The following is a 72089-nucleotide window of genomic DNA, read 5'->3' as shown; positions in this document are numbered from 1 at the left end:
AAGACTGGAAGAACGCCATAGTAAGTCCAGTCTTCAAAACAGGTACAAAACATAAGCCTGAGAATTACCGACCAATTAGCCTAACTAGTGTGGTTGTTAAAATCTTAGAAAAGATTATTCGGAAGGAGCTGTTAAAGTATCTCGATGAAAACCGGCTCCTCTCCGAAAAGCAGCATGGTTTTAGAACAGGTTACTCTCGTCTCACAAACTTATTAGTCGCTCGTGAAAGCTGGTGCGCTCTTAAGGACCAAAAATTACCTATAGACGTAGCCTACATCGATTTCAGCAAAGCTTTCGACAAAGTTCCGCATAACCGGCTATTATATAAGCTAAGGAATGTCGGGATTGGAGGCAATCTATTGATGTGGATAAAAGACTTCCTGGTTGGGCGTCAACAAAGAGTAAGGGTGAACTCCAAGTTATCTAGCTGGGAAACTGTGCTTAGTGGAGTCCCCCAGGGTACAGTTTTGGGGCCAGTGTTATTCCTCCTGTACGTAAATGATCTCCCTCGTCTACTATCGTCATCGGTCTTACTCTATGCTGATGATGTCAAGATATGGAGAGCGATACAAAGCAAGGGCGATAGCTTAGAACTTCAAAATGACCTGGAGAGATTATCTGAATGGTCTCAAACCTGGCAATTGCCGATAAACACTTCCAAGTGTATTGTGATGCATATTGGCCACCAGGGTACAGATACATACACGATGAATAACACTGAGTTACCTATTGTTCAGGCACACAATGACTTAGGCGTCATCGTTAGTCAAGACTTAAAGACTACTGCACACTGCCGTGCAATAGCCGCCAAAGGTTTTAGGACTTTATGGTCCATACGCAGGGCTTTTAGGCATCTCGACGCTAAAACGTTTCTGACTTTGTATACAGTGCTCGTACGCCCTAAACTTGAGTACTGCGTACAAGCAGCTAGCCCCTGTCTAAAAAAAGACAGTGAACTCTTGGAACGGGTTCAGAGAACAGCAACTAAGCTGATTCCCGGGATAGCGAAGCTCCCGTATGGTACTAGACTGACCAAGCTAAACCTATTCCCGCTGTCATATAGAAGAATCAGAGGCGACTTGATTACAGTTTTCAAATTGCTTAATGACAAATTTGCACCTGATATGCCCTTATTTTTCTTGTCTTCCAAAACAGAAAATCTACGAGGACACTCCAAAAAAGTTCACAAGCCCAGAACGAATTACTTGTCAGCTGACTACCGACTTTCCCATCGAATAATCAACGAGTGGAATTCATTACCTCAGCACGTGGTTAAGGCTCCATCGGTCGACTCCTTCAAAAGAAAGTTGGATCAGCTGAGAGACCATCATCGCCAGGACTAACACAGGCCATCAAGCCTCCTGTCCTTTCCAAACTGAAACTGAACTGATGGTCGAGAATAGATACATGCGAAGTTGGGGGCTTTTAGAAGTTTCGAACTTATATCCCTCCAAAATATCGGAAGCTTTAATAACGGTGTAGGACGAAGTCACGCGTGCCATTTCTGTTTTCGGTGGAGTATCTGCAGGAGGCTGAAAAAGGTGTAAGAAAAAGGAAGGACGAAAAGCAGAGCACACAATATTCATGGAGGAATAGTTAAGGTATAACCATTTAGTCTATTTGTCTGTTACTGAATTACTTATTAGCAAGAGCATACTAATGTGTAAAAGAAAAATAAGTGTGAACAAGGTATGAGTGGATAAGGAACTGTATAAATGAAGGTAGTTCAGAAAGAAGCATGGAATTATGTGTAATTATAAAATAAAGTGCTGAAAACAGTATTCCAATACAAATGGCTGTCTCCCTTTACTTTAGAAGCTGTTTGAACTCTCTTTTTTTGTTTTTAGATTTTATAGGGTATAGAGTGGGCTTCGTTTTTAGCCAATTGTCTAGTTTGCTTGTATTAGGATTACTCAGTAGGAGGTGGAACCAATTCGGCTTTTTTTAACATGATTCAAAGTGGTATGCATGAATAATTTCGCATCAATACCGTTGGTTCGTGACATCCCACTAGACATAAGGAGCCGTAATTAATATGTTCTGCCCCACAGACACGGGTGGATTGAAGTTATCTCCCCACCATCATGTTTGCTGGTCAGTAACGCCACGCTCCCTCCTTTTATGGTGTTAGGCTCTCTTACGTTTGTGGTCGGTATGAATATTGCTTTAACCAAGGACCATATTTGGAATACACTGTCTCTACAAGTTCCATGTTACAATCAAATCAGATAGTAATAGGATTTGTATTATGGGTTAGATATCCATTTAATATATCGTACTACTATGAAGATAACTAATGGTAAAGGTTAGAAGAGACAAGTCAGATTATATGTGGTTAAGAGATGGTAAGGGCTAATAGCAAACCAGAGGATATGAAAGAGAATATTGTAAAATTTTCAGAGTAAGAAAAATAAAACATTGAACAACTTACAAGAATTTAGGACATATGAGCTTCTTTTGATCGGCCTTAGTCGGTCAGCATTCATAAGATTAGTGAGTTATCTGACTACTTGTAATAAAAAAATAAAAGGACATGACACTTAGGAAGAATAATTTGGTTTTAACCATTAGAGAGATTTGGAAACTGAAAATGAGGGTTAGGAGCGGAAGGCCATGGTTAATAATCAATAAATAGTGGGGAAGGATAAAGCATGTTTTCTTTAGTTTTGCTATATTCATACCAACGACAATGGGGTTCGTTATATTCTTGTTCCGTCCAGATATTGGGCGGTCCATAATAAAGTGCCTCATTGGTAGGCGGGAGTTCAAGGAATAGTTGGCGAAGTTCTTTAGAGTTTAGTAACAGGGTTATTAGCCTTTTAAATTTGGTAAAGGTGTCACAGTTACGGATAGGTATTGGCAACCTGTTCCACAATAAACTATATCGAACTGTAAAAAACCTACAACGCATTTGTTTTTGGTGTTTTTCGGTAAATAGTGTATATGCACTGTTTCTTAGTCTATAGGCTGGGTCATTGATCATAGTTGGGCAGGAGGTTAGGAATGATAGTCCATTTATTGCTTTGTAGAGAAATATCAGATTGTTCCTTGACCTACGGTGCCATAAAGGTTCTAAAGAGAGGTGCTTGCATCTACTCGTGTAATCAAGAGTGGTGTCACTTCCTAGCAGTTGGCGTGTAAAGCGTCTTTGAACATCTTCTACTCTTATTTTGTCAGTGGTATTCATATTAGAGAAGATAAAAGAGCAGTATTCTAGGGAAGGTCGTACACATATTTTGTAAAGGGTAAGCTTAGCATCTGTCGTGAAGAAATTTTTCGTTATGAAGCCAATTAGACGTCTGGCTTTAGAAATAATAGAGGAGGCGTGTGCTTTAAAGTTTAGGCTTCCTGTGTAATTTATTCCTAGATCGTGTACTGAATTAAGTGTCTGGACTTTACTTTTATTTAAGTAAAGTTGGGGTTCATAGGGGTGCTGTCGAAAGTGCATGATCCCGCATTTGTGGAGGTTAAATGGTAATTGCCAGTTTTCGCTCCAGATAGTTAGGTTATTGAGATCATCTTGAATCAGGGGTACACTTTCACTTAGAACCTCAGGCTTATAGCTGTATACTATTTTGAGATCATCAGCATATAAGTATGGTTTCCCAGATTTTATGATGTTACATATATCGTTTATATATATGAGAAACAAAAGTGGGCCTAATACACTTCCCTGAATGACGCCACTAGTTATTGGTCTAGGTAATGAGAGACAGTCGTTGTACTTTACCATTTGTTTACGTCCCTTTAAGAATGAAACAAACCATGAATAGAGTGGGTCGTTGATTCCGAAGTACCGTAGTTTGGCTAGTAGCCGTTTGTGTGGAACCTTATCAAAAGCTTTCTTAAAGTCTAAAAATATGACTGATACAAGGAGTCTATTGTCTCGTTTCAGAGTTATATCATTCATGTAGTCCACTAGGCATGTATCACATGATCTGGACCTGAGAAATCCATGTTGGGAGACCGAGATGAGATTATTAGTAATTAGATGTTGGACTAACGCCGCCTTAACTACTTTCTCCATCACTCTAGACACCACTGAAGTTATGTTTATGGGTCGGTAATTTTCAACATTTGCTTCAGGTCCTGTTTTAATTTTGGGAATGATGTGTGTAGTTTTCCAGGCAGTAGGGTAATGCGCTGTAGAGAGTGATATCGCAAATAGTTTGAGTAATAAAACACATATCATCGCCTCCATGTTTTAGCATGCTAGCCGGAATACCATCTGGTCCATCAGTGTAGGAGTGTTTCAATGTACTAATTGCCTTAGAGATATTCTGTACATTGAAGTCTACGTTAGTAATCTCACAGGCAGATGCTGTGATAAGTTTTGAATCATTAAGTGGTTTTTCATCAGTTAATGAGGAACAAAAGTGTTCATTAAATAGTCCCGTAACAAGTTTAGGATCTTCGTATACTTGTTTGTCTTTAATAAATGTTTCCTCTCGACTTAGAACGTTTAAGTTTATTTTGAAAGAGTGTGGTGAGTGCTGAGGAGTTATTACTAAGTTCGACAGCACGTCTTTCCTGTTCGATTGCTTTTTGTGTACTTATTGCGTCTGTCTGGACAAGTATTTCTGTCATCGTTACTAAAGAGGAGAAGTCATTAGAGTTGTGGAAGCGAGTACAATATCTCTGCAGACGTCTTCGTGTACCGACCGGTATATACAAATCTTTAGAAAACTTAGGTCTCCAGTACTCTAAAGGTGCGATTTTGTTCATGATACTTTCGATGTTGTGATAAAATATATTGGTTAATGTGTCGGTATTGTTTGCAGTAAAAAATGTTCCCCAGTCAGTGCTTCTTAGGTAATTGTAAAAATTATTCCAATCTACCTTGCGATAGTTTCTACGAAGGGTTACATTTTTACGTCTACCGTTTGTGTTTTTTATATTAAGGCTACATACGACAGTGTTATGATCACTACCTGGAAACTTTTTTCCAATATACACAGTATTGGGGGTGAGGCCACTGGTAAAGACTAAGCCCAAGATATTTTGATGTCTGGTAGGGCTACTAACATATTGAGTCTATTGTCCTATTTCTAGACATTCAATAAATGATTCATAACGTTTCGGAGCTTTGACTGGAAACCAAGAAATTTCAGGCATGTTGAAGTCACCACAAATGAGCTTGCCTGTGAATGGAAGGGATGATGCTAGTGTGAATACCTCTGATAATACTTCTATTTCACCTATTGCCAAGTTAGGTTGCTGGTAGATACAGCCGAACAGTAAGGTAATGGAATTTGATGGCTTTAAAACAATCCACACAGAGTCCTTAAGTTTGTTTAGTTCAGGCATATCGCATAGTAGTGAGTTTAAGCTAGAGTGAGCATAAATAAGGCATCCTCCGCCTCGTCCTTTCAATCTGTCGCTTCTATATAGGATATAGTTATCAAGAGATATACTTAGATCGGAAATATTACTGTTAGTCCATGCTTCAGATATCATTATAAGTGATGGTTGATATATGGAAGCAAACAGAGCTAAATCAGTCTTTTTATTGCAGATCGACCTAGCGTTGATAAGACACATATTAAACAAGTGGCCTACTAAGTTAAAGTGAGTGAGAGTATCTCGATTAAAGATGTCATGACCCTCGCGTGAGTGATGTATGTTTGAAGTAATGGATTGAGTGTTTTTCAATAACTCTGTATTTTGATAGCTAGAGTTACTGGGGCATGTATCAAATGAGCTAGTGAAGTTGCTTGGGGAGTTTATCCAGGAGGAAAGGATAGGAGTATTTTCTGATGCGAACTGTACGGGGGAAGCGAGTTTATGTTCCGCACTTGGTTTGAAATGACAAGGGCTATATGTTTCAACAGGGGTGCAACTAGGGGCCTTATTCCAAAAAAATCTGGTACATGTTGACTGTAAAGTGTACTGTTAGTTGCAAGACAGTTTTGATGGTTAAGCTCGTAGCCTCTGTTGTAACTATTTGCGCTAGTGCGAGCATGAGGGGGGTTTGATGCTTGTAACTGGAAGCGGTTACGACTGTTGTTACATATGGAGGCCGTCTTCATGTGGTGGGTTGATACTGGAAAGTTCTCATTCTGAGAGTAATTACAATTGTGATCCTGGGAAATGTACATAGGGTGTGGGGCGAGGAACCTGTAATTACCATGCTTATTAACGGTTTTAGGCTTAAGAGGGTGAGTGGAGTGATCAGTATTCTGATAGTTTTTGTGAGTGTGCGTGTAAAAAGGTTTGTTGCGCTCAAGCGTACTACCCATTGTGCGAGGTGTTGATGGCAAGTTACATGATATCAGCGGGTAGAACCTATTCACTGTTGTTGGGATACCCACAGAACAGTTGGCCTCAATCTTACGTGTCCCCCTATTTTGTATTTTGGATTTTATCTCCCCAGTCTTTTTCGTCAGAGATGAAGGGTTTTTTGGCCTCTGTGAGATGAACTTAGGTTCATTCGAATCCTCTTGGGGGACCAATTTTTACATGAATATGTTTAGTTGGGTGTGTTTCGTTACACGGCCCACATTTTGGTATTATACTGAGCGAACACCCGGGATCAGAGATGCCGTCACGCTTTTTAGTGACAGATGGGGACCGTATCTTATCCAAAGATTTCTGATCTGCAGACTCATCTAGATCTACGGATGGACCAGACGTTTGTGGCATAACATCATGCTCGTTGTCCATGCGCTTTATATCATTCAATTTATTGCATACTGTCTTCAGCTAGTTTTTTACTATCACTCTATCATACGATTCTACTGCTTCACGTCTTCTTATACGACGTTGACACGGTGTTAGGTCAGGAGTGACTTTTATGCTTTTGTATGGAATTAATGTGCTGATATTTTTGCTCAAATCAATAAATTGCTTAGCATCGTTACAACAGTCAAACTTAAATAGTAAGGGGCAAGTCAATCTATCCGACTTTTTTCCAAGGCGGATGACTTGGCAGTTGACTTTCATCATATCGCATGCTTTAAGGCAGATGTCCCTCAACTTATTTGGGTGTACGCGGTCAGGAAATTGCAAACTACTGCATTGTGGGAAGACATCATTAATATATCATTCTTTTCGTCACTTCTTCAGCCACAAACTCTAAAACACACTCAGCTTTAGTGAGTTGTTCGAGATTTTTATCGGTATTAATACCCCATATGTGTGTGAGGGGTGCTAGTTGGTTAAGTCTGCTGTAAATTTCGGCTAGGGAGTTTTGTAACTGACGAATGTCAGTACTATATCGATCAGCATTCTCGTATACGTGAGATACACTGTTAGACTCCTTGGTTTTTGGTATTTTGGACCTAGGCCTAAGTAAAGCATGCGGTCTGGTGGACTGTGTTGACTTTTTGATGCACGCGGGCATTTCGCTTTTTATGTCAACTAGTCTTACCGTTGGCATACTGCATGAAGAGATAGAGGGGTTGTTACATGGAAAATCAGGTAGTGTTAGTGATATTTGTGGGTAGGTAGCATGGGGTTCAAAGGATAAATGCTTATCATTTTCAGGTACTGAGTCATCAGTCTTAGGAGTTACGGACTTTGAACTTTTAGTAGGCTTGAAAGCTGGTGAAATCTCTCTTTTACCCGAGTTACTTGACATATTTTGAAGCTGTATGAGTTAAAAACCTGTCTAACAGATATATGAGTGTATAAATATTTCTACGTATTAACCGGGTTAATACTAGGATCGGAGACTATTAGTATATAACGTATTACAGATAAAAAGTGCCCAGTTATAATGTAAGGAAGTACCGATCAGTGAAATCTCTATTAACTGGGCAAGTGTCGGTTAAAATTTATTAACCTAGAGTAAAGTGTGAGCGATAAACGCGATAGGATGATAATCTAAGGACAATACAGCCTACAAAAGAACAAGTCTAAACCACGTGAAAAAATGTTACCACTTTCACGTTTTGCGCCTGTTGTTGTAGTTCTCCAAGTTCCAGTTCCGTACAGTAGAATTGTCTTGATGTTCGTACTGAAGATTTTGACTTTGATGTTAAGTGACAGTAGTTTTGAGTTCCATATTTTCTTCAACTGCTTTGTGATGTAACTTGTGCCCTATTAATATATAAAGCAGTGACACCACCAATCAGAGCACAGTGACTTGTCGGCCGGACTGTAGGGTCGGTGAAATGTCACTGAATATCGAACAGATCATCGATCCCTGTCAAGGTCAAGGATAGTCAACAGGCATCAATCAATTACACGCCATGGACTGGCCCACGCGGCAGTGGTTGTTCTTTCACTTCTGTAATTTTGTGGTTGTACCTTAACTAATATATTCTTCTAATAACGTCTTTTGTGTTGTACAGTCTCCATAGCGTCCATGATCCTTTGATGCGTCGATGGTTCAATCCACGTAAGGGCTGGTCGCGAGGTTGACTTCAGCGTTAGTTGGTTCGTCACCATTCTCGTCTAACTCTAGTAGGCCCCCAATCATTTCGACATAGAACATCAACGTTGATGTTCTACACTGGTGAGCAAGACTTCGAATAACGCAACCTATCACTACGATTTTTTCTATTGTACTCTATACTTATTATTTTTCCTTTTTTACGTCTCCTATGTTAATCAGTTGCTCCGAACATTCGTTGCTTCATATCCTTGTTGATTAGTATTTCAACTGAAATAATTGGTTCAATCGATAGAACTAACCAATCAACTACGGCTATAATCGACTATCATGGTTCTTTAACAAGCATTAGCAGCATGTAAATGCTCCTGTGTAATATGTCTGTTAAAATATCAACCACTCGTAAGTATAGCCTTAAGGCAACACGAACGCATATCTGTTTGCAACTTATCCACTCGTATAACCAATACAGGATAAACTGTCGATTATAAATTCATCTTTCTGTTTAATCACTATCAACTAACTACTATCAGAAACTATCTACTAGAATATTTTACTTTCTTGACCACTGCCTGCCTAATTTCCAATTGCTGAGTTCCATGGCGAATCAGAGGATACAAATGCTAGAAATTTACGGTGAGTTTGAACTATAAATTTCCTGCAATGTTAGATCTTGTTTAGACTGTTTCGCCAGGCAATGCTACGTGTTTGGCTCAAATTAAATTTGGACGTATATCAATTCAGTCTACAACGCTTCGTTAATCTACGAATTCGATCAACAAATTTCAATTACTTGGGAGCAAGAGTAACCCAGGCGAGTTTCATAATTGGGTTAGATAGTTACGTATAATGTTTATGATGACTAATAACATTTCGCGACTATTTTCACGTAAAGTAGTCATATGTTCTGTCACTGCCGTCAAGTTTTGGTCGAAACCATGTACATTTATGACTCGTAAGTCAACATACTCCGAAAAAACGTATTTCATGTACACGAGCAATCTTAGTCCATGTCCTCACCAGACATTCATCGTATTTAATGTCACTTAACACGAGATAATAAGCTCATTTTACGAAATGATCACGTTATTTAAACCTAAACTTTAGTTACATTGGTGATTACCATTTAAATTAATGTTTACTATGCGCTTTGTATTTGCTGTTATCTCACACAGTAAATCATGGCTCGATTTCCTTATTGCACGAAAGTCACTTTAATTCTGTCTTCAGCTCATTCACATGCAATACGGGTTTAGGAAATATCTAAATGACCTCTGAAATTCTCCACGAACCCCACGATAGTCTTCGTATATGTTTGCTAATACACATCCAATTGCTATATTAACGATGCCCAAACGAACGTTCAGTACAATTGTCAGTATACGAAAGGATGTTACTTCGATGTGACATTACAACACATCCGAACTATTGTAGTTATTCAAATTCGACGTCGTATTTTTTTCATCTTATGAAGTTTTGTTTCCGCGTGGCTGTTACCTAATAGATGATTTCGGTACATCAATCGGCTGTTCAACTACTCGACGATCTAAAGCCTGTCCAGTTCAATTGGTGGTTTGACGACACTCATTCACGCGAATCATCGGTTTACGCAGTCGAGCGCATCTCCTGCAAACTGACAACGATATTGTCGTCTCGACCCCAACACTGACAGCATTTTTCACCGATATCATTGACATGAGTCCAGAGTGACACTCTTGGTTTCTTATGTTCTTTTCGACATTTTTCGGTTCAGTCGTCAAACACATGTGCAGCACTCACCGTTTATCATCTTTTAGAGATTTCATCGTGCCACCTTTTCGCTCTCGCTCTGTATTCTTCGACCCATATTGATTTTCACAGCAGTTATCAGTTTTTCCAAACTGACTGCAAGTTGATCAGAAGCTTCGCACAAGGAAACCACGACTTATCTTCACGGTTATACTTCTGTACTTACAGTTAGTCTGTTAAATATAGATATAACTAGAAATCGACGCTTACGAAAAGTTTTCAACGACACTTACTGACTTTCTACTCTGAACCGATAGCAGTACAAGCATTGGCATCGATTGATAATACACTTATCGTACTATCACTGTGACGTCACTACTCTTGCGGCAAACTTAACGTTTCTCGTCTGAGGAACTCAACCACTTGTCATAGTTATATTTTTCAACGCGACTTGACAAAACTCTAAAATGTCATGTTTCTTTTTCTATTATTTCTATGGTTGATCGCTTAACATTCAACCAACGTCCTTGTTACGTGTTATTACTCGTAGTTTCCCGATCAGTTTCTGCAGCCTCCTTTCCATTTCTCTTACAGCTCGGCAATACCCGAAGGATTCATATTAATCGTCTGGCAACCTCCGGCGCGCGACTACTCCCAACATGTTTGGTATCGATTCAAACGGCCGTTGAATCTGGTGGGGGAGTATTGTAGGGTCGGTGAAATGTCACTGAATATCGAACAGATCATCGATCCCTGTCAAGGTCAAGGATAGTCAACAGGCATCAATCAATTACACGCCATGGACTGGCCCACGCGGCAGTGGTTGTTCTTTCACTTCTGTAATTTTGTGGTTGTACCTTAACTAATATATTCTTCTAATAACGTCTTTTGTGTTGTACAGTCTCCATAGCGTCCATGATCCTTTGATGCGTCGATGGTTCAATCCACGTAAGGGCTGGTCGCGAGGTTGACTTCAGCGTTAGTTGGTTCGTCACCATTCTCGTCTAACTCTAGTAGGCCCCCAATCATTTCGACATAGAACATCAACGTTGATGTTCTACAGGACCAATAACGCATAAACCCGTACGAGCAGTTTAGAGTTCTTATCAGTCCTTCTTCCTGCCTAGCCCTGTCTGTTGAGTCCAGAACACCAATCTCAACTTCCGTAATATGAATCATGTATTTCAAACATACTGGGTTTATATACAGACCCAACGGACCATATCACACCATAAAATAGAAAATAACATTTGAACAAGGTCTAGCCAAAACTATCTGTGATTGTGGGAGACTGCAATTAATAAACTGAGCGTAGCTTACGAATAGTGAATCGTATAGTAATAGTCTGCAGGTCAAAACAAAGCTTATGATAAGAGAAATGTAAATATATGTAGTTTGGTTATTTAACAAATACACAATAAAGAAATATGTATAGTATTAGTTCATAAATAGATCCCAACAATTACCATCCACCATTCTCGTCGGGATATAACACTTGGCCAATCCTTGTCTTTACGTTTGCATCAGATCCTCGTTCGTTGATGCTATGCAGGTACGTGAAGGTTTCCACCTACTCCACAGCTTCTCCAAGTATGATTGGGTTGGTGCTCTTTATGTTGTACTTCAGGATCTTGCATTTTCCCTTGTGTTTGTTGAGGCCTACTGATGCAGAGGCTGCTGCTACACTGACTGTCTTCACCTTCATTTGTTGGTGTGTATGGGATAGAAGGGCTACGTCATTTGCCAAGTACAAGTTGTCTAGTTGCATGCAAGTTGTCCATTGTATTCCGTGATTCTTCTCAGGTGTCCAGATCTTCATAATCCAGTCAATCACCAGAAGAAAGAGAAAGTGGGAGAGTAGACAGCCTTGTCTGACTCAGGTCCTCACTTGGAATGCATCTGTCAGCTGTCCTCCATGCACCACTTTGCACTGTATTCCGTCGTGTGAATTCCGGATGATGATACTGACGACCTTCTCAAGTACACCATAGTGTCGAAGAAGGTTGCATAAGATTCCTTTATCCACGCTGTCAAACGCTTTCTCATAGTCAAGGGAGTTGATGTATAGTGACGAGTTCCAGTCAATTGATTGTTCAACGATGAGTCGTAGTGTCGCGATTTGGTCTGTGCATGATCGATCCTCACGGAATCAGACCTGTTGATCTTGAAGCTCGACGTCTATTGAATCTTTGCTGTATGTAGCTAATGGTTTATTTGTACACTCTCAGTCTCCTCTAATTTTTCTCTGTTGACGATGTATGCATACTGAATTAATGATTTCCAATTAGCTGCATTTACATGATCGTTAAATTATATGGTACTTTAACTTGACAGGCATACCACACTTAAAGGTTGGTTACGTTCCCGGGACCATATTTGTACATATTCGAAGCTGCCAAATACCCAACATGGTAATATGTTTGTTCACCACTGAATAGTAAATAATTTCTAACCACGTAATATTATGCCTACTCGAAATACGGCTGGTCAATATATAAACTTTGACACGACATTCAAAAAGAATATTAAGAAAAAAATTCCCTTGACATTAGTACTCAAGAATCATAGGAATAAATAAAAAGTAAAATTTTGCCACAGAACATTTGGTTTTTCAGTTTTGATAGTTTTATAAGCTGAAAAGATAATAAAACTGGGCGGTTGCTTTGTTGTCTTTTCTGTAATATTGCAAATTCTCCATTGTTGTCAAGAGGTAAGAAGTTTCCATCAAGTGTGTTACAATCGAAACACTGAATGATAATTCCGAGATTGGGATTTTCCAGTTTTATTAATTTAGTCATACACTACAATTGCTTTCCGGTACCATCAGCAAGCTGTCAATTGAGTTCTGACTCCACCTAATTTCCCAAACCAGTAACTTCTACACTTTGGAGCAGTGGATTGGCATTTGACGATATGATCTTAGAGAATTATAGTCAACTTATATATAATTTACATTACCAACTGAGGAAAAATGTAGAAGCTGTTAAAAACCTTACATTGTTGAATGTATATATCGAGGAATTTCCAAGTTGTGGTTAAACAACAGTACGATGTTCAATTATTCAATGATTTTTCTCACTGGCAATAACTAAAATTTAGAATGAAGTTATAATACAAAAATAAATGGAAATGGATACAATTTCCAATAGATCGAAGAAAACGTTTGATAAAATACAACACCGTCTTTGCAGTAAAGAACGATCGAATCGGGAATGTGATGAGCCAACGCAGGTGATCGGCGATGGGAACTAGTCATTTGGGTAATCATTTCCATCTGATTTCTAGGCATAAAGAGCAATAATGCTTTTGAGGATTACATGGAGAGGTTCGAAATCTGGGCTATGACCAAGGAAGATGATGAGGATTTTATTATTGTGGCCCATTTCTTTGCATTCATCGGAAAAGAAGCATACAGCCTAATAAAGACTTTGACACGTCCAGACAAACCGATTTCACTTCCTCATGCAACTCTCAAGCCACTACTGTTCGACCGTGTGAAGCATACAGATTTCGAATGCGGTAAGAGAGAAGAATAAGATCGAAAGACTCGCCAGTACATCAGGAATCCCACTACTTTACTACGTTGTCGCAGTTCAATACGTAATGAAAGTTATTCAGATGACAATTCATTGGCGAGTTGTGAAACAGCTCACGAAGATGAGCACAAATTTAGTAAATGCTTGTTCTGTTTCAAGTTCCACCCAACTCTGAATGCTTTAAATGTGGTAAAGCTGGACACATTCATTCAGTTTGTAACATCACGGTTCATTTCGCTAAAACTAATGCTAAAAATTGTGTTTGCGATCCTACTGAGTTGAATGTTTCTAGTGATCATTTATCTTTATCTAAGACTTCTAGAAGCGGTATAACGTCGTATAGCAGTTCAGAGTTGAGTAAAACCCAGAATCATTGCGAGACAAAAGTTTCTAATCAACCAACTTCTTATCAGATTTTTCACAGTATTGTACCAGATTTGGTTTGTCCTAGTGATTCACATATTTCTGATGAAATTTCTTACAATTCTGCGAATAATATGTTGAATGAGTCAGATCATGATCAAAAACCGGATTTAGTTTTGGTAGATGCTAATATTTCTAATGACCCATTATTCTCTAATGAAACTCTTAATAAATTTGAGGGAAATATTTCAGAGAAATCAGATTCTGATGTCATATCAAATGCTATTCGTCGTCATAATGGATTTATTTCTACAGATATCCCCAATGAATGTGACGAATATGTTCCGGATGAGTCGAATTCTAGTCACATCTCTGATGTTATTGTATCAGATGCTGGACATTCTCCAAACCAATGTGCATCGAGAAGAGTCCCTAGTCAGTTGTATGGTGAATAAAGGCAATAGCAAGTTTGACCGAATCAGTCAGAGAACCGATCCAAACCAAGTTCAAGATTATGCTAATGAGTGTGAGGCAGATGCATGTTTTCTATTCGATTGTTTCGCAGGTGAATCAAACCTAAATGAATCACATGTGTTGATTACATATATCAATGCATATATGTCTGTGTAATGTAATATGAATAACAAAAAGAATATGCATCATCATTTTTATGTAAGTCAAAGTCACATGATGGAATGTCTCAAATTATATATCAGTGCGTATCCCCAAATACTCACATATAATAATGGAAGTGTGTTATAATAAGATAATGCAAATTGGGAACATTATATTGGCTACAACATTGCGACGTAAAGACAAAACATTATTTCTTGGGGGAGGATAGTGTTGGAAACTCTATGAATCAAATTCTAGATATCAGCGGTTACACTACACAACCGACATGATGATTGTATGCAATTCCAGGAATCAGTGTGTCTGTTCCAATTTCGGTTGTTAATTCTAATACTAACGAGTACATTATAGAAAATACAGAGTCTATATCCAATACACTGTCGAACAGACGTACAATCGATTGCAGACACTCCAATTTAAGTTTTGAGGCATGTGGTGTTTATATGAACCAATAATTTCTTTGTATTGATGAGTATTTTGATTTTGAATTCCAAATAGAGAACATTCGTTCGTGCTAATCTAATACTTCTTGATTGAATTGCGTTGTTTTTGGGATTACTAGTTTATACTATAATTCAAACACTAATTATCACAGAAGGTCAAATTATATAACGTAAAGTTACCTCACTAAATTTCAACATATATACTTATGAATCACGGAAAAGATTATACTCTTGTAAAACTGTCTTGTATTTAAAATATTCGAAAAAGATCCAATAACTTCTGAATTTCGAAGTAACTCCCATGCATTTCAGCAGGACCTTGAAATGGTGCCTTATAGAAAATCCGCAATACTTTCTATGAAAACAAGGGATGGAAGGAAACATAATAAAATTACAACCATTAATTATTGATCTAATGGACATTTCTGGTCATCTTAACAGACCAGTCTCTTGAAAGTTTAGCATTCCAACTGGTATATCGCTATGATTAGGTGTATTTGAATCATAGTACGAACTAGTAATCCCAGCAATAACACGATTTAATCAAGAAGTATTAGATTAGCACGAAAGAATGCATTTTATTTGGAATTTGAAATCAGATATTCTTCTCGACACACATTGGTTTGGAGAATGTCCAGCATCTGATACAATAACATCAGAGATGTGACTAGAATTCGACTCATCCGGAACATATTCTGTATGCTTCACACGGTCGAACAGTAGTGGCTTGAGAGTTGCATGAGGAAGTGAAATCGGTTTGTCTGGACGTGTCAAAGTCTTTATTAGGCTGTATGCTTCTTTTCCGATGAATGCAAAGAAATGGGCCACAATAATAAAATCCTCATCATCTTCCTTGGTCATAGCCCAGATTTCGAACCTCTCCATGTAATCCTCACAAGCATTGAAATCCGAATTTGTATCCAACCGTTACATCACAGGCTTCATCACGACGCCAGTGTGAAGTTCAAGAGTATTTGAATTATAGTGTGAACTAGTTATCCCAGCAATAACACGATTTAATCAAGAAGTCTTAGATTAGCACGAACGAACGCATTGTATTTGGAATTTGAAATCAGGCAGTCATCAATAGAAAGAAGTCATTGATTCATATAAACACCACACTTTCTCCACTTTTTTCTTTTACCGAATAATCTTTATCAGATTTGTCGTCACTAGGGATCGACTCGTGCTTGAGCTTCGCTTACTTCAGGCTTTAGTGTTCGGTTATTCTTTATCTAGATATTCACTGGAGTTTGTAAATAGTTGTAGCTGTAAATAATTCCCCAAAATCAATAGCTCATTAAGTGTTCGACATTGGATGCTGACCACATTGTCTTAAAAGGACTTGTTCAACTGAAGGCTTTCGGTCATGCATCCGCACCAGATCACGTTTCGACCCAGCGTGGGACACTGCTCCTACGTTCACTAGCCAGCTTAGAGTAAACGCTTCTCGATATATTGATAACGCATCAAATATATCTCACCTACCTCTTCGCATCTGACTTCTGATTTCGATTGGTTGAGGAACGCTTCGTACATAGAAGGTGTTACCGGTAGCTAGTTGTAAAATTAGAATACTAGTCGTATCTTCAGTGGTGAGCCCGACGTGATCTGGTACACCAAGCGCATAAACTGTTAGTCTGTTCATTTTTTGGAATTCGATTATTGTTTTTCTTTGATTGACTTATATATTGTGATATACCTTTTTTTCGGATATATTTTATTTATATATTTTTCGTTCTAATAATACTGACGGAACAGTCACCTAAGGTTTTTGAGTTAAAATCTATTCCCCCACCTTCGATTCAGTTAACGCCTTCTTGTCCTGACAATATCGAGTCCTGGTTCTGCTACGCAGAAGCTGACATTTGCGGGCATGGGATCACTGACTCGCGCACGCAATTCCTCATGGTAGTTAAGGCGTTACCGCACGAATTTAACAGGTACGTAACACATAGTATGTTTACTAGTGATGTTCCGGAACCTTACGAAACTCTCAAACGGTCGATTCTAAAACGCGGAGATCTAACTGATCGATAACGGTTAGAACAACTACTTGACAATATCGACCTGCAACATGGTTCCGCGACGGACATGTTGTTAACGATGAGAGAGGTCATAGGTAAACGAACGTTCGACGACGGCCTATTCAAACAGCTTTCCTCATCTAATCTCCCGAAACAGGTACAGGCAGTGCTCGTCTCGTTTCAAAACAACGCCGTAGACGAATCAGATGCATCTGCCGATCGAACTCTAGAAATTACGAAGTTTACTAACGCCGTGGTCTTTTTAGTCAAAAGAAAGTCCTCAAACGACCCCGAATTATGTCATACTCTCACACGCTACCTTCAATTTCGCAATGATCGTAGTCGGTTAAGAACCGCGCGAAGAAGCGTATCATGTAGGCAATCTGTCTTTCTACCACGAGAGACAGAATACCGACTCGTGCTTGTATCATAACCAGTATGGCAACCCTTCTAGAAATTGCAGGAAGCCCTGCAATTACCCGATCTCTAAGGCGATCGACACAAATAAGATTTCGGAAAACTTCCAAGCCGGCACGCATTAACGGCAACCGTGGCCGGCGAACATAGCCGCCTCTTACACGTCACGGATGTGACTACGAAAGTTCGCTACCTCGTCGACACCGGCGCAGAAATTAGCGTTCTTCCATCGAATTCCAACGACAGACTTCACGAGTCTGTTTAAGTTTACAGGCGGCAAACGGAAAGCCAATCGCTATATACGACAAAAGGCACGTTTACCTTAACGTGGGTTTACGCAAACCCAAACAATGAAGCAAAAGCTGTCCATACAACTGCCTCCTCAATACAGAATTCTTAGTGGATACCGCCTGTCTACAGACCTGTTAATCAAAGCGGAGGTTGTGAAATGAATAGGCGAAAAGCAACACAAGTTTGAAAGCTGTTCTCGACGCTTTTAAGTGTTAACTGAGAAGTAGTAAACAACCTACTGATTACATTGTAGGTAAAAACAGTCTTTCCAGATGGATCACAACCACCAGCCTCCTTAGGTAAAACAGAAAAGCATAGTTATATCTGTGAAGTAAAAGGATTCACGTTTTCTGGTGTTCTTACATCAACTATGTGGTACACAGTTGGGGATCCATAAAGAGATCTATATGATTTTCATGTCTGCTGAACGTAAGCTAAGAGAGGAATTCAGCATTTTGACAGAATACATGTATGCATACAAGTCAGTAGTAAACTTCGGCAATAAGAAAAACGTGCATCACCTTAGTCATTCGAAGAGTGTATAAAAATAACATTTCATTTGCGATTGCCCTCCATTAAAACTCTTACACTTCAAGAAGGTATGAAGAGTTTATTAAACTTTAATGCCCATCAAGCATGTCCACTTTATATAAATCAACTGCATGTTCCGGGATCTTTTCGAGTAATATTTTTTAAGGTTGGTTTTTGCCCTAGAGAACCGTTTGACATTGCATCAGTAAAATCCAATCTACTAAACACACTCCATAGTTCATAACACATGGTCACTGGGTACTTCCTATCATTTAGCTGTTATGTGGGTCACGGTTTTCAGAAGCCTTCGGACTAAAATTCCTTCTATCATTAGATCGGGTGTCATAACGAAAAATTATTAGGATATTACTACAAAAATGAAACTCGACAACACTACTATAAGCATTGGTTTGACGACCAAACTTCACACTGTGAATGTTAAAACTAGTGGTTAAAGCAATATACAAAAACTATTCCGACACACCTAGATATGTTTAAAACCATGGAAATAATGAAAATAATCATAACGACGGAAAGAAGAGAGATATCTTGTCTCTAGACAAAATAAGAAACACGTGATTTTATGATCAGGACTTAGTGATTGGTAAATAGTGATTCATTCTAACAAAAAATAAGGCTGACAAGTTGTGTTTCATGTTTGGATGAAGTTAGCCAACTGAAGCATCAAAAATAGTCAACTAGTCTCGTGTCACATTACTCATCACATTGAGTGTGCCACAATATTTTACATGATTCAGTGGTCTCATGAATTAAAGCCCCGTATCAGTGGGTGTCTTTTTTGTACACCTTTAATTGCCGCCAACACTAATTACATATGTATTTGTATTCTAGAATTTGGAGCCTAACAATAAGCGGAAATCTTTCAGACCAATCTTTGATACAGATGAAGACTCATTTGGGATATCCGGGACTCATTAATTTCTATTGCTAATACAACATTCACAACCTAAGGACCATAGGATTTTAACGACTGAGTATATTGAAATCAGATTTCTGTACCCCATTACATATTTGAGAGCCGTGACTGACAGGATCATATCTAACTTTTCTATTAAATTACTTCAGCTAAGATTAAACATGGTTAACCAATGGTAGTGGAACATATGACGCAGATCATTAGACATCAATGTGCGTTGCAAACTAACCTATCAAGACAAATATGCATACACATTGTAGGAAAACTCGACTACACAGACGAATAATTCAAATTTAGATTCATAAATCCCAATAAAATAACTCAAGGTTAGGTAAATAGTTATGATAAGTGATGCTTTCGATTTTAAAAATTGGATTACGTTACTGTAACTCTGTAGGTGTACTTTAGTAACTTCAATACTAAGTATCTTAATCCGTGAAAAGCATTTCGCAGCTGCAAGTTATATTTAGCCACGATAAGGCCTTTACAGAGATTGAGCATGCAACTCCACCATCAAACACACGGAAAAACATAATTTTATGTTAAATCCTCCAATGTTTATGCATTAAAACAATTCAAAGCACAACAAACGAATGGCGCCTAGGGTCAGGTTCCTGTACAAAACAGTGAAATTAGAAGATTCGAAAAGGAAAAAGAAAACACTGTTTAAACATATATTCTGTCTTTGAAATTAATTCTGAAATCTTAACAAAATTAGAGCAATATAAGTTTACGATTAATTGAGAAATCCAACAGGTATTATTTATCACATGTGGTTTTTAACATAAAACATGAAGTCACATTTTTTCACAAAGATGTGAAAAGATGAATGCTAAGACGTTGACTACCTACTTAGGCCAAAAACTATACAAACATGAATAATTCCCTTTATCTTGTAGAGATATATACAGATTTCAAGAAATTACTTAATGTGGATTTATGAAGCATATTAGTTTTAAATGACTTCTAAATAATTAAGAAAAGGAATTGGAGATGATATTTAATTAATTAGTCACTGAAAAACAAAGATTATTTGTCATTCTTTAGGTGTATGTTGAATAAACTAACGGCTGATTAGCCGGGAATTTCAATGATTACGTATTGCGATAGAACCGGGCAAAAATACAGATTTCGAATGCGGTAAGAGAGAAGAATAAGATCGAAAGACTCGCCAGTACATCAGGAATCCCACTACTTTACTACGTTGTCGCAGTTCAATACGTAATGAAAGTTATTCAGATGACAATTCATTGGCGAGTTGTGAAACAGCTCACGAAGATGAGCACAAATTTAGTAAATGCTTGTTCTGTTTCAAGTTCCACCCAACTCTGAATGCCTTAAATGTGGTAAAGCTGGACACATTCATTCAGTTTGTAACATCACGGTTCATTTCGCTAAAACTAATGCTAAAAATTGTGTTTGCGATCCTACTGAGTTGAATGTTTCTAATGATCATTTATCTTTATCTAAGACTTCTAGAAGCGGTATAACGTCGTATAGCAGTTCAGAGTTGAGTAAAACCCAGAATCATTGCGAGACAAAAGTTTCTAATCAACCAACTTCTTATCAGATTTTTCACAGTATTGTACCAGATTTGGTTTGTCCTAGTGATTCACATATTTCTGATGAAATTTCTTACAATTCTGCGAATAATATGTTGAATGAGTCAGATCATGATCAAAAACCGGATTTAGTTTTGGTAGATGCTAATATTTCTAATGACCCATTATTCTCTAATGAAACTCTTAATAAATTTGAGGGAAATATTTCAGAGAAATCAGATTCTGATGTCATATCAAATGCTATTCGTCGTCATAATGGATTTATTTCTAGAGATATCCCTAATGAATGTGACGAATATGTTCCGGATGAGTCGAATTCTAGTCACATCTCTGATGTTATTGTATCAGATGCTGGACATTCTCCAAATCAATGTGTGTCGAGAAGAGTCTCTAGTCAGTTGTATGGTGAATAAAGGCAATAGCAAGTTTGACCGAATCAGTCAGAGAACCGATCCAAACCAAGTTCAAGATTATGCTAATGAGTGTGAGGCAGATGCATGTTTTCTATTCGATTGTTTCGCAGGTGAATCAAACCTAAATGAATCACATGTGTTTATTACACATGTCAATGTGAATGACGTCCTCATTTACACGTTTATGTTTTAACGGTGATAAGCAAGATATAAGAACTCAACCGATAGTCACTGACACATCAACTACCAGTACAGAATTGTGGGGTGTGATTCACTAGAAATCTTTTCCTTTTCATAGGTCATGATCAGTCCTCTTTGAATCTTCAGTACCTTTCCTATCGCTTATAGCAGCAACAAGTGGTTAAAATCGTTCACACGTTATCAAATCTCATAGGAATGAAAATCTTGTACCCCCTATCCTCGTACTTTGATCACTCTGGCAACATGAATGCTCTGTTGAATCCCAATCAAGCATTGGTCCATAATGTTACTAATTCACTCATCCTTCCAGATGACAAAGATTTACCAAGGCACAAAGCCCATGACATTACATCAACCGCTGAAGTTTGTGAATCATGTACTATTGATACTTCTGATGACGATGAAGAATCCGTGACTGATTTTAACTGTTCTGAAAACGTCCTTAAAACAAAAAATTTTTCACATAGTTGCCAAAAACAGTGAAAATGATACCTTACACCACGTAATAGGTCAAAGTTGACATGGACTGTCCCGTTGATAATAATTTCCATCTCATACTTGAATATAAACTGAACAAAACTAAACAATTTGAATCTAATATCTAGCACATAAATACCAAGATGTCCTGTCAGGTATATTCTGAAAATCATAAGGGGGATTTAAACAGCCTAGCACAAAGTATCTGTGACTTGATAATCTATAGGTTTTTTTCAACCCACTGAGTGCCCTGACTCTAATGTTGAACGAAATCCGGAAGATGATTGAACTCATTTCCCCAAAGACACACAATGGCTCTCACTGTGACTGAATGGCTATAGCCTTCAGAATACCTGATAAATCAAACCTAGTCTGTTAGAAACCCACAAACACGAAATGGTGGCCTATTAAACATCTGATGTAATTCGAAGAGGTTACACATTGTCATAAATAATGCATCCCCCCACCACAATTTTTAACCTTGGTGAAGCTAAAGAAATATTTGTTGCTAGTCACTAGATATTTGGAAAGAGTATGATATCACACCCATAACACAAGCAATACCTGGTAGCATAGCTGATGAATTGATCATGAGTGTAAAATCCAAACTAAGGTTTGGCTGAAAAATAACTGTCTCGGTAGTTAGGCACACGGTTTTCCCAATTGAAATCAAAACAAGGGGTTCGAAGAAATAAAGGTTCTAAATTTAATTATAAACACAAATGTCCATCATTACCTAAACAAATATTACCTCTCAGTTGTTCAACCAATAACTGTTCCTTCAATAATGGATCTAAATTACAATAAACAGACAAATTGATAGTGAATATAGGAAAATTACCGAACGCACCAAAAAATAAGTGTTATTCTATCTTTTCTGGATAGATCAAGTAAAAATCCGTCCAAAAGATAATAGTTTGTTGCTTTATAACACAAAGTGTTTCCGACTCGGGAAAAGTGCTTCAATTCACAATCAAAATGCACAATCCTGGTCAACCCAAGCAACAAAATCAACGAGGGAACAATCAATATGGCTGTCGCCAAGATTAAGTATAAACTAAAACAACATAAATACAGTTCGGGTAGAAACATAGAAACTCAGTGAAAGCGGAAGAAAAATGAGAAAAATATTTTAAAATGAAATATTACCAACATAAAGTGGAATCAAAAAGACTAACAAAATGTACAACCAAAGAAACCCATAAGAACAAGTTGCAAATGTATGCATGGAGGGATTCTCACATACAAAACCTTAGAAATGGGTGTTACAAAGAGCTCTATTACTGTCTCAGTACAGTCGACCCTATGAGATATCTGACTAGTCATTTGAACCTAGTGCCCTTCTCAATAAATCAGAAATATAACACGCCTTTCGGAGGCTGCACTAGCGGCCATACTCTTTAGATCCAGGAATTAGACAGCTCCACTGTGTCAGTTTCAATATTAAAATTTCAGCCACACTTTCACGAGTTCGACAGTGTAAAAGGTTTTAATAGCCAATAATCTAATAATGTCAAGAAAAACGTTCAAAATGATGCAAAAGGTACACAGGAACGGTACTGAGCGGTAATTTATCCGACTGGTACAGACACCTGATAAAACCCGTTTGTCACGATAGGAAAGAAATTCCTATCAGTCACGGGGCAATTTCCCTACCGGTGAAGAGGGGTTAGAGAATTTAGTTTGCCTCAGGTATGAGCAATCAACGGGAATAACAGCGATCAACCTGGAAATAATATAGGTAGCAGATTTCAAAATCAATCTTACGAAATACAGATCAGTTCTCCAGGCATTAAACAAGGTGTAGCTGACCAGTACGGAGAGCGGCACAAAATATTTCTGGGTAAAACAAAGATAAAATGGCTATCAAACGACTCGACAGCATCAAGGAAACGGTAAGGACTCACAATTTGTGGACTATATAATAATCACGATCAATCTCCAGAATATGATCAATTGACAAAATATTGACAAAATTAAAAGAAACAACACATAGTACAGAAATGTAAAACACTAGTCACAAGCAAACAACGGACGTGTAGGAATTTTCTCTATAGTTGCATGTGAGGTTACTCAAGAGAGAAGATGTAGTTGGTTAGCCTTCGTCAAACACACGAAATGGAAGATATTCAAAGGAACCTATCTTCATTGAATAGCGTAATCTTGAGGTTGGTGTATGACGATAGAATAGCTAAACCAGACACATCCCTTTCATCATATTTAAGGACTGTTGTGGGATCTAATAAGTTCAAAAAGTAATGTATATTTATTTCGGATTTAGTAAGTCACTCTTACTGTTATTCAGAAAAAAAGAACCTATGGTAATACTCCAGAAAACTCGTCAACCCAAAATGAGGTGCTTTCTCATTGACTACTAACATTTCCATCAAGTCATCAAACAGAAAAACTCAGAGTCGCTGATTTTCTTGAAATGTAGATAGGTCAATTTAGAGATCCTCATAACAAGGGTGAGCATTCGCCCTCTAAACTTCTGTTTTCTCTGAAAACAGAATTATATGCTTGAGCTCAAGTGCAGCATGGGAATAGAATAAAAAGCTTCTCAACCAGTTCATGTAGGTAAATTTCAAAATGTCATTTTTGATATTGACTAAACACATCTTAAACTATCTAAAGGTCTAAGTTATTTTATTGTTACTTCTTTTGTGGGTGAAGCACTTCCAATTCCCAGGTGAATATCGTGAAGGTGACACAGATATTCAAGGTTCGACAACCTTTGTCTGCAATACTCTGTGGGATCCCAGGATACCAAACAAGACAAATCATAAGTCAGGGACGAATGCATTCAAAGTTATATTCAGGAAACTGTCAACATGTCGAGAGGCGTTCTATCTAAGCTGACTAGTAGTTTCAAGTGATACACAGTGTGGCGTACCCACTAGTGATCTGCGGATGCGTGACTGAGCGTCTTCAACATTGGAGTGTACAGTAAAATTGATGACGTTGACATGAATGTCAAAGACATTTTATTTTTTAGATTTATTTACCGCTACAAACTTCTGAAATCTGTTTTGATCAAATGTCTTCTTATCTCGTGCAAATATTATGAAATGTCTTGGTGGTTCTGTTGATATCTATGTTTTGCAGATATCTCAACACAGCCAAAATGTTCAAACTGACATCATTAACATATATAGGTGTAGACGCTGAATTTCGTATTACAAACCGTACGTGAAGCCACCCTGATAAGACATTACCAAATGGCTCGTGTTCATCTTAGTAACAAAACCTAAAACAACTAGCTTGATTCACGAAACATCAAGTCGACGTGAAAGCATTAAATGAATAGCATGATTAAAACATACAGGGGCAACAGAAACCAAGTTGAAACGATGGAACAAACAGGAAACATACAGCGAACAAGACGCAGGATCCATTATGTTTTACGATGGTGGCGAAACCAAAAAGACAAGCAATCAGGATCTGTTGAAATTGGACACTCAATAACAATGAAACCACCTCATTGTGTTAATGAATACGTATTAAAACTTAAATATTTTTGAAGAGAGTCTGTCGTTCACATACATTGGTTTAGTTTTACTGCACCGTCACCAATGAAAACAGGTTTCACGTTGTGCCTATATTTCAAAGTGGTTTCCGTTTGCTGCCTATTGCCTCAGCTTGATAACTCTGATCAATAGATGGACAAAATAAAATGAATCGTTACACACTGATAAAACAATTAGGAGACGGGACTTACGGTTCAGTACTACTTGCTACTGTCCAGGAAACAAAAGAAAAAGTTGCTATTAAGAAGTAACCAAATCAACGTTAAATTGAAAATTGTTTAGGATGAAAAGAAAGTTCTACTCTTGGAACGAGTGTTTGAATTTACGTGAGGTCAAAGTAAGACTAATCTCGAATTCACACTCTGCAGTCGTTGAGTAAACTTTCTCACCCAAATATTGTGAAGCTTAGGGAAATAGTGCGGGAAAATAATTATCTCTATTTAATATTTGACGCGCTTGAGAATAATTTATATGAACTCATAAAAACGAGGTAAATGTTAGTGTCCAGGTTCCTATTTATACACCCCTTCTCATGTTCACGTAGATTTTGCTTTTGTCTCCATTATTATAGCTTTTGTTGCTTAACATAATTCTCATCTATTTTTTAAAATCTTTAAAGCATTTAAATCACTTATGTTGTGAAACTACATGGGATGATACGCGAAAATGATGAACTTTACTTGGTTTTCGAGTACATGAGGAAAAATATGAAATAATTAGGAGAAGGTTCTAATGTTGTTTCATTTTGAACTCACGTCGCTATTTCATCAGTTTTCCCATAATTCAATCTATATTGCTTTTTCAGGACTAGGCTTTTTCAAGAAGAAACTATTCGGAATATAATTTGGCAAGTTCTTGACGGCCTAAATTTCATGCATAAGCAGGGTAACTGAGTATTTTTTTCTTCCAGTGATTATTTCTGAAGTAATTTTTCATCGTAGTCATTTAGTTCAAGTCGTAAAACGAGAATTTAGGACACTTTTTTCCTCGGAGTCTTTCTTTATGTTCATATTAGGAAATCGGATCATCTGACTTCAATATAAAGCCTGACATAGGTTAGTAAATACAACGCTAGACGTGTGAATCGCTTAATTATCAGTTCTGATAAATCATTAGTCGTCATCAGGTTTAAGACAGCAGTAAAAAGTCTTTAGGACTACAAGTCTGTTTCGGCCCTCTGTTTCCTCAGATGTTTGGCGACCATTTTTTTTCTTTAAAAAGGTCAAATTGGTTATTTATAGCCTGAACAAAACAGAACTTCAGGCGATAGCTCTAGATATGCTTTTGGAAGCTAAGAACGGGGATGTTTATCATAAAGCTTCGTTACTTTTGTTTATTGTCAAATCTTAATTCTACTATTATTTGTTTGGTACTTAAGAAGTAATTAAGTACTAATATATTTTAAAAGTGATCAAAATACATTCGCCCGTAATTTTTAGTCCCTCATATCGCACATCTAAATAATATTGTATATCCTTGATTTCAGTGATATCGAAACTTAAGTCGGTATGACCACTACAATTAAAAAAAAAAGGTCAGATAAATTGTTCGTTGCATGAGTATATCATAAATGGAAACAAATAATGACACTTAAAATATACCGCAGCTCAAGTATTTAATCACAATTTGGTTGCTATATTTGCACTAGTTACATAAACATAAAATCAGGTTTGCAGTATAAGTGACCTTAATCTGTCACTGACTTCTTAGATGTTGGAGAATTTCAGTGAAAATAACTTATGCTCGTAACCAGGCGTATCTTAGTTAACAGAACAATAACAGCCTCACTCTGTCTTCTTATGTGGTTTCTGAGGTACTAAATGAGATCCGAAAAGTCAAAAGTTTTACTAGCGTGTCATTTTACTTAAAAACCAATCTTTGAAAGGTATGCTGTATAACGATTAGGTTCAAAAATATGGCAATCAATAGAATTTAAACTTAGGTCTTTGGAATTAATTTCTCACTTAAAGCTGATTCACATACTCGTTTAGTAACTAATCAGTATTTATATGGGTCTTAGTTGTATTTTCACATCAAAACTACAACGAGAAGTACGGAAGGCACCAATTAAAATTTATCCGACTTACGAAAATTTCCTAGTACCATGTACATTGTAATTTTGGCACATGTATAGAAACACATACTAGTTAATTGAATCCCGGGTTATATGTGATGTTTCTGTATAAACGCAAGTTTTGGTTTATTATTTTTAAAGCTGTTAAGTGATTTGCCTGCTGCTCTAAAGAATGTAACGGTTTTCAGGTAATATTATCCGTCAGTATGTTACTTCTTCATTGCTAGGGTTTTTCCACCGGGACATGAAACCTGAAAATTTGTTGTGCAATGGCCCAGAGACAGTGAAACTAGCAGATTTCGGACTTGCTCGTGAGATCCGTTCGCAACCTCCTTATACTGATTATGTGTCTACCAGGTGGTACGTTGTATATAAGTAATGTTCATACATTATCATTCATTCATCTGAATCAGATTTTAACTGGTCTATGCTATCAGAAGTTCGTCAAGATTTTATATATTTATCAATAAGTTTTTCAGATGGAGAAAAACTCATGTTATATATATATACGCCATTCAGAACCAGCAAACCAAAGTTTATTTTGTTTAAGTTTCATGGTAATCAATATTATTCCGTTCTAAGCTGGTGTTCTTTTTAGGTTACATCTAAGTAAAGCTTTAAGAACTTTTTTTTCAATAAATTCTATAACTACTTTGTTTTGTTGGGTAGAACATGACTCATTTGATAAACACCAAAAAGTAGGATAGCGTTCTAAAAATGTATGCTTTAAAGTATGCTACTTCAGCAGTTCATGATGTACATAAATCTGTGTGCTTAAATTAGGGCTCCTTAAATCAATGAGATATTGTGCTACCCATTAGTTAGTGCAATCAGCTGTTAGTGTCTTTTAATTTGTTCTGTGTGATTAGTTGTCTAAATTCGCAAAATGTCCAACATTGTCGTCTCATTGATAGCGCAAGAGCCATTTCTATACCATTGAACCATGCACATCAAATCCGATTATATTCCGAAGATGTTCATTACCAAGTGTAAAATAGTTGACTTATTTCCTATTTTTCAGTTGATATCAGTTCACGAAAAATACTCTTCTATAATTGACTTAACTATCATGTAAATGAACCTTCATCCTTATCTTGTAACTGCTTAGTTGACTAAGTTTCTAGTGTGACCATTCTCAATAGGTCGTGTTTCTCATTTTCAGGTATCGGGCCCCTGAAGTGCTCCTGAGATCAACTAGCTATAATTCGCCAGTCGATTTATTTGCTGTTGGTTGCATAATGGCGGAACTATACACGTTTCGTCCGTTGTTTCCTGGAAGCTCAGAAATTGACATGGTTTTCAAGATTTGTTCTGTTTTGGGTACACCTTCTAAGGTAAGCTTGTCGCTCATAAAGTTAAAGTTGATTGTTATCCGAAACTTCATTGTGCAACTACAATTTTCACATTTAATGATTTGCGTGGTTTTGAGACGTGCAATCAACAAGTAGTTATGATGTTTGTTTCTCTACTTTCACCCGATTTTCGCTAAAATCAGTTATTAAATTTTATCATTCCATGAATTGTCGTACAATTTTCAATTCATATTTTAGTATAGAGTTATATTGAAAGTAAGCACAGTACTTTGTGCTCAATTTCCGCCATGGTGAAATTGTTCTTTGCAAGGTTTCCTACTGCATATCGGAACATGATCCATGTTACAGCTGAAAATGATTTTGTCATAATTCTAAGCAAATTTTATCGTTCGTTCGTTACTCAAGTTTCTATTATTGTTAGGTGTTTAACAGCTAAAAGGTTCTATCTTACAGATGTGTTTTCCAAACTGGGTGGTTTAGTTATAACGCTTTTATTATCTTTTTGGACACTAATAACGAATACTTTGAAAAAGTTAGGAGAATCAATAATTTCAAGATCGAACACCAAGCAAAATGAACACCCGAATAACGGTAACACAATCATGGATAACGACTGATCGAATTCCGGGTCAATAGAACAAGCTGTTAGTTTTGGAGAACTTTTAATATATTATTTCTTTGCAACGTATATCATAATGTTGTCTAGACAGAAATTTCCACTACTAAACCATCCAAGTCAGAACACGTAGTATCACTAAGATCTTTTTCATGAGCTATAAATATTCTCCACCTCATTAAGATTGTCTGCAGAGATTTGTCTGAAAAGTGCTTTGCAGTGATTCAAATTGATTATTGTTGGTTCAATATTTTGCTGATTTAGATCACTGTGATGTTTACTGCCTTAATCAAACCGCTGAATAACCACTTATTAAGTTTACATAATGTGATCGATTTAGTAAACCATATTTGCGTTATTTTGGCCCTCTGTGCTAGTTGGATTATAATTGTTTCACATAATCTGGACCATTCATTTTATATGTTCCTTATTATTCAGTCGGTCATTTATTTATTATAGGAGTGGCTACATATCCTCAATTAAAAAAGGTTACCAACATCAGGGTTATGACATGATGTCCTGACATATTAATGTACTATGAAATTCTCCGAACAAAATAGGATAACATTAAAAGTAAATGAAAGAGATTATTTATTTTATACAAGCAAACATGAAAAGTGGTAAAAGCTATGGTTCAAACAGGAAAAAATAGGGATGGATCTCTTTTAGGGGTTTCTTACTGTTCGTAAACGACATAAAAAATACAGCTAAATTGCCACTGGCTACTATTGTGAAGTATGTCTGATATTATCTTAAACCACTTTTTTCATCTCATTTCAGCTTAAACAAATAGTGTTCATCATGGAGGCTACTCAGACAACATACTTAAAACCTATTCAAGCTACCCAAACCATTGCTTTAAGATGCCAACATTAAATCACTGATCATTATGATCGGACCGCGACTCTACTTACACTGTGTCCTCACTGAATTTAAGCGATCTCCCGAAGATAACAATCAAACGCAGGTTCATCAATCAGACATAGTGAGGTTATACAATCGGAAAAGCATAAGTAATATCAACAAAACACTATACACCTAACATTTCATAATCAGATTCTCATTGGGCTAAGTTGATGTGGTCGTCAATATACAAATAGTGATCTCATTGGCTATTTCACCAGTACTCACAAAGCTACCCAGGTACACGGACAATATCTACTCTCTTCGCCGACTTATAGCTCTCTCCTATTTTTATAGTATTATCCACGTCGATGACGCAAACTATATACCATACTTACAAACACTGCTCGTCATCCGCTTAAGTGTTCATTAGAAAACTTTTATGTTATAATATATAAGACCTAAATCATGAACACATTCAAAATAGTTAGTCTTCTTAATGTTTAGTTCACACCACTGTCGTGGATTTTCTTTTGGGCTGCTTTCAATTTTCACCAATAGTAAGCTCAAAAGATTCGAGATATCTTGCCATCGCGTCTTATAGTAATGGTGATTTTGAACGAAGTTTGCTGTACGCAATCATTCTGGTCAACTTCATTTTAGTGTTTGAAGAAGCTTCTAAGTCGCCTTTATATCACAGAGAACCCCATGACCTTATTACTGATATCAAAAATACAGCAAGTAAACATATGACTGTTTCGAAGCATCTGAGTGAGAGTGTGTACATAATAGCTATTACATTACTCAATCCACCCACGACCTTCAAAAAATAAGCATCTACCTTAATAATTATCACATAAATTAAGTGAGCACTTTTTGAAGGTAAATACGACACTCAGTTCACCATACTACTTGATGAGTTCTCACCGATTCTGTGACCAGCATATCGTTTTCATCTTTAAAAGGCAACGTTTTGGTGACCTAGTTCCCGAACATTGCAAAGTTCTGTCTCGTTAAATAGGTAGATGTTGAGGCAGTAGCTTAGTTTTTGGAGGTTTACATCCTCTTCGTACTTCGGTATTACCACCCCTCAGACAAACAGTTTTGTGGTCAGAGTTTCCAGAGCAGTGAACCACATAAACCCTTCCAAAGTGTTTATCAGAACTTAGGAAAATATGATATTTATCTTCTTAATCTAGGTGGCCAAATCTTGAACGAAGTATTAGCATTTAGAAAAATTTAGATGTGTTTTGATATCGTGTATACCCCATCACAGATCTCTCGTTATAGTCAACGTAAATATTCAACATAGACAAACTTTTTCTGCCATTTGATCCACCTCAGTTTTCGAAACTACGTTTATTATTTTAACTGTTTTTTTCAAGTGAACATTGGAGTATCTAAAGAAATTTTCACTTCATTATTATAACTATGTAAATGCTACTCTTTTTCTACCTACAGACTTTGATTATTATTTAAAGCCTTAAATTGCGAATTGTTACTATTGTTTAAGCATTTATGTTAAACTCTTAAACTAGTTACCCTGTTAGCTTACCGACTATACATCGGGACACTTATTTATTTGAAACAACAACTTAGTGCAAAGGAGATTTATTGATGAATAAGTTAAACAGTCGATTTGTGTAATCAACATACTTTCCACCAGTAGATATTTATTTCTCTCACAAATCTTAGACTATATTATTTGCTACTCATGTCTTATATATATATAGAGTGGTTGGCCTGAGGGATATCAACTAGCTGCCGCTATGAATTTCAAATTTCCACAGTGTTCTCCAGTGCCTTTACATACTTTGATTCCGAATGCTAATCACGAAGGTATTCAGCTCATTCTGGATCTGATTTCTTGGAATCCCAAGCATCGACCAACGGCACGTGAAGTAAGAGAATTCCAATGCTTTATAATTCTTAAATTTTTCGGGGTTTCAGATCTAAATATTTGCACTTAAACTACGATAAATTTATTATTTTGCTTGCTGACTCTGAATCAACCAGATATTTAGGATAAAATATTCTGGAACAGTTTTTACATAGTTTAGGAAAATAGTGGTATAAAACCTGATAGCCTTTTGTTTCTGGTATATTACATCGCCCTTTATTTTCTGAGTCAAGATTTTCTAAGTCTAGAGGATTGATGACTTTTCACGAAAGTTATTCTCCCGATATTTTTGACCCCATATACCATAGGTTTCTATTACTAACAAAACCTAAATTTACGGTTCATCATAGTTCTTGGATTCAATTATTTGTCCTGATCATTCAAATCCTTTAGGTAGGCTATGATAACTGTCAAATGTAGTTTTCTGAATTGTAAGTATATATACTCAGTTCATTTAGATGCATAAACTCAATCCTTAACGTTGCATATTCACTTTTACATGATGTTCATTAATTGAAAACTCTTCAGCGCAATAGTATCTCACACTTGAAATATGTTTTTTATTACTTTTGCGTATCTGCTACGTTTCATCTTTTCGAATACTCATTTTTCTCTGTATTTACTGACGACCATTGTTAGTTTATATACAAGCATGTAAAGTATGTCATCCTTAGTGTTTATAGTTCGAAACGACTGAAATGTTTGTAGTCGATCGAGTCGATATCTAACATCGAAATCAAGATGTGTCTGTATAATTTTAAAACAGAATATTCAAACACCTCTTTATATGCCTTTTTGCTGGATGTTTATTTATATTCAGTCTCAGTTTAAAATGTTTTTCCATTAGTGTTACTTTTTATGAATATTAGTGTAGAAGCTAAACGTTGATTCATATGTGCACATTATACACCATTTACTTACTTTTCAATTATACAATAAATGAGATGATGTCAGTCGTTCAATGTTGGACTTTCCTTGACTGTGTGTTTAAACCTGAATAATACATAGTTAGAATTTTAATATTACTCCATCTACCAAGATTAGTAAATAAGCACTTTTCAATTCTGTTTTCTGTTATTGGTGGACTTCTTTTATTTCTAGGCACTAAAGCGACCTTATTTCAAAACTATTCGAGCTTTAAAAGGAGTCATATCTTCTGCTAATAATGGCGACAAAGTACAGAATATATCTCAAGATCTAGAGAAAAAATCTACTGATTTAAACAGAAAACAAAAATCATTGTCACAAAGTTTAAATTTAGGAATCGCCACTTCACAAAAAATAAAAGAGTCGCAACTTGTTCATCAAACAGTTATTATTGACTCATCAAATGATAATCAAATGGAAACTGGCTCATTCAATCTTTCAAATGGTCACGATGATTACAATTTACAAAAAGAAGTTGAAAATAACTCATCTGAAAACAATAAAGATCTCTCAGGACATCTGTTTACAGACATACAAGGTAATTTTTCACTTTTTCACCATACTGATCATTTACAGCCAGTTGGAAACAGTTTTATGCTACATTTTCTTTCGTTATCTTATGAAAGGATTTCCACTCAAACCTACTTAGTACAACTAGTTTGACTTAATAATACTGTCTATCACTGAAAGAAGTTTGAGTTCCCTTGACAAAAAGATCCATGAGCAAATCCTGAATCTTTTAAAATCACATTTAAATATCTGACATCAAGTATGGTTCATTTTGATATCCGACTACATAGCTCTGAATGGAGGAGTTTTTAATAATCGTTAGTCAATTCGTTCAAATTGTTCAATAAAAAACTAGTCTCTCACATACCTCTTATGAAATCCCAAACGAAAACCATATGTAACTATTATTATATATCATTCCAAAACGCGCAACATAGTTGATAGTACTATTTTTGATCTTTTTAGTTTGCGTAGCTTTGGAATGATTTATTTGAAGTCATCTAAAAATTCGGTACACTTTAATAGTAGCCACTTTTTATTTACGACGATGATGTAGTTTGAGATTACATACAATATAGAATTTTTATTGCATTTGTTTTTGTGATTGGTCAGGCTTTTTCCTATCCATCTATTTCTTCGAAAAGACAGTGTTTGCACACAAGATATTCTAGAACTCGGTATGTTTGGGCTTACAGAAATAAAGTCTTCTGAGAAAATCAATCTTATGTTGTCGAAATATGTCAATAGGTAGGTATCCAAAACACCTTTTATTATTAATGGAAAAACAACTAAACTAGTATCTTCGAGAGATTTCATCGTAAAAGTTCATGAATAAATTGATTATTTTGTTCATTCTAACAGACTAAGAAAACGTAGGCTAAATATTACCTCACTTTAACAGGATACGAAATCTAATGTGGGGAATAAATCAATATCAAACTACCCAATCGACTATGGGATAATAAAATATGTTTTACATTTAAGTCTTTTTCTTTTGACACTGACATTCATTCGATGTCAGTCGACAGCATTCTGCATTAATCATGCATTACATTTGTTCTCTGATTTATTCAATTCACGTCAGTGTTTTGTGGCCCGTTTATTATATCAGTAAGTTCTCGGACACTAGAAACTCTCTCTAACCTTTGGGATTGTGTCCATTGTAGTATTGTTATGAATATAACCCAAGATGGACATCAGCAGGACCTGATAGGTTTATTCTATAGGTCTTTAAGGATGGTCATTTGGTTTTAACAGCCAAGTTGACTGACATGTGTTGGAGTTTCGATGTAATACTGTTTGATGACTAGTCTCGGATCCTAATCGTCCCAGCATATAAGAGTGAGATAAAGTCCTCTTATGACAATTACAGGAATCACTTTGACTGTCGTGTTTAAAATGTGGGCCTTCATAATCATCTGACAGTTATTTGACTTTTAGAAACATCAACCTACGGTAAACACGGCTAATTTCACATCTGGATGTTAAGCACAGATTTTAAAGTACTCACACTTCATCAGGTCTTAGGAAATACATATGTTTACGGACGTCTTATAACAGTGATATATCTTAACCTAAAGGTAATATATGACTCCGTTGACTGAGGGGGTCTGTGGCAGTGTTTGTATTTAAAAAGCGAACCGAAGAAGTAAATAGACCTTGTGACGGTTCTCGACTTGAAGAGGACCATCATCAGAACTGTTAACTTTAAATCGTGTTCATCAGGGTTTCATACTATAATCTTTTTTTTAATTTCTTCATTGATGTTCTCTGGGAAGTTACACTTTCTTCACCTAACTTTTCACGGTTTGATCTATCACAAGGTTAATTTATCATGTGAGAATACACAGGTAACACAGTCGTATCTAGTGAAGACACGGACATAATTTAGAGTCCCCTGGTCACTTTGAACTACAATACAGGTATATTTAGGATGCGTTACTCTACTTCTAAATGCAAAATGTTGCTTCAGGACTGGTCTGGGTCATCACTTAAGCTAGCAATGGAAAATAAAGTAGTTCAGGGCGTCGACAGATTCGCTTATCTCAGATGTCTCGTTGGCTCTGATGAGTTAATGAGTGATGAAGTCTCCGCACATACTCAGAAAGCTTAGTTAGCTCTTGCCGAATTCCGTTAGTTGTGGTGTAGATAAGATGTTTGTTTCCCAACTAGAGGGCGAGTATACTGCGCGGCGGTCCGCTTTGTACTACTCTGTGACTGAAACATGGGTTTTGAAAGTAAAAGATATGTGTAAATTGATGAATTTTGATCATAGGTCTCTTTGACGCGTCCCCAAATGCCCCGGTACAGCCGAGGGTAGAGAGAGCACGCTCTCTCTCGTGAAATGCCCTCACATGGCCTCACTTCTAGGGAAGTCCTACTCACTGCCTTCTCGCAACATGGGTGTCATTTGCGAAATTGAGAGGATGAAAAGCAAATGTCCGGGGCTTTAACATGGTGGATGGGTACGGATGATCCACCTAACGTAGTTGGAAAACTCTTATTCCAATTCACTGGTGCACATGGGCTCCAGGATCCTAAGGGTTCAAAATTGTGTATGATCCTCTTGTTGATCACCGGTTACCATGAGACTGCATCTCTCAATGTTGCTCCACTGCCTTAAGCATTAGACTTTTAGGTCAAAGGCTCCGGCTGTGGCTCCCTTCAAGACTCCAGTGAAGTACTACAAACTCACTCTCCATCGAAAACCTTGTTCCATATGTCTTTATCTGGTGGCCCTGTGGCGTTTTCGTCTGGCTTTGCTGGCGTTGGTGTCGCTAGAGTCGAGTCAGAACCAGCCCATTGGATCCTCAATAACAGTCGGTTATTTGCTGTTAGATTAGAAAGTTCCATCAAAGTGAGAAGAAATCGGTGTGAGAAACGATGTCTTTTGGTCATCTCGGCATATGTCTTGGATTCGTTGGGTATAGCTGATCTCTGGAATGGTCTGTTGTAGGCTGTTCTTTGTTAGTAATACAGAGAGTCGGCATCGTATGTCCGGGCACAGTGACGACAATTCATCTGATGTCCCTATCTTGAAAAATTGTTTTATGTGGCTTTGACATGTCTTACGGATGTCGTCCCAGCGAATTCCACATCGTGTACTATTTGCTGGCACTAGAACCGGTTGGAAAAAGCGGAAAGGTCGTCAGTGTATGACACAGTTCACTGGTATGAAAGAAAGCTGTATAGAACTGACTTCTGTTGATCCCTCATGACTCCCTGGTTGGAGTCCTGGAGATGATGCAACACAGTGACTTGAGATCATTCAGGTGATATTAACATCAAGGAAGAGACAATGTGTGTTCATTTGACGTGAATTCCTTGTTCACAAATGTACCTTTGAAAAAGACTGTTGGTATATTATGTCACTACATATCTTTAAACAACCTCATACTACCTATCCCTTTAAAAATTCCTAAAGATTTACTACTATTATGTACTGACAAAGTTCAGTTCATTTTTGAAGGTGAATACTTTCACCATATCGATGTGGTTGCTATGGGTAGTCCTTTAGGGCCATTATTAGCAGATGTGTTCGTGACACATGTTGAAGATCTGGCTGAAGACCCAATCAAAAAATATGTCACCTTATAAGAGATATGTGGACAATATCTTAGTTGTCTGTGAAAGAAAAGAGGATATTAACTGTTTATTGAGTAAACTTGACACTCTCCAAAACCACATCAGTCTCTCACAGGAAGAGGAGAAAAGTGACTAGCTTCCCTTCCTAGATATACTTGTAAGTAGACGAGAAGATGGCTCAGTCAAACGATCCATTTTTAGATAACCAACGTGGACAGGTCAATACCTTAGTCATTGTAGTTATTGCCCTGTGCAATACAAACGGGGTTTAATAAGGTGCCTATTTAACAGGCTTGATCGTATTTGCACAAATAACGCTGTTGATGAGGATGTTAGGCTGTTGAACAAAACGTTAATGGAAAATAACTATCCCCTCAAATTCATAAATAGATGGAAAGTTCATGGTACAGTGAGACCTGCTATAGCCTTGACGAAAAAAGCCTGTGTATATCACCTTACCATTTATAGGTGATTCAAATAGTTTTTTTTATTGAAACAAAGGCTTAAATCAGTCATTAACAAGACGTATTGCGCAGTAAAGGTCATTATCAAGAAGAGAATAAGGTTCATGCTGCATCGAAAACCTAAAAGACATGAAGACTATTGCGTCACATCCCACTGTGTTTACCAATTTAAATGTGTGTGTGGTCACACATACATGGGGAGGAGTAATCGTGATCTCAAAATTAGGGTGTGTAAACATGTTCTTAACAAGTATATGTGTGATCAGGTTGTTCGAAAATTATTGCGCAAATATATCATAGTTCTGATAATCTTCGTCTTATTAAAAAGGTACTGATTGCTTCATATTATTATTATTATTATTATTATTTCACTCTCGTTCCCTAGTTTCTGTGTACTGTTGTTGTTCTTTTAGTATACTCAGCCTCCATTCTCTATCTCTTTACGACCTCATTGTTATCATTTGGCACATATTTATTTGTTGCCCCCTTTTACCGGTGTTTATGTGTACAAACAAATAAATATGTATCGTAGAATAACCAACTAATCTACATTGAGGTTAAGCAAAGGTGACAAATTAGTCAACGAAGCTGTAAAACTTCATGAACTAAGATGACTGAGACTTGTAGTGCGTAGATCTAACCACTGCCTACTTCGATGGGTAATAATAGCTAGAGTAGAACTGGTCGGCAGCGACACCAAATGTAGTGAACAAAACACCGGTTGGGGACAATCGAATGTATTTAAGCAAAAATTACAGACTATCTCAGTAAATTCTGATAACCAAACAATGAACAGTCAATTTGCAAATTAACAACCAATTGTTTCAATCTTCTCTGTTTCTTCTTTAATTTCATTGCTCATGCATTTTCCAAACGATTGCGCTTCATTTCAGTTCTTTGCACATCGGTCTTCTGGTGAAATACATTCTATGTCCGACCAACACCATATACTACTTATATAGATATAAGTAGACCACACCACAGTAGGAGTTGCAAAACCAAAATGTAGCATCAATCCATGAAGTCGCTAAATTGCCTGTAAAGTATTTTTAGATGCAGACTACCTAGTAGGTGACCACACGTTTACTGCGATCAGTGGTTGATGTTGGATAATTTAACTCAGAATCGTTCACAATGATGCAGATACATTCTTTCTTTGTTTTCCTTCATATCTTTATCCCCAGTATTCCTTCATATATACCTTATTATTCTACCTTTTCGAATTGTATTCTGAATGTTTAGTTTTTTAACTATGATTGTTACTGCATTATTTCAATTCCTTTGGTATTCATCCTGTTAAGTTTGTTTTGTTGTGTTAATGTGGTATATTAACTTGGGCTTGATAATATGATAAAATGTATATTGTTCTATTATATTCAGGGTTATTTCATTCAGTTTTGATTTCCATTCGATATATCTGTTTAAACTTATGATTATTTATGTATAATTACTAATCATTGAAAAGAATATCTACATGTAATGTCCTATTTTTCCATAAAAGATATAATCATAACAGGCTAGATTTCGTCTTCTTAATAATTAAGGGGCTGGATCGAGAATATTGAGGATATAGTTTTGAAGTGATTGGGATCTCTCTATTTTGTTCACTCATTGGGTTCACTATAACGTTTAGTATTTTCCAATGGCATAACAAGTGTAATTTATAACATCAGCAAACCAATTCTCTCCTGATGCAAGTACAACATGATCAACTGATAGTTGTGCCAGTCTCTACATCGATAATCTTCGATAGCTGATTATGATTATTAGTGACTTGACTCATGAAATGTTGGTTCTGTCAGAACGGAATTGTATGAAATGAACCTGTTCTGCATTACCTCTGTTTTGTTTATGAATTCTCTTTTGTTTTAAGAAAACTTTTCTCGATTTTCCATAAGTTGCTTACACGGCATTTCATTCCCATATTGTCGGTTATTTACTTTACTGATATGTTTATACAGAGATATAAATTTTGATCTTTGAAGTAATTCATTTATTTTCGATTGACTGATAAAATAAATTCGACATTGTTTATTATTATATACTTTTAGGAAGTAAAGGAGCTGTTTTACAGTTAGAAGATCCACTACCAAGTCTTTTTCCAACATTAAACGAAACTGTTGAAAATGCCAAATTACACGATCATTATACTGATGATAAGGTTCATAGATTTGAAAACTTAATTTCAAACGATGCAATTAGTAAAACGGATATGGATACAGATTGTACGGCTGATAAAAATCAGCTTCTCACTGATTCATTTCAATATCCAAAATCTGTAAGCTGTCTTCTATTTTAATACTTTCTATGAATTCGAAGAATTTACTATAACCTTGTATTCTTTTGTGAATTTTTGCTTACGAACATAAAGAGAATGTCGGATACGCAGACTTTGACAATACCTCTGTTCAAATTCTATTCTTGCGTAATGATTTTAATGTCAATGACGCTAGAAATCAAGAATTAGAGGCTAAGAAAGTTCGTCTAAATTATGGGTTGATGTGTCATAATGTATGGAACTTAAGCTGATTACTTATCGTAGAAGAGGCGAAGCGCGGCGTGTTTAAATATGATCTGATGCAGATGGTTTACCGACCGAGTGTGTCCAGTAAAACTAACCAGATCAGAATTAATGTCGAAGACTTACAGAGCTACTTATTTTAAAGGATTTACATAGGTGGTTTAAGTATTCGACCGAAAACCCGGGTTCTAGGTTTCATGACTATTGTATCCACTTGGTAGGGACTTTGAATGGTATAACTCAAAATCGTTCGCAGTGGTCCAGGTGCATTCACTCTTCATTCTCCCTTAAATCCTGAGTTTTTAAATTAATTATGTATTGTTTTTATTATCTCATTTATATCTTCCAAAATTGTATCTCAGATAAGTAACGTTTTCTATTACCATTAACACTGTTACTATCTCTACTATTCTGAGATTTAACCTGACAGTTTCATACTTCTGTGTTAATTGAATATAACAACTTGAATCGATGTAATAATGTGTCAAGTTCTTTATTGCTTCTGAGTGACTGATCGACTAACTTTAATCAATGACAAAACTTATCAAGTTCCTCAAATTACGTTAATAAAGTAGTTGAGAAATAATGGTATAGTTTTAACACTGATATTTGATTATTCTGAAATTATAAACAATTTATTATATAGCGTTTGTCAATTGACTCATGTAACTGAAGCTCCTTAAGGTAACCCTTTATTTAAATGTTTAGTAGTTATATGAATTATAAGTCAATGGATCGTACATAGGAATGAAGCAACAACTCATTGATTAAGATGTTCAGCTGCAGGTTGAAACACAACTCTACCTACATCAGTTCGAGCAGTCGGATAATATCACTGGCACTCACAATAAGAGTGTGGCTCGAATCAAAGTACACGAATCTGTACGTGGTAAATATGTTAGTCAATTAACATGTAAATGACACCCTTTTCACAAATTAATATTTTATAGTTAAAACCTTGTAAAATGAAATCTATGTTATGTGTATGTTCTGCGACCTCATCAAAAAATTTGTTCCTTGTGGTTAGAAACGATAAAAAAAGTTAATTTTTTTAAAGCTCATATTTCGACCTTTGTTACATTTTCAGATAACTCTTCTTGTTTTCTTTAATAGGGTGCTTTAGTATCGAAACGGAAAAATTCGGGACGTCGACGTTGGCCAGTCTTAGAAACTGATAGTTTATTTGATAATTTCGATTCTGACCAATCAGATTTAAAACCGCCTTCAAAGAAAATGACTGCAACGAAAGACAATGTAATTATTCTGTTCTTCCATACTAAGTTTCTATTGCATGAGTAGAAATACAATAACATTAATTCAACTCACTATGTGACGAAGGTAACTATTATCCTTGTCGCATGGCATCATTTTTATGTTCAATGAAATGATAGGTTTCTTCGGCTTTATCGTTCATACATGTACAGCATCAATTTCGTAAATCAGTGTTTGTTCAAATACATTCTTGAGTTTAAATCAATCCAATACAATTAAATCTCATTACGACTTCGCCCTCTGATCATGAGTTTGATGCTTTTAGTCTTACTGTTCCCTTAGTGACACCTACTTGTCATAGAAAGACTTAAAGGAAAAACGTCAAGAGGTATTCAATGTCGAGTCTCGTTGCTGGCTATCGAAGTTGCTTTCCATTGATTAGCATGACGTGCCCAAACTTCTGAGCCAACTGACACCTCATAAACCACATTCCCTTTCTTTTGCACGATCCGGCCAGCTGTCCATGTAGGATGTTTTCCACGATAGTCCATAGCAAGTAATTGTTGACCCACCGTGAACAATCGTCTTTGTGCCCCATGATGTCGATTGAACTGCTTCTCCATCGATACGTTTCTTTGAGGCTCAAGAGCCGGCCTTCGGATGGATGACATCTAAATGTGTTCGTATTTTTCTGCCAAGTAAAGCTTCTGCTGAAGAAACCCCGTTAATCGTCTGAGGGTTCGGTGTAGAGTGATAAATAAACAGGAACCTCTCTTAGATCTTTTCGATGGTACCCTCCCTTTAGATTTTTTCAGAGCATTTTCAAATGTACTAACAAAGCGTTCCACTTGACCATTGGATTGGGGATGGAATGGAGGTGTTCCGTCGTGCCGACAAAATTCTGAGAAGATAGCGGACGTAAACTGTGTTCCATTGTCGCTAACTATCAATTCTGGGACCCCGAAACGACTGAATAGTTGACGTAGCTTTTTGACTGTGCAACTTGCAGTTGGATGTTCCATGAGAAAAGCATCTGGCCACTTGCTGTATGCATCAACTACCAGAAGGTAAGTTCGTCCCTGAAGTGGATCAATAAAGTCCAAGTGTATACGCTGCCATGGCAACCTTGCACCAGGCATTTTCGCAAGTATCGGGGTGTCCAACGATGAACACGACACATTGCAGACATTGTTAATAAGTATATATCCATTATTCCAAGTTTTTCTAAAATATCTAGACCAAGGAGATCAAGGTTTGGCCGTTCAGTCAGATAGTATGTTTCTTTACAGTTAGTTCCATTGTAGGAAAATTCACAATGTAATTCACCAACAAGTTTTAGTACACCTCCTGATGTCTTTTCGGCCGTTTTCCTCGATGGCTTCAGTGGCGGTTTCCCAGCAAGTTAAACGTGTCCCTGGATATTAGGGTGATATCTGATGCCGTGTCAATTTGAAGACGAGCTAAAATGCCGTTTATCTGGATAGTAACATACTTCCTCCAAATGTCATAGTCTGTTTGAAAAGCTGCTACCAGAGAAAGAGATTTAGACTCGGCTGATTTTACCACGTGTCGAGGACGTTTATACTTCTTCTTGGGCTTGGACGAACAATTCGATGAACAATGGTCCTATTTATGTCCACGTCTGCTGCACACCTGACACTTATGCTTCTTAAATGGACAGAATCGTACATAATGCCAATCACCGCATAACCAACAGGCAGTCGTTGGTTTGGTACGAGTTTTCTTTAGCTTCTGAACTTTTAACTTAGTAATAGCATTGACACTACTGCAGGTTAAATTAGGATTTACCTGTTCAATTAACTGATTGTCGTATCTGATGTTTTGTAGTCGTTTACACTCGTTTGTCTATGTCCTGAGTGTGACATTTTGGTCTTGATCCAGGCGAGCTAAAAGTCTAGTCCTAATCTCAGCATCTTGTGGTGACTGAAGAGCTTTGATGAATATTAGGCATTTAAATTGGTTTGCTGTCAACGAGCGTAACTTGGACCGTTCACACTCTGTTGACGACGTCTGCTAGAGCACTATTTTCATCGGCTTCACGTTTCGTCAAATTTAGACACTGATATTGAATACTAAACAACGAGGAGGATTCACCCAATATCTCTGACAATTGTGTTACTGTCTCCCAGAAACTGAGCTCTCGAGGTAACTTTGGCAATTTGTGGTCAGCATAACGTGCATGTTCATTGCTTCCCAACTTACGCATCAACAATGGAGTCTTCCATGCATCATCTTGTTTACATAATTCTATTCTGAATGTATCTTCCCAATGCTTGATCCACGTGAGAAAGATATTTCCACTTTCGGAGTCATAGATGAATTCTGGGATGCTGCTAGCAACTACATCACAAAAAGTACTTGAAATAGCATGTGAACTCGAGTAATGGGTGTTAAACTGTTGCGTCAGAGTCTCCAACAACCGCATTTTTGCATCAAGTTGTGCTTGCTGTAGTTGTAGTATTTGGTTGAGCTGGTCATCTGATATCGGCATGCTGAATGTATTCTCCCTTTTCCCCGTCGCCACTGTTATAATTTTTCTTATTCCTATAGCTTTGTATTCTTGGACACCAATTCACTCGACAAGTCCCCAAATCAGAACACAGTTGAACATGCAAGAAATTATATTCCGAATAACAAGGGTAGATGGAAGTAAGAAGCACCTTAAGAAATGCGTTAGTATATTTATAGTTTTTACATGAGAAGATTCTGGAGTCTTCTTCAAGTATCGGCTAGCGCTGATTGGCCAATACTTATCCAATCAGCGTGCACCAACTCAATCGTGCATGGAACATGTTTTAAACCAATCTATGTCCCGCTAACAGTAATGCGGTTAAAGATATATTAAATTAAAATTTTACTAATAGAAAAAATATTATTTGATACAGTGGTTAAATAAATGGATTAGCAAATTGTAATTCTGATTTAGTTGTTTACTTCTAGATATTTTGTTAGTTGATTAATTTTATTGCTTGTCAATATGTCTCTCGCACTATCATTTCCTATTAAATAAACCTAGAATTTACAGCGAATGTCCGGCGCTTTAACCGGGTCGGTGGACACGGAAAGTCCACCTAGGGGAGTTGGAAAACATTGATTCCAAACGAATGATGCACATGGGTTCCAGTATCCTGAGGGAACAAATGGAGTATGAATCAATCGTTGGTCTATGGCTACCATGGGACTGCATCTCCTTACGATGCTCCACTGCCTTGTGGATCAGACGTTTAGGTCAAAGGCTCCGGGTGTGGCCACCTAAGAAAACCACCTGCTTCAGTTTGGGCACCCGGGCACTATCATAGCCCTCACACAAATCAAATGAGATTTGTGTGGCACATATATATCTGGTTCCCCTTTGTACCAATATTTATGTGCTTAAATCAATAATAAAATAACAGAAAATAAAAAGAGAACAGAAAGTACTAAGCCATAGTTTTCAAGATTTTAATGCTTGCTAATTATTGATAGATTTAATTTTAAAACGCTTCTTGCCTTCTTTGTATAAGTAGAATATTCAATAAAAATGTCACATAACAATCAAACTCCAAAAGAAGATTTTAAATTCATATTAGTGCGAAATTGTTTATGACTGATAGATATTTATTGTCAGACATGTTTTTTTGTGTTTTGATTCAGTCAATACGTACTTTTAACATTTTCTCGACCGGAAGTGAAGAGGTGAAGAAGTTCATAACTAGGAGTGAGGCCTGATTATCAAGGCTCAATAACTATACTTGTGACCCATGCGTATATATGTGTTTCTGTACTGACTAAGACAAGGATATATGGGCTGTAACTTTAACTAAGTGAGTGGTTGATAATTACGATAACCCATCCACAATCATCCCTGGCATGGCATGTGGCTTTGACACAGTATATCATTTGTTTGAAATTTTCTTGCTTATTAGATCGTCATTCCACTAATTATGCCTACCGTACACACTGCTGTTTTTTACATTTCCTTACACTGATTTGCTGTAGTTTCTTGGATGCAGTCTGTATTTCGATTCAATTATTTAGTGTAGCTCAAGAGAAATGTACCAACATAGTTGCATTAAATTTACTGTCACAGATAAATATCTATACATCATCTGTTTTATTGTTCATGATAGAGTATTTACTATTTCTTCACAATTACTTCTTCGACAGCAAGACGAAAACTCCACTTGCCGTATGTATTTTCGGAAAAATGCGACTGATTTAGACAAAATCTCTTTATCAACATTTAAATTGACTAAGCAATTTCCACCGATTTTAAATGGTTGTAATTTAACAAAAGAAGTAAAACAACGATATGGTTCTCGATTAACTGATCATCCCGATAATAATATTCTCAGTACCCAGAAACGAGATTCTTTAGATATCGACGAACTAATAAAGTAAGCCAGTCACTTTGTTCTCACCTGGTCAAGTGGTTTTCTCCCAAAACGTATGGAAATTTGTTAATAAACTAATAATTTTTAGATTCATAATGTTATGAAGCATCAGGCATCACTTTTCTCATCATATAACCAAGTGCTATGTTGTACTCCTTTTGTAACATGCCTTTCAAATTTACTAACTGATGATAATATAAACTACCATAAGATTCTCGATATTTTCATTTGACTGAGTTTTTAGGAATTAAATTGACATATTAATGCAAGGAATGAAGAATTTTCGATCATTCGTTGTTTGATCTACCTTGTTTTACGAAATTGGGCTGTTATTATGTGTATGAATAACTAGCACTCATTCTCAACTCTCTACTAGACCAGTTATCTTTCTGGATAAATAGCTATCAATATTAATTATTTATACTTGCTGCTAACTACAAATCGCAACATCCGGTAGGGGAATTGTCTATAAGTTTGTAAATATTATAGCATGTGCTGGTGTTCACTAGCTAGTTACGACGTAGTTTACTATGTAGTGGTAACAACTTAATGATAAATCACTGTGTTAATATAGTTGTGGCTGAGTTTCTCACCACTAAATCTTCCCAAGTTATATGATACTACTGCTGTCGCGTATGCATTCTGTGCGGTACGCTGGGAAGTTAAAATTAATCTGAAGGCAATAAACGATACCAGATCTAATTCTAAGGTTAATTTCATTATTCCCAAGGAAATAGATGAACTTAAGATTTCATTATTGTAAAAAAATTTAACTATAGATATTTTATTACCGTGTAACTAAATTAAAACAAGACCTAGCATGGGTAGTTACTGTTACAAGATGACATTCACAGAAAATCATCACCAGTATAGATGTGATGAATATATATATATATATATCTGTTGTTTAATAGTAATACGTATTTTCACTGAAACATTGAAACCGTAATTCCTGTGTTCATCTGAAGGAATCAAGGAATGGTAATATGTCCTATTATCATAATTCTATTCCAGTTACTTTGTTATTACCTGTCGCACCATTGTAGCTGTATTACTCTTCAATAAAATCCCTTTTTAATCCATTTGGCAGTTTATTGTTCATTCAGTTTCTTTCCTCTAAATTGTTTAGTTGTACAACCAAAACAAGACCTCTTATTCCACCGTCTAATCAGCTTATCCCCTCAAATGGGAACCTTAGTAGTATAACGTCGGCTGCGTCATTTTATAAGTCGAAGGCACGTTACTTTCCAGGACCTGTTAATAACAAATCAAAAAAGCCACAATGTACTTTACCAACGTTGGATAAGTTAGTGCAGCATCCAACGGACAGTCATAAAGAGAATCATCCATCAGTGCAGACTTATGTCGACTATCCAGCTCATTCATATATAAATAATACACGTGAGTTTTATAGCTGCATATTTAAGTTAGATTTATTGTGTGGTTTCTGCTACTTCCCAGATTTTAAATTAAAAAAAACTAGGAACTGCTGTTTTAATACTATTGCGATATCTTTTCTGACATTTTAACGGTTTAAAAACTGGTTTACCCCTCGGTAAAATGTTTAGAGCTCGATCGGCTATCAATCACTCACCTCAGTGAAATTTCAAAGTAAGGAAATTAGCTAATAATTCCATCTCATATTTAGGTTCATATATTTTATTCACCAAATTAGTTTACTGTCCGATATTTTCTAATGTATGTTATACTGACTATTATCATTTGCATGTTGATGTTTTTGGTGATCGCATTGCAATGACGATTAGAATTTGTTAATTTTAATCGTATGATAGTTCACTTCAAAAAATTATGTTCATTTACGCGTAAAAACATGCTTCAATAATTCATCTTTCAGCTTCTTTGCTTTCTTAGATCCACCTACTTTATATGAGTGAGAGAACATACTAAAGATACTCAGACTCTGTTACCTTTGAAGTGATATTACCTAGTTTTGGAGTATTTGTAACCAAACAATATATTAGTCATTGAACTTCATTTCCTTATTTTTAAAATTACCCTTATTTTTTCCTATGGTTGTTTAATTATCTTTTTTTGATACCCAGTAATGGTTGCTTATAAGGTTTTCATCATGTTCTTTTAGGCGATATACCCAACTCTGTTGGTAATTCATTTGACTCAACGAATGTTAATAGTGGTCTAACCATGATACAAAATAAAATTCATCATTTAAGCGATACTGTTTTATTTCCGTGGTCCATAAATAACAACAGTACACAAATGGATCCTAAATCACTGTCTAAAAGTGCTAGTAAGACGTTATATGATACAAAGAAAGGTAACTTGAAATATTTGTTCAGTTGAATTGTTAAATTCTACTTGTTAGATAATTTGATTTTAATCATAATAAAACAGTTTGCTTACACAAATGATTACATTATTTGCCTTTATCATTCCTTGCTTAATCATTTTCGTATTGCAAGCACTCTGATTGTGGAAATATGCAGTTAATCATCAATGTCATTCTGTAAAATTTCGTATTATACGTTTCACTTGTTTCAAACACTGTTTATCAACGAATAATTGAAATAGGAATCCACAAACTACAACGAAATCATTTAGCGTAATGTTAATAATTCGTTATATTAAGTGTTAGTTCGAGTTATTTTTCTTGTTAAATCTTGTTATTTAGATTTTATTGAGCCGTACATCTACCGTAAGTAATTTTCTCAGTACTTGTCCATGTTACTAGTACTTTTAATTAGGCAAATCCATAGAATTAAACTCCTGACTCTGTAACTTGTTTAATGAACAAACATGTTTTTATTGCTGGGAAATCCTCACTGAACTATCACAAATGATTATAACACTGAAAACTATATTCCAGGTATTGTATACCTCTAAAGCTTTGTATCCTATCCTTCGATTTTATGTGTTTCGAGTTCTTAAGTTTAGAGCAGAAAGGTCTTAAACGAAGTGAATTTATTTGCTTTACACAAATTAAACAAATTTACTATTTCGTATGCTCACATTCTATTGTTTGTCATCCATGTTCTTTTCCTTTCTCCTCCCAGGTTTACATTAGTCTGGTTGTACTACAAAAGAATTATTCTCTTAAATATTTCTGTTGAACTCATCAACAAAACAATTTTAAAACCACTTATTCAGCCTCACCTTTTTATTACATATCCAGGAATCATGTCATATTAGTTTTCCTAACAGACAGTTTGTATCGAAGCAAATAGTCATCCTTTTTTAAATAAATAATCTGAAACCCTTAATAAATCATGGTTAGTATTTAGGTGTTTTAAATAATCTAATACAGACGAACGAATCGATTGAATATTCACGTCAACATTCAGATTTATTGATAATGTTATCTGTTTGTGCATAGTTTACAAGTTAAATCTATGCAAGTCGGTTTAATTCTGGTCTCTTACATGCTGTATTTCGCTCCTATGATAGTGACTGTTATGTAAACATTCCAATTATAAATCTAGTTATATATATATATATATATATATATATCATTTTTTTCTATCCAGGTAATTTAGTAAAAACTCCTAATCCGGACATAGAAAACAGTCAAGGTCAAAATGTTTGTCATTTTCGCGGTCATATAGAAGTATCTGGGGTCGGATTTTTATCTGGAAATAGAATCGGTTGTTTCCGTCCTTCAGCGAGAGCACCTTTTCCTTTTCATTCAAATCCGAGTTCTAGAACAGATTGGGCAGCCAAGTATGCAGTTTTTGTGTAAAACAATATTTTATACTATAAAATATACATGGTTATATGCTAGTATACGTTTGATACCAATTAAAGAATAGTTATGCTTTTAACATTGAATCCACTACATTAATCAATGAATTTCTTCATGCAAATAAACGAACTGAATAATAATACTAACTGTTTGGATTCGACATTAAACTCACCTATATTTTCTAAAACTTCAGCATTTACAGGTGACATCTGAAATTTGTTCAGGATTTTAGTAGTTAATAAATCTCATTGTCCGAAGAACATTTGGATATTCGGTTATTTATGAGTTAAAGTTAGTTGATGAATTTCATAGAGTACTAGAAAGCTGCTTTCACGTCATCAACGCCTCGTATTCTCAACCGCTTACGAGAACAACATTATCATAGTAAGAATAGTCAGTATAATTTATAAATCTTGATACATTTTACCTTAATAATACAACTTTGACGCAGTTCATAAGGGAATAATCGAAAGTTTAAAAAAGCAAATATTATTTGGAATACAAGTATTGAAATAAAATTTAATATAAACTCCGATTGGTTTACCGTTCAAACGTTCAGTGTTCTTACCGATATACTATATGATTACTTTATTTTAATCTTACAGTTTATTTCGACGGTTATGTGACCATATTTATTTAGATTGTTGCTTTAATTCTTATGTGTAGTGGTTATTGTTTCAGATTAGGATTTTTATGAGCTTTATATATACATCAGTGCTTATAATACCTATTTGTTTCAGGTATCTGAAGTCATGAATGCATTTTGGAGTCAATGTAATTATCTTCCTTCATTCATTTGTATCAGTCTCTTGTTTTGTTCATCTTTACTAACCTTTTGGAACATGGTTTTTTGTGTTCACCTTCATTCGTATTTGTTACTGTTGTTCTATGCTTTATTCAAATAACTACGTGCCTTTATTATTTTAAATGCCATTTGTTTTATTAAACTTCTGTTAATTACCAGAGACTTAACAAATGAATTTTTTGACCCATTGATTTTATCATTAACATAAATAATTATGACTGTTTTAAGGTCGTCAGTTTGTAGACAAGTTACCGGTCATTTAAAGTTTCTTTATCCGCTATAATAGCCATTATTGATGCTATTATTATTATTAATCTTTTTACTCATGGATAATAATATGGAAATGTGGTTTACGAACTTGTTAGATTAGTAGTGAGATTATCAAAAATTATTGGTCTTATGATGCTACCCCTTAATTGTGTGTTTCATTATTTTGTTGTTTGATATCTAACTGCTTTCTTGTATATGACTGTGTCTGCGACTATTTAAATGTTTATGGCGCTGTTACCATGACGTGTGCTTCATAATTGGTTCAAATATCAGTTGATTTATGGCAGTGTCTTACTAATTATTCATTATGTATGTGTATTCCATACGAAAGTGGTCATGTATGTTTGTGCAGCTATGTGATAATCCGAATCCAATCTGTTTAAGATTTGTTTATGTTTCTATCTTTGCGTGTGCACTTCTGACTTCACACATCTTTTATCTTGTACTTTCTAGTAGCTGAACTGTGATTCTTACCTCATCTTTTTTATTCAAATGTAGCTCAGTGTGTGTAAAATATAATTCAAAATAAAATATTACCGCGTTCTCCTGTCTTTTTTCTTCAAATTTTAAAAAAAGTACATTCTTAGTGAAATGATATTTCGTTTCTTATAGTTTCAGATTATATATGATTTTTGTCGATAATAATATCAGCCATAACTTTACTCTTGAACTGCTGGCTTATGTAATACACCGATCGTAATTTTACTGATCCAAACCTTGAGTTAGTGTAACGTCGTGGTTCAATATACCTGATAATAGATTTGGTTGACTTGGTTGTAATAAGATGAAGAATATTGATGATGCTACTTCGAATGCTGTTTATTTAGCTTTGTAACATTTGTCTGATTAACAAACGGTAATGTAAATATCAACATGATGATACACAGATGCCTCACAGAGTCTAACTACTATAATTGGCAAAAGTATTTTGTTAAAGTGATACTTCTAAAGTTCTTTCAAAAGTTTCGAGCCTTATTGTTTCTATCAATGATCATATAAAAGTTTAATTCATTTATATCGGGAAAATTGAAGCTTCCTTTGACTGGAGTTTTCATAAAGCAATATAATACTGAATTTTCGAAACACCACTTCTAGCATTCACAAATTACACTTATATGATTATTATATTCGTTGATTTACAGAGTAACATATTCCATATTGTATTTTTCCAATAAATAAGTTTCTGGACAATTTAAATATACCATTAATAGTGTTACGCGTAATTAATCCTGAAAGTGAAATTATAATAGGTTAGTTAAATAATCCCCTTTGTAATAAAATATTTAGAAGAGATCGTTATTATGTGAGGTATTTTATTGGTGTTTTAACGTTACGCTCCTCTCGATGCTGTGTTGAATAGTTAAACTAGTTTTTCTATGAAGTGATTTTATTGTACATTTGTCCTGCACTAGTTTGTAAACTTTTAGCTATTTTCAATTGGATATTTAATTCAGGTAAAATATTAGCGTTTCGACTATATCCAGTGTAATGGAAAAGTAATTGTCATAATGAATTCGTATCAAAATTTGCTCGTTCTTGCAGATGCAATAGTGTATGCGATCACAAACGGTATTATTCACAACTTACCCTCATCATGTTAATTCAAAAATTTAATACTCAAAGTTGCAAGTCTTTTTCTTTAAATCAGTTGGATTTCGTTGACGTATTTTATAAAATTTGATTTTCATTGTATTCTCTACTTTTATGCTTTTTATTTTTTAGGTTAAATGAGTGTTCTTGAGTTTACTTCAAGTGTGAGTTGTGGTATATTTCTGTACAATTGATGTTCTTAACATGGGTTCATCTTTCAAAATTTTTTTATCTAGGAAAAAAATAGTACTTTTGGTTCGTATTATTTAGCTGCTCAAGACAAAATCGAACTGTAGAATAATTTGATCTCAATGGCTTACCAATTAGTAAACAATTCCCTTGTGTCAATATTTAAAGAACCCTGGATTTTACTTAGATGTTGTTGAAACGGCTTTTTTTCAAGGCGTTTACAATCACTATCTCGTTGTACATAAATCATGGTAACAAACTACCGGTTTCGCCTATTCTACTTTTAAATCCATGTACTAATTGTGGACGTCTGTATGAAAATTGTACTAATAATTTCTTATCGATGTCCATAATATCTTAATCACTTTTTTATATAATCTTATGGAAAATTAAGAACTCAAATAAAAATAACTATGATCTTGAAAGAAATTTAACGCTAATGTGTCATAAAACAAGGTGAAAGTTTTACCACAGGATTTATTTATTCTAGTATTGTCGAATATTAAAACCGCATCGTAATGTTTTCCAGCTGCTGGAGGATGAAGAAGAACAAGACTCAACATATGATCGTGGAAAGAAGCGAATGTTTTCTCGTGAAAGTAATATTTGTTTTTCTGTTAATACTGATTTGATTTATTTCTGTTTTAGTACGTTCAATGTTGTATGCTTTTGGAGATGATGAAAATCCATTGCCTGAAACTGTTTCCTTAGTTGAAGATATAGCAGTTCGACATATTATAGAAATGGTAAGCAACATTGACTGTCACATTTCAGTGGAAAATAAAACTTTTCTAATACACGTAACTTAATTTTGAGTTTTTGTACTTTCAATTTACAACGTTATGGATCCCTATCAGGTTTTTGCTGATTATTTTCTAATGTACATTTAAATGAGCTATTTTCTTTGCATGTAGTAATGTAAACTGAATTGTACGAATCAAGAAAAGCGGTGGTGTGTTGTCGAAACTTGAGAAAATTCGCAGCATACGCGACAAAGTATTTGAGAACTCATGCCTATAGTATCATTTTTTGAAGATTTAAAAGTATTGATATGATAAGGTTTATGTGTTTCGAGAAAGTACATAATTAACAGATATTAGTTACATAACAAGTCGTAATTATCCTCCTGACTTCGAAATCTTCGTCCTCATGTATTAAGTCGACTTTTTATTGTTCATGTGTATAGCTTTTCAACCGCTTTGCAGTTAATTTTATCAACATGTTTATTTTTAAAAGTGGTTGTAAAATTACCACATACATATTTATGATATAAATCGATCGCAAAAAACCTGAACACGCGATGTGGATAGTAGCTTCGTTCTGTGCATTTTTTCAAGTTTTCAGTGTTGGCATGCACCGGGAACGGTTTGAAATATTTTCTTCTTGAATAGTTTGGTTGTCCGATACGAAATGGCGACCTGTTATTCGCGTTGAAATAAAAACCCTCACCACCCAACGAATTAGGTTTTTGTTATGGCGCATTCAGTCGTTATCAGTATATCGCTGTCGGGTTTAAGAAATATTTGTAGATAATGAATTAGTGTATGTATGTATTGTTCATGAATTCAGATACACGTGGCATGTACCCAAACAAGATGCACAGAAAGAGTTGGTGCTTAAGAATGCACTGTACTGAGCGGTATTCTATTAAAACTTTGTATTATTTCTTTATAATCAAATGATCAACGTAACATGATCATCTATGTCCTTTACAAACATTTAATAATAAAAGCAGTTAACTCTCAAATGATTGTACCTTGAACTTACTGGGTCCAGGGAATTAAATAAAACTTATGATAAGGGTGGTTTTTGTGAATATTAGCAGAATAAGTTTGCATAAAACGGGTCAGTATAAGGTAAGGATTCATTGATATTTCGTCACAAGCAATTTAATGTCACCTCCATAGATAAACTGATGGCAAGAACACTGAAACCAGCAGGTAAATTTGGTTTTCGCACTAATTTCCCGAGTTTTACTGTCTGATAGATTTGTACACTGACATTTCGCAAATTTTATTTTTTGCAATAATTTCTAAAATTTCCACACGATAGTTTATTTTTTTTTGCAAATCTCTTCCTGATAAATTTAGACTAAAAAAGCATTAAAAATTGGTAAACCAGGAAAAATCTCTGTTGAAGATGTTACTTATCTAGTTCGACGTGATCCTAAGAAATTCTCTCGAGTTAAAGAGTTGCTCTTGCTCAGTGAGGAACTCCGACGTGCACGCAAAGCATTTGAAGAAGATGAGTTTGATGTGCTTAAATAAATAATTAGTTTATGACCTGTCTACATTTGTTTGTCGATTTCATTTTATGTATCGTCTATTTTTGTACAACCAATAACGTAATATCCTTCAATTTCTTTTATGTGAAGCTGCTGCCAACAAACCCAGTTCCACAACTTTTTGTGAAGTCAATAATAAAAATTATTCATTAAAGATTTCTGTACAAGAATGATTTACATTCATTTTCAAACTATTTTGACATCTCCTTAAAATTTTTACAGAGAATAAGGCTATTTGAATCCATTTAGTTGGGACACTATTCAATAAGAACTTAATAATACTAATACAGCATCCCGAGTTTTGTCTAATGGTTTCGCTATCAGATGATCACCTTAGGTGACTCAGACTTGTTGCATATTTCTTAATGAGCTTTTAGGGTTTGATAAGACTACAAAGAAGCACGTAATATACTTCCTCGCAACGCTTCTATCGACTAGTGCCGTAAAGAATAAAAGTCTTTTGCAGGTCATGAAAACGCATATTTCCCACGATCAGCAAACCTAGACAGACAGAATAGTCAAGTCACCTAGGTGGAGACGATTCAAAACAAGCTGCAATTGTTTATATATTCAATTAGAAAACAAATTGACCTAGTTTCCTTGACTAACAAACAGTCAAGGATATGCAAAATAAGGCTTACAAATTATTATTCTTAGTGCAGAAGAGATCTTGGTAACTACAAAATTTTCGTAGTACAGATCGCGAAACGATCTCAGCCAGACCACCGCTATGGAGCCAGAAAGCACTGCACAGTTGTTTCGCTCCAGTAAGTGACTGCTTAGCACTGCTCGTACACGACCCTATAACAGGAGATTAGACCTAGGATATTGGATCTGATGCATGAACGCGAGACGTGAATATACACGGCCCATTTTGAAAACGAGAGCTTTTCAGTGCTTACTGGCTGTCATTGGTGTTGTGAGCAAAATCAAATCGTAGTCAGAATGATGTATATTAAACAACTAATCGATTTTGCATCTGCCCAGGTCATTTTGACGAACAATTTGACTGCAGTAATGCCCGCTGTCAACTAAAATAGGAAAAGAGAAAAGTCACTTTGGTTTTAAAAAACCAAGCATCTCTATTCAGTTTTGTTACTCACAAATTAGCAATACTACGGGGATGTACTGCCATTGTGGTAAACCAAACAATGAAGACCATGTCAGTACGAATATTGCGTCTATTTCGTGATAATCGTTGTAAGGAACTTAATGCGTAGACGGCCTTTCCGATTCTGGTCTGTAATATATTGGGAGTATATACAACTTAATATTATCCCGACAATGTTTGTAGGAATTTCGAGACACAGCGAACATCCAGACACCAAAATATTCTCATGCATAGAAGCTAATTTCGAATAATACGCCAATACTGACTTGAGACACACTACGACTGGTCATTACTTCAGCACCATTGACGTGTTTCAGGAAATTACCGTAGTAAACTACTTCGCCGAATACACAAAAGAATCCGTAATTGCAGTATTGATTGAGGATAATCCACATTTATTTAACTTGTGTCAGTTACTATGTTAAGTTCATAGGACTTTCTATTTTCTGGACAGGCCAATCAACTCATTCCTCTTGAGTCACATTTTGACCTTGTTAATTATTAAATCATCAACCTTGACTGTCTTTATCTGAACGTGTGAGTGTACATATTCATTATGTCTGTAACCTATTTCTACCGGAATATAAAAATTGATTAAAAGGAGTTGGCTCACATGCCTTCTTCACCGCACGTTATCTCGCTTCGCTCTTTTCTCCTCATCCTTCTGATTGTCTTTTCAAATCACTGAGTAAATGAAATATACACATTCAAAATCCTTTCTCGTATTCAGTCTATTTAAATCGGTTATATTCTCTAACGCGGATTAAGTCGATGAAATATACGAGAATAGTAAGGATGTATATTTCGACAGTAATCATTTAGAGGATCTACTTGGAATCAGATCCCGGGCCATTAAAAACCTAAGCTGTTCATAGTCATATCTAGGAAAAATCAACCTTATTTATCACATCTTGTTTGAAAGACGTCGACCTCCACTGAGTGATGAAATTTAGTGTCAATTACTGACGGATATGAACCGACCGTCAACATGTTGTACGGTTTAGCTTAGATTTACGGACTCCTCCGAGAGCAACATGAATCTTACGGCTTTATCTAGTAATCAAGTCTACTAAATTTTAAGTTTGGCTATCGACTAAGCAACAACACTGTAGAACTATTTCGGTAACCTTATCTAATTCAAGCTTGATTGGTGTATGACTGCAACAACCAGCAAGTAGGACGTATATACATTTAACAGTTAAAGATCCCGGAACCAAGGATTCGTTTCACGATAAATGTAGCCACTCATTTGATTGTGCTTCAGCAGAACTATTTCGTTGTTGATCCTTTGTCTAATGTTGTTTCACGGTTTTTTAGTTCATATGAAAAATGTCAGTCCCTAGAAAAACTTTAATGTGGCGAGTTCAGAATGATCAAAACAATTGCAGGATGCTAGTTTGTCATCTAATTAGCGACCAAGTCACAATTTGTCATCAAATGATGAAACAAGTTCATCAACACTAAAGACTATTCCGAACAGTGATCTAGAACTATTTCAAATAGACACACTAGAATGTATTTGTTAACATTAGACCGTAAGACAGATGTCAAAATTTGGTTTTTGAATACAAATTACTTTCTGAGAAGTATAATCCGATTATTGTAAGAGTATTATTTCTTACACAATTTTACATAACTGTACATAACATGTAACTTCACTATAAAAGAATCTATTTTTTTGTAACATTAGTGCATAAAAAGATTAATGTTAGTGTTTGGTCACATAAGGGATCATTCGGCCACACATATCATTGCATTTCATTCATTATTTGGTAATGTATCTATTTATTTGGCAATCTGTAGCAATTTTCATAACAAATAGAAACTAAGAACACTATTTGTGTACCTTATTTTCTGAACACTAAGCACATAACACAACAAAATGATTTGATCATATGAGTATGAATCATTTCATTACATTGTTATTCTAGTAGTTTCAGAAATCTATAGTCAATTAGATTAATTTCATACGAACTTTCGTAGGTTTATGTAACTTGTTTCAGTTTTATAAAACGTCTTTTCATCTACTCGAACCTTTCTATTCATACAAAAACTCAAGAAATGTTAGGATACCACAAAAAAAGAAACAAGCATTTGTCTCCCTAAAATTTTATTAATACAAGGAGAGCTGAACCGCAATTCCAAGGACTTAATCAGCAGCAACTTAATATACAAGCCTACGACCGAATTCTGGAAATTGATGAGTCGTCAATAATTATCAAATATGATTATACATTACGCTCCATAGTCTGTGTGAATAACAGGTGAGTTGAATTTGTACACTTTCAAAGCTAACTAGTACTCGAAAAGCGATATTAATCGCATATATATACATTACGGCTGAAGCTAGCACAATCAATAAGACAAAGAATAAGACGGAGACTGGCAGTAGATTATTTTTAAGTAGACAAATGATTGGTACTTTGTACACATATTTATATGAAAAAGAAATTAAGATCATATGAGCAGTTGTGTTGTTGGGAAACCGAATATTTCCATACCTGAAAAGTAAAGACAAATTGACGATAAATAGGGAACGCAAATTACTGACTGAAAGAAGGTTGAAATTAATAAATTTCAAAAAATAGATACTCTATTTTAAGATTTACTTGAAATATTGTCAGTAAGTTGAACAGAATAATGATAGGAAAAATAGACAGATAAACTTGAGAGTAACTGTATGAGAAAGATTTGATTAGTAAACTGGCTTCTGTGTACAGTACTCTGCCTAATTATAGCAGTAATATTATTCAATACCGGAACACGAAGTCCCGTAGGAGATCATCAGTTCGTTTGCTGTTAGTGAGAACATTTGCAAGAAAGTATTGGAAACAAAATTGTCAAGGAGACAGTTGAAAAGATGAAAATGAATAGGACAATAACGAGTGTAAAATCTGTAACAAAAAAATAGATGTATCTAGGACTTAAACATTTCTTCTGTACCAAATAACAAACACCATAAATATGAATAATTATTGTATGCCGACCCAAAATGAAGAGTATAAACTTGCTTTCCAAAAGTGCGTACTGTGGGCTGATATATTAAATTCAGATTCACTGTATTTTACAGTGAATGCAGTAACTTTGTACTGCCGAAACAAGATGAATAAAATAACATGTTACTATTGTTAAGTCAATCATCAGAAAATAGATTTGATTTGAAAGTCATTAAATTCACTTACCAAATGATAAAATTACCTGTCTGAAATCTCACTTGTGAACTAAGGATTATAAGTGCAAACCGAAGACAGGTTAACACTTAATACAGGAAAGTGTACAAATCTAATGGTGACTTTTATGATGAGAATGTTTCGAATGACTGGACTTCGCAAAATAATGTTTTGGTGACCGAACATTTTTAATGTGGTCTGCTGAGGATCGACTGAATCGAGAGAATCCTACTTTTTGGTTCCCATGATTAGAACTTGAAGATTCTGAAGAAGCTGTTGACGAACCACGAAAATCTCTTTTACGACTGCGATGCGAATGCCGTGAATTTGTTCTCCTTTTATGTGAATGTTTGGAACGCGAACGAGAAATTGTGACGGCCATATCCGTTTCTTTTTCATTTTTATAGCGTTTAGATTTCTGATGAATGCTGGAGGAATAAGAATGCTTTTCATGATTCTTTTCTTGTGCAGTTTGAAATTTCCCATTTCCAGTGACAATTTTATTATCTGGAAGGTAAAACAAATTACAAGGACTTCGAAAAACGAAGAACCAGTATATATCGACCGTAACTATTGTGAATATGAATTTTCACTGTTTCTTTGCTTTCCTATTTCATTAGTTGATATGAACGGAAAAAACGTAGTCTACTGATTACACTCAAGGTAGGGAAATAGAAATTTGTAGGAAAGTTGGCTACACGTATCTACTAGAAATCATACGGAATAAAAATAATGTGACATACAGCTGTATTTGAAGCTCATTCTTACAAAATCAATATAGGAAAAAGTTATGTAACATAAATATATATTGACAGTATCTTTATATGTCATGAGTTTTTGCCAAATACATATTTCATTGAAACAACCAGTAGACAACATACACACTGAGAGACAAACTGATGTTCACCCTAATTACTCTCCAATTTATGTGATGATAACAAGAAGTAAATTAGTCTCGATGAATAAAAGGTGTTTCACTTTGGCACTGCATAGTGTGCAATTATTTTAAACAAGTGAATTCCTAAATCAGTGATTGGAGTATTGATAGCATTAAGTATTAACATCAAAGTACTACAATTTAGGAGGACTGAATCTACTGAATTCACGAAAACACAGCAAGCCTGTGCTAAGTGACAATTTGAAAGAAAAGATGAATAGACTAAAGCATTGGTTAAGCTGTAGAATGAAATGTCGATGAAATTATTAGAAAAGCTGTCTAAAAATATGCAGAGTACTCTAAATGCTCCCAGAATTCATTGAACATTAAAAGGCCAGAAAAACCTATACTCAACGATCATAGTGATTGACTTAGTTGATCACTACATCAAGTTATTAGATTTTTATTGGACAGAATGTTAAACTACGCAAAACAATCCTAGGAAGAAAAAAAAGGCCCACTTGAAATCATTTTTATCGCACCCACGACCCACGATAGCTGATTAACACTTGAATTTGAAGCATAGGAATGAGAGGCATGATTTCCCAGATAATAAAAATCACAGATGTATAATTATAAATAAAACTGACTGAGACAATGTTTTTCAAAGATTTCACTCATTACCAAAATGAAGGGAGACAGTAGTGCGATATATATAAACAATCGAACATGTTATGTAACGACATCATGAATTAAGGTTCGACAGACAAGGATATCACCATCAGCTAAGTGTTGGAGTTATAGGAGAGATGATCAATTGTATGAGATTTACATGAACATCCATGGTCCAACGATTTTCATCAACGGTTTCTAAGATTCGCAGACGAGTATAAAAAGTTACCTCATTAATTAAATAAACTTACTTTCATTACTAGGACTATTCTGTGATGTATAGTCATGTTTTACATCATCAGGAACATCACCTGGTAGTATACCTGATAACTTATTTGTGGGTAGTTTACTTTCCAACACGTTTTGCTCAGATTCTGACTCACTTTCACTATTATAAGAGACCAAACCTGTGAAAAAGTGGTAAAATAATATGAGTTAATGAATTTCCTTTATGAAAATTGATAATTAAAAATAAAATATATTATCAAGAGCAGTCTTTGTTTAATAGTCCTTTCACTGTAATCAATGCTATGGAGATAGTGATTTGATAAGTGACATAACTATTTGATTAGCTCCCTCATAACACAAAAGATAAAACAGAGAAGAGTTTTTAGACTAACAGAACAATAAACACCATTACACCATTGATTTCAAACTAAAATTCAGAAGTCCCACGCAAGAAAATAATTCCAAACAAACTATGCTGAGTTAGTGATATATTAGGGCGAGTAGTGTGAAAATACAACTTATGAAACTATTATAAAGAGGATTACTATGCGTATATTTACTGTACGTTTAATAGACTCTTGGATTATTGTATTTTTACGTTCTCCTATTTCTAAGCTTTCGTTTGACTGACTGTTCCATATTTATCACTATTTATTTCCTTAATACTCCGGTTTCGTATCACTTATGACTAATTTAGGCATACATTGAAGTTCTCTAATCGTGTTACCGTGTTGTCAAGCATTTGAGGTATATCATTCTATGAGATTTGGGTCATGATTGAATAAAATACAATACAGAACCGATCTGCTTCTTGCCTTTATTTTCTGGTTGGATAATAGGTTAGTAGGAGCTCAAGAACCAGTAGGTGTTCTTGCTTATTCCTCATTAATCGGTGTTAGTGGGTCACCGATCTTACTGTGGGGACATGAGGGAAACAGTTGTTTGAACCAGAGAGAGATTATATAATAGTTCTTCCAGAATTACAGCATGATCATATGAGTCCCAGCATAAAACATCATTCATCTAATTTCTCCAGTTATATCAGTCAGATATGGATGTAAATAGGTAATACTTTAGATAGTTCGAATTACTGACAATATTGTCATTTTGAAACTGTTACAAATCTGAGAACCAAGCTAGATATCATTTAGCACGTTACAAGTTGAACAATGTTACATAAAGCAGAACACGTAGCTTTGAGTAGTAAACGAGGATTTGTAGCTTTTCACATAGAACATAAATCGACATAGCTGAGAAAGGTGCGGATGCATGAATTATTTATCATTTTCATACATCGATCTCTATTACTTCTTTAAACTCCTATTAAGATCATTTTTACTTAGATCTTCACCAGTATGAATACACTAAATTTCATTTCTCCACTTTTTATTAGCTTTCGAAGTTACGGTGAGTAGTTTAATAACTTGAATCGATACGCAATCATACCATGTAGTACATCATGCGTGTATTAGTTACAGCAGTCTCTTCATGTAAACAAAAGTCCATGTGCCAATATAAAGTAAACGTGGTATATGAATTATTAGCACACTACATAATCATCAAAAAACTTAGTTGAAGCTTAAGTGTCAAACGTCCTTTTTTGTATTGAAAAGGATTTGAGAGTTAAGCCTTCACACTGATTACTCTAAATAAAATGTTTGTTAAGTAGCGCTTAAGAAACTTTGACAAAAAAACAACTGAAATAAAAGCTAAACATTTGTATTCCCAAGTACTGCTAGTAAAAGTTACAGTAAAATACAAAATTTCATGCGACGAATCACTGAGATAAATAACAGCTCAATTCAACCGTTAGAAAGTTTTACTTAGTCAATAATTGGGACAAGACAATCAAGTTATGTTTAAATATAAAAAATCAAACTACAGTTACGCAAAGAAAGAAACAAATGCTGTCTAGTTACCTAGAATTGGGGATTTTATCTCGACAGATGGAGAGTCTTCTGATGGTAGAACATGTGATTTCCCTGAAACCGCTTCTGTCATTACTTCTTCTACTATGCCGTCAATAAGTTCGGTCGTAACAGCCAGCAGAGCCTCCGTCAGCGTGCGGGTAATAAAACGAGCCTGTAAAACAGAATGAAATTTACTGATTGTTCGGATTTATGAAGTTTTGTTTTGGAAAGAATATTAGATTGTCAACAGATATTACTCACGGCTAACATTCTTTACTTAAAAACCTAGGCATACTTAATCACCAGGATAGCACAGGTTTATTGTTTGAGAAATAATGGTATTTATTTGGCAGCTCAAACCTTTAGAGATGCAGAGCAGCTGTATTCTGTGGATCGACAGTTGTGAGCTTAGAGTAAAAACCACCGCTATCATAGAAACGATAATACCAGCACAAACAACACCTTGCTTCTAACGTCGCAGTGTTTGATAGCGATTCACAGATTACCGACAAATTATCAATCCCATGTCTGACTGGTCGTAAGTACTGATCGGTTAGTGTCGACATTGTTGTCCAATGTGTCGATCGCAAAAACGTTTTCGACTATGAAACAACGATGGAGGTTTGATTCTCACGAGTAGTATCAGCAAATGTGTATTCCTGATGAGTAACTAGATTTAGGGCTTTCTGATGATCACATTTAATGAAATCACCACAATGATCAAATGAACCATTACAAACATTTCAATGAAAAAAGTTTGCTTACAGAACATAAGTGAATACAATACTCAAGACCAAGCTGGATAAAATCAAAATAGCTATAAATGCCAACTTATTGATGTGTGGGCAAAGAATGACAATGATTGGTTGTCTTGATGAGTCAGACATTATAGAGTATGACAGGTGTTATATGTGTTATATATATCCCCCTATCCTTATTATGTATTGACTGTTTCTTGTGTCGGATTTTGGTGTGGAAATATATTGACGTTCTAGTCAGGCTAATCTTGTATTCTTGATCTGAGTTGTGTTGAAGTCCTGTAAAATATACACTGGGTAGGAATCTAGTGTAGATATTCATCTAAGGTACATTAACGTCCCATATGCGTGTAAAAAGTGAAAGGACTGTTATAACAAGAAACCCAAGAGTTATAACAAGTATCCTAACGTTTATAACAATTGGAGACAATGATCAAAACGAATCTACGCTTATATATTCAGTTAAATTGAATTTTGTAACAACAAAATGGATGATCTGAAAACCTTATAGCAACAGCAAAATTCTCTAATCGAATTATTAGTCAAAAATATGTCAACAACCTCAAGAACAAATGTGTCTAATTCCACTATGACTCCGGATTCTATTGCAAATTCTATAACTGAATTTAGATTTGATCCAGAAAGTGGAGTTACTTTTGAGGCGTGGTTTAGAGGCCATGAGGATATGTTTATTGATGATTGTAAAGAGTGGGACAAAGGCTCAAAACTGAGATTATTGCTACGGAAGCTTGGAGTGTCCTGAACATGGGAATTTCCCAAAGACGCCAACCGACATAACCTTCAGAGAAACAGTAGAATGCCTGACACATATTTGGAGAACGATCATCAATTTTTCACACCAGATACCAGTGTCTTCAACTTGTAAAGAAAGCACAAGACGACTATGTGACGTATGCAAGCATCATGAACCGGGAATGTGAGCGGTCCCGTTTACAAAAAATGTCCTCAGATAAGTTCAAATGCATTATTTTTGTCTGTGGATTACAATCTTCAGTATATGCAGATATTAGAACACGGATTCTAGCGAGAATCGAACAAGATCCTAACATCGTTCTGCAATCAGTATCTGAAGAGTGTCAAAGAACGGTTAATTTGAAGCATGACACGAATCTCGTAGAAAGGAACAGTGAACACGTGGGAGTTAATGCTTTACATAAATCTTTTAATGGAAATAAAGATTCGTACTCCCAGCGAATCCCAAATCAAGTGAAACACAAAACGTCTTGTGGGCGATGTGGTAAGTGTCCTTCCGCTAGTTTGTTACTTTAAAAAACGAGTATGCTTTTAATGTGGGAAATATGGTCATGCTCAAGTATGTCGTACCTGTACCTGTTCACTGACTGAGTTTTTAACTGCTTGTTTAGGTTGATAAAAAAGCCGATCAGCACAAACAATTACTACTAGGTTAGAAAAAGATATCTTAATAAGTGTATTATGAAAGTCTTAAGCTCAGTAATTTATTAGTTAATGTTGACCTTCGATATTTGAAGTAAGAAATACCACGAAAACCAAAAAATATTTATTTGCGTTTAGGAAAATATATTGGATACAATATTTTCTTACCGTTTCAGTCCTTTGTTCTTCGTCCGATAATGATGTGAACAACTCACGAAATTCTTGAAGGGATAGCAGATGTGTAGGCTGTTGTGCACCAGTCCGAATACGGTAGTTCCAACATTCGCAAAACCAAATACATATCAAACATGTGGCAGAGAATGAGTGTGAGGTAGCATCAACTTCAATAAAGTCATATTTAATGACAATATGCGTCAACTGTTCAAAGCGCTAGACAATACAAGAGTTAATCTTTGGAAAGTTCAGCTAGCTTTATCTGATACTTTCCACAAAAATTCCCTTTTAAAATCTCATAAACTAAAAAGCTTTAAATTGCTTCAAATCCTACTCTTCCCAATACAATGAAGCGATTTGATGAAAGTGTCAAACGAATGTATTAATGGAATATCGGGGACTTTTGGTTCAAATGTAGAATATAGCTACGAGAAGTCAAATCACCATACAGTAGCTTGACGACTAAGCACTGAAATTTGCTTACAAGCTTCAATGAGCTTACCGTTAATGATGCAGGAATGTTGGGTAAAATACTTTGAGAACTATTTGTAGTTAGTTGTTTTACCGCAGTTTCAGGGTTTGAGATTTCCTCTAATTCCGTAGGAGGTTGACTTCGAGATGAAAACGGGGACTGGAGGTCACCAACAGGATTACTTGAGATATCAAAAGGGCTTTCCTGTTCCTTGACATCACCATCTAATTCTTCATTATTGTTCAATAGAGATTTTATTGTTTGGACATCAGTTTTAGCTTCATCCTCCATAACGATATCACCTTCATCATCCCTTTTAGCATCAGGAGCAGCCCCTAAAACTTAAGATAGTAATAAAGCCATTAGGTAATTTTAACCTCACGTATTGAACATTACTTATGATTTTGAAGGAATTTAGTAACATATTTAGAGAATACATAGTAAACGAGCCGATTAGTGTTTTCTAAAGCATTTTAACACCAGTTGTCTCGTGGTATAAAGAAACATGACAAAAAGATGCACGCTATCCTTGAACTGAACTAAATGGTACCTAACACTGGTCGAAATAATCATGCTTATTGCAGTACTCTGAATAATTTACCTTGAACGGCCCAAGATAAGATGATCCTCACTAATAAGCAGAGGACAACACCTAGGAAATAACTGGTTGGATGCTTTGAAATCAGTACTGAACAATTGGAAAACTTCGAACATTATAGTGAACAGTCCTTGGAAGGTTAACTCAAAATAGGAGTAGTACAAATTCTTCATGGTTGTGTAGTACCGGTCTAGAAATTATAAATTCCGTAGATAAATTAGATCAAATGCAGTACATTAAACGAACTCAAGGTTCATTCAATGTTACTTGGGATTTATAATGACCTCGTTGAAATTGTCCCAAGTACACAGCCACTACGAGAGAATTGTTCAGTCATACACAGTAAACGGTCGCCTGAACCATATTGAAAGGAGTTCAAAGGATGACATGAGGGTTGTATCATATCACGGGTTTTTAATGTAGCTGAATGTAGTACGAAAAGCACATAAAACTGTCTACTCAACATAAAGTTCTTGGGGGACTAAAAGTCACAAATAGTTCATGGTTAACTGGACAATCAACAGCATATCACACAAATATTGCTACTACTTTTCAAGGGGAAACTCCTAAAGAGAGTTTTCGGTAGGATTAAACTATACTGCCGACCTTTGAACGAATCTTAAATGACCTTGAGAAATATTAGCCAATCAGAAGACAGTTAGTATGCAGTAAAAATATATTATACAAAACCAAAGAATTAAAGTGGAAACACTTCTTTTACACGGGTCAAAAACTTCTCAAGGTCAGATATAGGTTCAGAAGTTCTAGAATCATAGTGCACAACGTACAGGAACACATCCATATGGCTCCATAGTAGTCGACCTCTGAAACCATGATGTCTCAAAGATTCTTTTAGCCTCGACCACATAGCTTCAATAATGTTAGTATATTGGTATGATTTACGGGTTAGGGTTAGAGTTAAGGTTTAGGTGTAGGGTTATGGGTGAGACTATAAGTTATGGACAACCTTTGAGCGACGCTAGAGTGACTCTGAGAGTGTCAACATAATAACTAAGACCAAATGAGGGTTATAAACCTGTGTGGAGAATTCAAATTATGATTTACAGTTCATGATTAAGGCTAGGAATTATACTTAGGGTTTTCATCACGAACTGACATCAGCTTTAATGCCAAAACTCTATTTATCCAAATGGATAATTGAATTTCGCGCGAAAATCTTATGATCACTTCTATTGTAGACGCTAAATTATCACGTCTTTCCTAAAATCCGCTGTAAACCGACCGTACGTAAGCACCGAACTTAGAGCCATGACCTTGAAAACCCGCGAAAGCTTCTGATTGGCTCGGCAGTATAGTTTAACCCTACCGAGTTTTCTTTAGTTATTTCTGTAAACAGTCATGAGTAATAAATATCAAATAAACCTATACTGGTGGACGAAGCAATTAACTTGAACTACACGGAAATGTCTAGTTCATTTTGCTGCTTAGACCCAGAATACATCGTAATAGTTATAGATAAATCAAGGTGCACATGAATAATCGAACCGCTAACTAATTTAACCTGCCAAGATAATGTAGGTTCGTATGAGGATGTAGACACATCGATAGGTAAAAGCTAATCCCTATGTAAACTCTACATACTACTAAGCATTCAAAAATTTGAGTATCATTACTGTAAGCACAACTAGACTAACCAGTAGCTCCAGATACAGCAGCCAATTCTTTAGCTTTTTTCTTTTCCAATTTTTCTAATTCATCACGAAGCCAAGCGGGGAGAGCACGAGGTTTGGTATTACCACCTCCGGTTTGTTCTGGTTCTAAACCCTTTGGAGGCCAAACTCCAGTGCTTGCAGCAGCTTCCTCTGGACAGGGTTTTAAATTGTAAAATAATGACCGAGAAAACGTGGATAATTAAAAAACTGGATTATCAAACTAAAGAATGAATCAGAAGTGATGGTATTTTGCTTCTATCAAATACAGATTTATTCATTTACTTACTGATTATGCAATCTTTTTTATTTAATTATAGTATCACCACTTATTGGTGCGACGTATTAATCTACTATCCAAATTGTACTAGAATGTCCTATAAATGTATAATTTATAAACCAAAAAGCCTGTCAGTTTCTATTGATTAAGAATCAGTTAGAATGAAGGGGACCTTAAAATCGTTGAACAGCATCACTTTTAAGTACAATAAAACTAAGATGAGGTCGGCTTGAATACCGTAACCAATCATACAGAAACATACGTTCTCTGTCTTTCCTAAGTTCTGAAATTCTTTTGTGTTATTTCACTAGTTTTTTGTAATAGTATCTTTGATGCTTAAACTATTCGATTACTACTAATACTGTACCTCTGCATTTCTGGGATTTGACCTAAAAATTTCGTTTTTCTGTGCTAATGGGGTATAGAACTTTGAAACGATATACAGACGTACCAGGTTCTACGTTACGACTGACCGACTTTAAATTATCAGAAAATGGAAAATATGGACTTATTTAGACTTTACCCGCAAACCCGAGAGTCGAGGATATTTGATTTTTAAAATAAATCAATCTCAACAACTTTTCTTATCTACTCAGAGTATATTCCAACAAACTGTATAGTATAACGAAGAAGTCCTAATCAAAAGATCAAACTGACAAAGTCAGTTGCGAAATAAGATCTTATAAAGGATATAAGTCTGTTAAGCAGTATGTTGCGACACTCAAATAAAACTTTACCCTAAGATTAGAAATCAATACATCAAAGACACCAAGTGTGAACAAAAAATAAAACTATGAGGGCACACCGAAAGCTGTCATTAGATGTTCCGGAACAGGCAGATGTGTGATACGACCCCTGGGCTTACACGAAGATTCAATAATGGGCGTTGGGATAAGTGAAATTGGTCTGGGATCATCCAGGGCTTTATTTGCAATAGCCGACGGAAATATTGCCGGGCTTGTGTGATCACTGTCGCTAGGCAGAATAGGACGAGTGTCTACATCTTTCCAATTTTCTTCCACACTACCAGACGGAACTGTAGGACTTTGTATTGTAATGCGGTAGTCGTGATCATGACATCCACGGAATTGTTTACTTTCAATCACCGGTGTATCTTCACTGAGAGGAATATATTTAGGCTCCTCCTGCACAAAAGTAAAGAGGAATGTTAGCTCTTTTTACTAACAATATTTACAAGCTATGAATTTCTAAGAATAATGTAATACGTCTGAATTTTTTTAGTCTCATCGCTCATAATGTGCTACAGTTAGACGGTCTACACTTGCACATGAATTATTTATTAAAAATTTAAAATACTGAAAATACATGTTTCTTAAGTAGTGGTTTCCTTGAACAAAAAAGTATCCAATTACTAACACCCACGCTTGAGCCTATGATTAACAAGATCCTCAAAATGAGCTTCAACATTCTTAATGATAAGAAAGTTTCAACCAACACCAGTATCCTGAGGGAACAAATGGCGTATGAACTTATCGTTGGTCACCGACTACCATGGGACTGCATCTCCTTACGATGCTCCACTGCCTTGTGGATCAGACTTTTGGGTCGAAGGCTCGGGGTTTGGCCCTCTAAGAAAACCACCTGCTTCAGTTTGGGCACCCATGCAGTATCATAGCTCTCACACAATTAAATAAAATGACAATTTTTTGTGTGGCGCATATATATCTGGTGTCCCCTTGTACCAATATTTGTGTTCAAATAAATAATAAATAAAATTCAGCCAACAAATAGTACTTATCGTATAAGATAGTGTGTCCACAGTACATTAGTTACAAATTGATAAAAGATATTACTAAAGATATCTTTTTAAAATTATACTGGTTGGATTCAATGAAATATTCAAGCATATAGGACATTTCTTAAAAATGAAATCCTTTGAAACCCATACACGAGTAAACCTCAAATAAACCGACAACTCTCACTTGATATTGATAACTTAGACGGTGAAGGTGCATATCGTCGAATTGCGCAGGTGGAGGGAAGCCATCTACGGGTTGGAAAGACTCGGGATTTCTAGGCCACATGTTACGATTATTCTGGCTAAAACGTGGATAGGGTTGGTTATAAGGATTAGTTGGTCTAGCAGCTGACGAGTTAAATGACCTTTCAAAAGAGTAAGAATGATGATAATCATAAACCTCTGAAGCATGAGAACAGTATTCGTTATTGCCTTGATCATTTTGAGTCCATCTCTTTTGATAGCGTGTAATTTGACCCGTATGACCACTCCCTACATTGCAATACTGTTCACCATAAGACTTACAATGCGAAACAGGATTGTTTGAATTTTCACTGGAAAGATAGTTGATTTGGTGATTATGCTCATAGTATTGAGATGAAGGACCTGGTTGGGGAATAGTATTACTATATCCCTGTGGAACTTGGTTATCATAAGAGTGACTTTCAGGTGCTGACCATTTGCTTTGTAAACTCGCTTGTGAAGGCCAAGCATTCTGGGAAGGTTCATGACTATTATAGGATGGCCAAGCACTTTGGGGAGGACCATGGTATCCAGGCGCTGTACACAAATTCTGTAAATATGCGTGACCGCCACTTGTAGACCACGAATTTTGCGAGACTCTGGAATTTTCGAATAAAGACCAAGAACTCTGTAGAGCTTCCTGATTTTCAGGTACTGGGCACATACTTTGTGAGGAGAGGGGCTTCTCTTGTGCACATATTAAAGAGTTATGGATCAATGGGTGGCTGGAGTCAACTTGAGATGCACTGAAAACTACGTTACTTGTACTTGACTGAACTTGAGTTGGTGGTATAAAAGAAATTGGTGGTGGTGGAGGTGGAGAAGGAGGGGGAGGAGGTGGGGGTGGAGGAGGTGGTGGGGGTGGCGCCACGTTGTTAGTGTAGTTACTTTGCAACTGGCTACTACGCTGATGTACCCACTGTCGAGCTAGGGCTCCCCAACCATCAGAATTATCTACTTTTTCCTCGACGGATGGTGGTGGTCCATGAATGAGTGATTTTGTCCAGGCGGCAGCGGAGAAATGGGGCCACATAGCTGGAAAAACAAAAGACATCAGTAGGTAACCGGATTAGTAGTTAATTTTAGCTATCGTTTGATTAAAAATTACAATACAACAAAGCATTTTAATAAAACTATGAATTTCAAACGTACATCAGTGGAGCTACAACGGGGATGACTTAGGCTTTATTATTTATTGTCCAAATGTAGCTATTACACTGACGTGTCGGTTAGGGCTACCTATCTAAGATGACTCAAATGACCTACACTAGCTAAGACTTTTGTTCCGTCCGGTGCTACCATGCCAGTTAAGTCAGTTGATAAACGGTATCGCTAGAAGCAGCAACTTAGTGTCTGGGAGCGAAGTCATACCGTTGACCGTACAAGTGCTTCGCTCGTATAACCAACGTCGGAAACGACAGTACCTATAAACAACAACTGTAATTCTTTAATTATTGTACTAATCTAATTGTTTTTATGTCTAAATAAAGTTTAAAGCTAAGTTGTCTTCGTTCTGGCTATAGCTTCCACATAGACTATAGGATCGCCAGTATCGCGTTTATAGTGCTAGTTGTATATCTGTAGGGCAAATTAAATCCTACAGGCGGCGGAATTGATACATGACACCAGTCCATGAAGTTACTGACCGTTGGACTGAGATATGAACTAACTGTAGACGGCATGGTTGGGATCAGTGTGAAATTCGAAACAAACTGTTAGGAACTTTGACATGGTTCAGAACTTTTGCAAAAACACAGGTGGATTCACTCCTCCCTTAAAACTCGAGTCTCGAAATCTCGATAAATTTTCTTCTTTCTATGCCTGATCTTTTCAATCACTACTCCCAGTACTCGCAATACGTTGATGCGGTATGGTAAAGCAAACAGATAATGATGTGTTTACTATGACGTCGTGTACGATCGACTTTTTATTTAACAATTCAGGCACATAAAATCTGACAAAAAAGTAGAGCATGCCTTGAGGCTCCTGATCAGGCAGAAAAATTGAATATTTATACATAACTTCTGATTAGATAACATTATCCCGAGTCACTGGGAGTAAAATGAAAACAACTCTGCCAAGAAGTTGTTCGAAGTTATCATAATTAGAAGATGA

General features: G+C 35.8%; 5 protein-coding genes across 5 annotated transcripts; 4 read left to right on the top strand and 1 right to left on the bottom strand.

The window, feature by feature from the left end:
• Positions 1-13739: 13739 nt before the first annotated feature.
• Smp_204180 (uncharacterized protein) lies at positions 13740-14417 on the top strand (the record flags this gene model as incomplete). Its single annotated transcript, XM_018789237.1, has 1 exon — positions 13740-14417. The coding sequence occupies one exon, from the start codon at positions 13740-13742 to the stop codon at positions 14415-14417; it is 678 nt and encodes a 225-aa protein (XP_018654700.1).
• A 7243-nt stretch (positions 14418-21660) lies between these two features.
• Positions 21661-21900, top strand: Smp_132880 (hypothetical protein; the record flags this gene model as incomplete). Its single annotated transcript, XM_018789236.1, has 1 exon — positions 21661-21900. One exon carries the CDS (start codon positions 21661-21663, stop codon positions 21898-21900), a length of 240 nt encoding a protein of 79 aa, XP_018654699.1.
• Positions 21901-25567: 3667 nt separating this feature from the next.
• On the top strand, positions 25568-33757 carry Smp_210970 (serine/threonine kinase; the record flags this gene model as incomplete). The annotated part of the gene is made up of 8 exons (XM_018789235.1): positions 25568-25668; positions 25704-25758; positions 25790-25911; positions 26227-26306; positions 27723-27855; positions 28658-28829; positions 32001-32168; positions 33269-33757. The coding sequence occupies 8 exons, from the start codon at positions 25568-25570 to the stop codon at positions 33755-33757; spliced, it is 1320 nt and encodes a 439-aa protein (XP_018654698.1).
• A 6108-nt stretch (positions 33758-39865) lies between these two features.
• Positions 39866-54619, top strand: Smp_210960 (serine/threonine kinase; the record flags this gene model as incomplete). The annotated part of the gene is made up of 5 exons (XM_018789234.1): positions 39866-39931; positions 41288-41428; positions 52843-52951; positions 53001-53098; positions 54443-54619. The coding sequence occupies 5 exons, from the start codon at positions 39866-39868 to the stop codon at positions 54617-54619; spliced, it is 591 nt and encodes a 196-aa protein (XP_018654697.1).
• A 4410-nt stretch (positions 54620-59029) lies between these two features.
• On the bottom strand, positions 59030-71007 carry Smp_132900 (putative myo inositol monophosphatase; the record flags this gene model as incomplete). Its single annotated transcript, XM_018789233.1, has 7 exons — positions 59030-59424; positions 60718-60873; positions 65487-65759; positions 67678-67845; positions 68778-69117; positions 69916-70751; positions 70863-71007. The coding sequence occupies 7 exons, from the start codon at positions 71005-71007 to the stop codon at positions 59030-59032; spliced, it is 2313 nt and encodes a 770-aa protein (XP_018654696.1).
• Between the last annotated feature and the right edge of the window lie 1082 nt (positions 71008-72089).

This window comes from Schistosoma mansoni, chromosome W (genome assembly GCF_000237925.1).
Source record: "Schistosoma mansoni strain Puerto Rico chromosome W, complete genome".
Taxonomy (NCBI): Eukaryota; Metazoa; Platyhelminthes; class Trematoda; order Strigeidida; family Schistosomatidae; genus Schistosoma; species Schistosoma mansoni.
The sequence above is the reverse complement of the archived record's forward strand: the minus strand, read 5'-3'. Positions and strand labels throughout refer to the sequence as shown.